The following is a 72,089-nucleotide window of genomic DNA, read 5'->3' as shown; positions in this document are numbered from 1 at the left end:
CATAGATCAACATCCTTTGTATCACCATGGCATGGTCCTCTAAAAATTCATTACTCTTGTATGAGTTTTAGCATGTTGTGCTTGAATGTGTGATGTAGGTTACACCAACCTTGGGATAGTCCTTTATATAAGATTTAGAAAAATTTTATGCATTACCAATATATAAGATTTATCATATGTAGTTGGAATGTGTTATCCATATATGAGATTTAGCAAGTTCATATGCTTTAGTAAATTTGTATTCATTATCCATATAAGAGAGATTTAGCATATGTGTAAGTGTGTGTACAAGACATGAAGAAACAATGAGTAGATTTGAAAATACCTAGAAAGTATACCAAGCTCACAAGGATAAAATACTTCAAGTCATGCTCAAAATCTGTATTTGTTACCTTGTCAACAAAAACTATGTACATTGAGGGTGTATGTACGTCCCCCCCTTTATCATGTCTATATAATGGACATGAGAAGGAAGCAAAAGAATAAACCTACTTTAAAAAATAAGGGGATATCCTTAAAGAAACAATACAAACTATATTCATAGGAAGGGCCTTAACCCTTGCAATCTAAGAACATAATCAATCATCAAAACATTATATCACTTATGGAAAGAGGAACATCAAAGGGGAGAAATTCTAATGAAAAGACATCTACCTAATATGAGTGTTTGATCAAGATAACATCTCCAAGAAGAGAGGAAGGAGAATAATAATTAACTTATTCATATGTAGGTGGAATAGGGATGGAAAAATTTATCCCAAAGCAAGGGAAAGTGAATACAATGGACACAAATTTACTTAATAAAGAAGATGTGACAACTTAGGATATGTGAGTGTTAAATATGGGGCTCTAATTCAACCACACACTTCAACATGGTCATTTTTTGTCAATAACATCCCGAAATGAACATGAGATCATTCATTTGACATGTCTACACAAGGTGATCTATTACCTTCTAACTAGATGGGGTTTTACTATGCGCTCTCAAAATTGAGAGTTCACTAACCAGACCAAACTAGTATGAAGGATTTGAATGAATGAAAATACAAGATTAATCTATTTTTTTGAGATTTTTTATGAAAATATATGAATTAACCTATTTGATATTTTAATTGGTCTAAGAACAATAATACGCTAATTAAGCTAAATAAATGCATTGTAATCTAGATGATAAGCATGTAAAAGTAATGGAGATTTGAATGCAAAATTCTTGAGTGATCAATCCAACACTGATTTCATACTTTTCATTTGTATCCTCTTCTAATTAGAGGCCAAGGGTCTCTTTTATAGAGTCTTGGACCTAACTAATTAAATGATTAGTTTCAACAATTGTGATGACCATATTTAATTCCATTTTCATGTGAGATGTTTTAGGAAAGAATATTGATCCATTCAAACATGACATTATAATCTAATATTCTAATTAATTACAAAATTAGTTTCAACAATTGTGTATATTTAATTAAATCAATATATTTAATTCCTTTTTTATGTGTATTAGCTAAAGAAGGTGGATTTAATTAAATTAAAGTGCTTAAGATTTATAATTAAATTAATCCAATTATAAGGTTAACTTAGCCAATTTCAATTAATATTTAGGAATTAAATAAGTATGTGATTAATATAGATTATGGATTTCTTGCATTTGACACTTAGGTCAAGTAAAGATAATAAGAACTAGAAATGCCTAGTACAATAGGACTTAATTGATCAATAAATAGATGTTGTGAGATTGATGCACCAAAATTGATTTAGAATGCCAATGTGCCAATTTAGGGGTATTACATGACCTACAACACCTCTTGCAAAGGAGAGGATCCATAATGGAGACACAAACCTTCACAAAGAAAGAACAATGTCACATAATAAACAATAAAATAAAATCTATGGTGGATTCTATAAGGATGAGTTGTAAGAAAAAATTGATACTTATGCACAAAGCATAATCACCTCATATCCAACAAGAAGTATTACAACATAATGCTACACTAGAGAGAAAATGAAAGCAAGAAATATCATAGGATAATAAATTTGAAACAACATAATACAATATAAAATGTATTTTTATAATGATTTAGAATAACTGAGAGAGGGATCGGGGGGAGGGGGGGGATGAATCAATTATCCTTGGGTCCAGATGTACCAATTCAACTTTTAATCACTTTATATAGATTAATCAATCTCAAATACCCACTCAGTCTCTATAGCATATCATTAGCAATTTAACATTTCATGCATTTACTTAACTCTCTATCTCTATATGTGTTAACTACCAGTAAACAAACTACTACAAAATATAGCATGCAAAATAATAACATCCACACATGAAAATAACACTTTGACATTAGGATTTAACATGGAAACCTGATTTGGGAAAAACCACCAAGTAACATGCTACCAATTTTTCACTCTTTTGAAATGAGTTCACCTAAGAGCCAACCCTATTAAAGGTTATATAAAATATTATAAATGTGACCTTGTTAAAGGATTTAATCACCCTATTAGGAGTGGCCTTTTTAGAGGACTTTGGATCATTCCATTAGAATGTCACCTTGATTAAAGGATTTACAAAACTATTGTTAAGTCAACCTTGATTAAAGGATTTTGGATTGATAAAATGGTTAGAATTTAACAATAGGTTTGATCTATAAAGTGCACCTCACTTTGCAAATTTAGATCTCTATTCACTCATCTATTAGTTCATTTACTAGCCTTCATTGGCATCCCCATCACTAATTTTCTTGGCATCTCCTCAAGAAATCACACTTCACAAATTCTTCACACTTCACCTCTATTGTTCAACTCTTCACACCTTCTCCTTAAGATTTATAATCAACAAAAAACCAACCTCTTTTAAAATTAACTCCTTATGCCTCCTTAAATAGGTAATTTTGATCTTTTTCCACTTAAATATCACCATTGGTCTAAGGGTTAAGTCAAATTCATCAAATCCTTCCATCCTTTTGTTCTCCTTTTTTCTCTAGAAAATTTTGATCAAATCCTTTCCTTTGATCATGTAACAAACTCTCCTCATGCATTAAATATGTCATCTCAAAAATAATTATTTTCCATGTGCTTTTACTAATTCAAAATTCCAATTGTGTCAACCTTAAAATGAGTTTTTTTTCAAACTTTAACTTTTGTTGTCACTTGGTAGTCACTGTGTTCTTTAGCTTGGTCATCATTGTATAGCTTGGTAATCACTATAGTTTCTCACTCAACATCAACAAGCTTGCTTATCCATTACTAGACTTGGTCACTACTATGCTTCTTCATATATTTTCTTGAGAATAACTATTATTTGGCTTGTATTATTATGTTTGGCTTCTACATAAGTTCCTTAATCTTCTGCTTCAACTCATTTGTTGGTCGTGCACCTGATACTCAATCAAGATTATCTTTTTGACTGGTTTCAACTCTTACCTTCATCCAACTATGTTCTTCACTTCATGTACTAATTGAATAATAAATTATCTTGTCAAGGAATAACTTATCAAGTTCCCATTTTGTTTCCATGATACTTAACACATCTCAACTCAACCTTTCACTAGGTCATCTCATGATCTCCTCTTTTCAAATCTTGTTCATCAATCAAATGATATGGCACTCTACACTATTAGTAAATGTCTCTCTAGTAGACTTGACACTATATCTTACCAATAGGTTTGACATTAATGAAAACATAACAATTTTTCCAATTGTAGTTTCCAACAATCTCCCTCTTTAGTATTGATGACAACACTAGTCATACTTCACTAGTTACAATGCAATCCATAAAATTCAACATTGTACTATTAGCTCCTACTATTTTTATGAGAAATATTTCTTAGTTTCATTTTGATTCTCATCCAATCATTCTCAAAATTCTCCCTCTATCAATTCAGTAGTAACTACCATACAATAATCTTCTCACTCTTTTTATCCATCCTTATATAGTAATACACTTTTACACTTCTCCCTCTTAATGTGATCAATGATGTATTGTAACTTGATAGTACTCATCTTCCTCTTTGATAAAAATGCCAAAGAAATTTCATACACACATCTTCATGTCTCTAATTTGATTGATATAGAAATGCCATCTCAACATTAACTACTTGTAGCTTATTCTACTCATATTTCAATGTCTTACTTTTCACATTCTTTAGGTAGCTCCTATAATGCAACCTCTTGCATCAATCTGTAAGATATTTTACTCATAAAAATTGATGCAATGAATCATCTCTACTAAGTTTTCTTTAGGTAGGGGAATGACCCCTAAATTGCCTCTTAGATACTCAAAAGTATCCTTAGGTAGTGTCTTACTGAATATGTCATCTAATTGCTTCTTTGTGGTCATAATATGTTAGCATGAATGTTGATGGTATTCCTTTGGGGTAATATTCCAAGAATTGGTGAGCACATGGCAGTACTGACATGTTGCATTTGTGACTATGTTTTCATTGATGTTAACATAGTAGTAAGTCTATGAAGATGGGCAGAGTAGTAGATAGAGATCATGGTTGTAGGGAAAGAGATTTAGTGTTCCAGTGATGTGTGGGTAAGGACATGTTCCATATTATGTCTTGATGACAAGGTTAAATGAATGTAACATGAGTCAAAGTCATGTGGAAGTTATAAATGCTTCACAAAGAATGGAATGGAGATGAAGTAACTATTAAGTAGTTTTTGATGATTTCATTATATCTTCTAGCAGAGATATAATCTAGAGATGTGTAGTTAGATAGTGACAAAAGATAGTCTTATGGTAACATCAACAAGTGCACAAGCCCTAGTGTTACATGAGTGAGAAGTTGTATAGATTCTGAGCTAATAGTGCTATTTTAATTAAGAAATAATTAATTAGGAAAGCCTCAAGGATGACTCAAGAAATTATTCTAAAGATAGGATATAAAGGAAAGATGTTTTCCTTGTTTGTAAGTGTGCACTATGCAAAGTAATCAATGAAGTAAAAATAAGAGAAGAATGTATGATGAATGCAAGTAAGAGATCCAAGGGATTTTTGGATGCAAGGTTTGTGATCTGGTATCGAGATTAGAAGAAGTAGAAATCTAGTTAATAGGATAAAGAAAGAGGAAGGATTAGTATAGATTAATTCTATTATTTTGCAAGGAATAATATAGAGATCATTTGGATAGTGAGTTCATTGGTATTTATGTTAAAATAGATTATAATGATACTATATTGGGGGAGTATCCTAAGCATTGGAGAGTATTAACATGTTGCATTCATGACTATGTTTTCATTGATGTCAACATAGTATTATTTTTGTAAAAAATAGAATTCAGAGATCTTATTAGTACAGACAATGGTTTGATTATCTAGTGATGAGAAGTCAAAAACATATTCTAAACTAGTTCTAATGACATGGTTAAGTGCACAGAGTCTAAATCAAAGGTGTACATAAGTTGTACCTAATATATTGAGAGTAGTATAAAATAACGTATTGGAGAACAACATTCAGATGTTTATTTTCTATCTTATATCTAAGATGCAATGAAGAAGTGTCAATGATGGAGGAAAGTCATTGTGAAGCCTCATCCTAACCTATCATAGCATAGATATTTACATTTTGATATTTGAGACCTTAATATTTTGACAACTATTCAAGACTTAGATGGATAGTGGATTTTTTTATCTATTGGCTTTGATTCTTGAGTAGTGTTTTACATTTATGATGTGCACTAAGAACCTAATATTGTATATGAAATTATCGAACACATGTGGATGCAATTTTATGACATGATGGTATTAGATTACAATGTGATGCAAATGTTAAGTTGAATATGATGATTTATGATATGCAAATAAATATTAAGTTGAATATGATGATTTACGATATGTAGATTTATTATGATGGTTTATGATATGCAGATTTGAGATTCTAACACCTTGAATGATTTAATTGAAATGATTAGAAAAGGGAATTTAAATTGAATTATGCTAAAATGGATTTTGTAAAATTTGAATTATTCATTTATGATATACATTTTATATGAACTACTTGGACCACTGATGCTTGAGTTTAATGTGTAGGAAGTGGAACCATGGAATTTCTTGAGGGAAACAAGTTCCAAACCTATGTGAATATAGTTTATCCAAGGTGAATCTTTGGAAGATTCAAAAGCCTCATTGTGAAAGAATTTTGTTTCGTAATGTAAGTTTTCTTGCATGAGGAAATGTTTAATCATAACTTAGATGCATTAGGGACATGTCATGGTGGAGTGTAATGTATTTTAATGTGACATTTAACACTTGTAATTGTCCATATGTTGACAACATGTCACCTAGAGTGTCGATCACAAGGTCACTTAATCTTAGTCCTTTCTTTTTCTTCCAATTAATGTTTAACTACACCCACTTAGGAGAGTGTTAGGATGGATCACCATCATGTTGATTTTCGAATTCAAGCTTGTTAGGGATTTTAGGAGGACTAAATGGGATCCTAAAGTGTTATTTTATTGAAAATAAGCCACCCATATGGTATTATAACATGTTAGGGGGCTAAATTCAACCATTCTAGTGCTTATCTAACTTAGGGGACCCCTTAAAATATGCACTCTTGAACCAATTCGAAATTTGGAGTTTTTCCATGAGTGTACCCTCACCATCCCACTTGGTCAAATTTCTTATTTTGAAGGGGCAACAATGTAAGAAAGAGGTGGCTTGATGTTCCTACTAAAAAAAGGTTAGTAGAGAGTCTTTTTAGAGGAGTGGTGACAAATTAGTGGGTTGTTCACCCACTCTCTAAGTTTAGAGATAGTTTGGTTTTGGAGGGAGATTAAGGGAGCTTTACTACAACTATCATTGTCTTTAGCTTGGACCAAGTTTTTGTTTCAAACCATATTGTATTTTCTTTCTTTTAGTATTGCAAAATAGATCTAAAAGTATGAAAAATTTGTCAATGGAGTATGGATTGTATTGTGAGTCTTTTCATTGTGGATTTTGGTGTTGTATTGTGGCAATGTGAATGTGTATTGTGATCTTGAAGATTTCTTAGATTTTCCTTCTTGATTTCCTTGTTTGGATTTGAATGTTGAATGTAATCATGGGTGTGAAGGCTTCACTCACGCTTGGGAGGGAAGAGAAGCCTTGGGTGAAGGGCTTAGTTGGGCTCAACATTGTAGTTGAGAAGATTTACCTCTTGATGAGGAGTTTCTTTCTTGCATGGAGTATGGGAATCATTGAAGCCATATACCTTTCTTGTTTTTGGGAGATACAAGGAGTTTTTGTGTATGAAGGAGAAGATTCTTATGATGGCCTTGAAAGGTAATGAAATTTCAATATGATGTTTATGTTAGTTATGGCATCTCCTCTTTGAAGAGCCCACCTTCACCCAATGTGAAATGATTCCAATGGTGAATCAATGTGCAAGCCATGGGAGGGATTTGTTTTGTGATATGTGTGTGTTTCATGCAATGGAAAGTGATGTATGTGTGTAACATATTTGGATCTTATTTATTTTGATCAGTAGGTGGCTTCATAGAAGCCTTATATGGGAGGTGAGCCTCCATGGTTCTTAGTTTTGTGTGTGTATGTAGGTTTTGTGAAGATGGATCCCTTGAAGGCATTAGGGTTTCACCCTTGATAAAGTTGAAATGATTCAAGTGTGTAAGGAGAAATTAATGTTCATGTCATTTTTATTTCAATAATGAAATTTTTAGATTATGTATTTTGTTAAAAGGGTTTAAGGATTGATTGAGAAGTTGTATTGTAAGAAAGATTCATTGTAAGTCTTTACATTGAGTGATTGATGTAATATGGGAAATCATGTAAAGGAAACAATTCTCCTCACAATTCCTTTAGTGTAAATCTTCCATAGTAGATGCAAATTTTCTTGTAATGATGATTTGATTTAATACATAAGTGGTTGTAGTATAAATTTATGTGTTATGCATTCATTATAATGAAAGGAAGATATCATAGTCTATTTCATGTGCATTGAAAATCAGTCTTTTTGGCCTTCCAAGTCCTAACAAATTCTTAGGTCAAGAATCACCAATACAACCTCAAAACAAATTATTTTGATACCAAGGAAGAAAAAAAAAATTCATTAGCTCATGGTAAATGCTAGAATATTGGTTCATTTAGAATTCAATTTTAATTAAACCCTTAGATTAGATAACATCATCATATCATCAACACAATCACTAAAATTTTATGGTAGAATGAAATAAAATTTACTTGAGAAGTGAGCATGCATATTCTAAACTATGAAAAGACTTGTTGTAGGAGCACATTATGATGTCTAGAAAATGTATGGGGAAGAAAAATAATTCCTCCCCCATAATACAGAGTAATAAAATAATAATCATAATATACCCTAGAATCCTAATCAAATATTAATACAATAATATATCTATCCTAAGGTATATACTTTAACATAACAAACACCCACCCTATAAGTTGCTAATGGGACTCATATGGATCACATGACTTTTAAATTCACTATAACACCCAATCAAAAAATAATAATAAAGCAAGAAAAATTATGAATATTCCTAAACTTGGATCAAGAAAAAAAAAGAATAAAATAAAATAAAAATAAGGGTAACATATATATCTACCAACTTATTTCTCCTTAACTAGATGTACCCTAGACCATGTTTAAACAAAAAAATCCCCATGAAAAAGTTGGGTTGTGGTCCCCTAGGTGATTTTCCTTGTCACATGTAAAAGTTGGGTTGGGGGGGGGGGGGGGGGGGCAGTGGATGGGGGTGCAATAAGGACTACACTTTCTAACATGACTAAAAAGCTTGCAGTCACTTCCTAGATGCCTAGCAAGCTTAAAACAATACAAAGACTTGTAATTTGACTTTCCCCAATCCACATTCACCTAGGTCAGAGAACCAAAGCACTTGGGAAGAGTGGAGGAGTAGGTGGGTGTTGGGGAGTGTTCCTAGGCAAGTTTAAAGTTTTTAAATCATTTGCTGTCAGAACTTTTGTTATAAATAAGTAGGAATATAATCTTGTCAACATCCTTGAAAATGTTAGATGGGGCACGTGACCCTATATTCTTGAGAATTCAATTGGGGGGAAAAAGAATACTAGATTTAAAGAATTAGTAAGATGGGGTGGGGCATAGTAATAACTAGGTAATGTAATTTTTAAAAAAATATGTTTATATTTATGGTTGTTTTGTTATTTCAAGTCATGGTTAGAGAGTGGTAAAATTAGGATATATAACATTGTGTTAATGAATTTAATAAATGTAAGTGCAATTAAGGGTTTACTAAATTAATAAAGCATGTTGTTTAATGGGGTGATTAGGAATGTATTATATTAGTGGGGAATTATTAGGATTTTAATTAAATGAACAAAAATTAAGATGATTAACAATGTTAGCCTTTCAATTTTATGCCTTTTTGTGACATGTCAAATTAATTCAAAATTGATTAGATGTATTGATTTACTCTTGCATTTGGGGATATTGACACTATTGAATAATTAATTAATTGAAACAAAATTAAATGAATATTTAATACCTAATTTTAAACCAAAATCTGATAATTAATTAATTAATTAATTAACCTTAAATTATAACCAAATAAATAAATAAAAATACCTAATTAGTAATGTATTATATTGATGAAGGTCGGAAGAGGGGTAAGATGTAAGAAGTTTATTAAGGGGATATATATGGGAGAGGTATGTATGTGATAGGATAACTTCTATCCAAAACATTTGGGAAAATTATTAAACATCTCCCTCTTCGCAAGCCCTAGAACCATTCCAACTACATTAATACAAAAATTGAATTTCACATGTATTGAGGAGTGTCTTAATTAAGAGTATAGAAGGTGAAGGGTTTATAACCAAAATATCATTCCACTGATAGACAACCAGGCATCCCCTCATAGAAAAATTGAACCCAGATTTCGAATGGAACAATCTTCATTCCATTAATTAACTTTACCATCCCCAAATATAGTGGAAATATGTTTGTAACAAGTATAGATTTATGCATCTTATCATCAGATTCATTTGTCAAAAAAAAAAAATTAGTTATGTTTTGCCTCATAAATTTAGGGCATGACAATCTATGGTGATGCAAGAGAGTGCATAGGCCCTAGTATTGCACATGTGAAGCTTTGTATAGACTATGAGATGACATTGCTATTGCAAGTAAGTACATAATCTTATTATAATTATTTAGGAAATCCTCAAGGCCATCTTAAGGAATTATTTTGAATATATGGTATAAAGGAAAGATGTTTTCCTTGTTTGTAAAGGGTATCAAGTGTAATCATTGTGAAGAAGTGCGAAGTGTGGAAAGGATTAGAGTGCTTACTAAATGTAAGTAAGAGATCCAAGGGATTATTGGATGCAAATTTTGTGATCTAGTTACAAGATCTAAAGGAGCAAAAGTCTGGTTGACAAGATAGAGACAAAGGAAGGAAATACATTTCATTTCTATTATTCTGTAAGGAATAATACCAAGATCATTTGGACACTGGGTTTATTGGTCTTAACATTGAAGCTATTTGGGTAGTGGATCCAACTATCTTCCACAACTCCTAATAGGGTTGGAATCTCCTAACAAGGATTCAAAGTCTCCTAACAGGGACTCACATGTACTAGATGTATTCATAGACTCCTAATTGGGTCCATCCTATAAGAAGGAACATTTATATTAGTACATCATCTTGTGGGTACCATCCCCATTGGAGTTTTCCCTCTAATCAAGGGTTTCCCTAGTTAATATATGTACTATTAATTGTGTATAAGTATCTTGTTGTGGTTTTTATTATATTTCTTATATGGTTAAATTTTAATAAGGTTGATAATTGTGATAATAGTTGGGTAACTAATTAAACCCTCCCTAAGTTATATTGCTGAACTATATATTCTTATAATTGGTATCAAAGCTTTAGGTCCTTGAAGGATAAGCTTAACAAATTTGGGAGATCAATGAAAAATATTTTCAAAAAGGATAGTCCTACCTTTGATGGGTCCAACTATGATAGTTGGAAGGAGAAGATGAAGACTCATCTATTGTGCATGAGTCTGATTTATTGGCTTTTGATAAAATTTGGCATGATAATTATCGATAAAGGAAAGCTTGAAGAATGCAGTGAGGCAAAAATAGATCCCCTAATGTGTAACATGAGAGCTAAAGACGCATTACTATCAGCTCTTCCTAAGAATGAATACAGTTAGATAAAGACACTTCAAGTGTCTCATGAAATTTGGAAAGCATTAGAATCTACTTTTGAAGGTGATTTACAAGCAAACAAAATTATATTGTAAAATTGGATATGTTGACACCACTAAGGAAGAATATGAGGTCATACGGAAGATCTTGAAATGTTGACACCACCATTCAAGCAAGTGGCTCAAATGATTCAACTATTTATACCCTACACTAAGGATTTCACCAAGGAAGCATTGCTTGGTAGATTGGAAGCAATAGAAGTAGATCTGAGGCACTCTGGAGATCTAGAAAGAGTGGAAACAACTTTTAGTGGACTTAATGTTCAACCAAGTTTGACAAGGTGTGCAAGAACATGAGGAAATTTTTCTAGTAGCAACAAATATGATGTAGACAAGAAGATTGCATAAGGTATATCCCTTCTTATGAGAAGAGAAAAAGATGGTAAAAAAAAATGTAAATGTTGGACTTGTGATGAATTTGGTCATTATGCATCTAAATTTCCTAAAAGAGAGAAAACATATAAAGGAATGTTCAAGGCTAGAAGAGATATAAATCATTTGTATGCTAATGAAGATGAATAATCTGATGAGGGAGGTCAAAGTGAAAGTGATGATGAATTAGGATTTGTGGCTATCAAGGAAGATGATCTTGATAGAGAAATTAGAGAAGAAAGAGTTCTAATTTGCCAGGTTGAAAAGAAGTTTGATTGGATACTTGACAATGGTTGTTCACGCCACATGATTAGTGATAAGAATAAGTTTGTTAAGTTCAAGAACTATGATGGAGGTATTGTTAGGGTTGGTAACAATACAACCTGTCATATTATAGGGATTAGATCCATTACTTTAGATGGAAGGACTAATACTGACAATGTTTATTTTGTTGATGGATTGAAGTATAATTTGTTGAGTATTGGATAGTTGGAAAACATGGGATATCAATTGTAGTTCATAGAGAAGACCTACATTATCAAGGATAAGGATGATAAGATGATTGGAACTGGAACTAGACCCAAAGGTAATGTAGTTTAGTTGAATGATATTTTCTCATATAAACTTTGATAATATTGTGAAAGTTAGTAGCACATTTGTAGTTAGAGACTTGCCTAAGATAACAAAGCCTACTAATGTTGTTTGTAGAGAGTGTATTTTGGCTAAGCAGAAGAAAGTTTCTTTTTCTAGCAAGAAGTTCACTACCACGAAGAAGTTGGAGATCATTCACACAGACATGAGTGGTCCTTCAAGAATAAGTGGATTCTATGGTGAAAATTTTTTTATGATTTTCATTGATGATTTCACTAGAATGATGTGGGTAGCATTTCTTAAAGAGAAATCTAAAGCTTTTGAGAAGTTTAAGATATTTAAGAATATAGTTGAGAATGAATCTAGTGTTTAAGTGTTTAATATTAGATAGAGGAGGAGTGTTCACCTCTAGAGAGTTTAACATATTTTGTGAACAAAATGGAATAAAAAGACAACTATCCTCACCTAGAACACCTAACTAGAATGGGATTACTAAAAGAAGAAATAAATCAATAGCAGAGGTAGCTAGAGAGATGTTGTTTGAGAATGATGTTTCTAAGACATTCTAGAGAGAAGTAGTAAATACATTAGTGTGTACTTTGAATAGAGTATAGATAATAAAAGGTGTGAGCAAGACACTTTATTAATTGTGGTTTGTTCATTCACCATCAGTTAAGTATTTTAGAATATTTGGAAGAAAATGTTACATTAAGAGAGATGATGACATTGGTAAGTTGATCCAAGAAGTGATGAAGGTATGTTTCTTGGTTATTCATTAAAAAGAAAGGCATATATATATTTCAACTATAGAACTAAGATAATAATTGAATGTGCAAATGTAAGGATTGATGAAAAGTTTGGGACTAAAGAAAAGATGGTAGATTATAATTTAGATGAAGAGGAAGATAGTTTTGGATTTGCTAAACAAAATATTGAAGTTTTCTTTGAGACTAACAATGATTTGCAAAATGATGTGTTATTTGTTGAGCATAGAGGAGAGTAGAGATATGAACCTAGAGATGAGATAAGAGTTGAGATGTCAAATCCTACCTCTAATAGAAATATGACAAAGAATCACCCTCTAGAGCAGATAATTTGAAGTAAAGACAAAGGTGTGATGACAAGGAACATAATGAATGCAAAATTATGTTTTATTTCTCAAGTTGAGCCTAAGAGCATAGATGAAACATGTAAGTATGATCATTGGATTCAAGAAATGAAGGAAAATTTGAGAAAAATTGAGAAGGATGAGACATGGGAAGTAATTCCTAGACCTAAAGACAAGAATATGATAGGAACCAAATGGGTATTCAAGAATAAGATGAATGAACAAGGAGAAGTTGTGAGAAATAAGGCTAGACTTGTTTACAAAGGTTACTCATAGCAAGAACACATAGACTATGAGGAAATGTATCCCCTTGTAGCCAAAATGGAAGTAGTAAGAATTTTCTTGGCTTATGTAGTGAGTAGGAAGTTCAAAGTCTATCAGATGGATGTCAAGTCAACTTTTTTGAAGGGAGAAATTGAAGAAGTCTACATTGAGAAGCCTGATGGATTCCCTCTGATAGAAGATAAAGAGATAGTATGTAGACTAAAGAAATCTTTATATGGTCTAAAGCAAGCACCTAGAACTTGGTATGTGTGTGCACAAAAAGTGCCACACTTCTATAAACCATTATTCTTGAGAATATACATGAAAGAGGGCATCTCAAGAGGCATCTTATAGCTCTCTATCTATGATGTACAAAGTGTTAGAAATAACAATTACTAAGAGGGAGGGGTGAATTAGTAATTTACAAACTTTACTCACTAATTGAATATTATTTGTTACTTTGAACCATACATAATAAAGTAATAAAGTAATGTTGAATAGTAACAGTAACCATGCACAAAGATAACTCATAACACCATATTTTGTTAACTAGGGAAACCTTGGCTAAGGGAAAACCTTGGTGGGGATGATACCCACTAGATAATATATTCATATATATGTTCCTTGTTAGAGGATCGACCCTATTAGGAGTCAAGGAGAAAACTCAATATAGAGAGTCCCTGTTAGGAGACTTTGAATCCCTGTTAGGAGATTCCAACCTTGTTAGGAGTTGTAGTATAGTAGATGCAAGATGAGTCTGCTGCCAAAACATACACTTCCAATTAAAAAAAGAGCTCACAACCCAAACAAGTAATTAGACCTCTCGTATAGATGCTATAGCTTCTTTCTTGACTGATCTCTAATCTTTAGCTAGATCTTGGATCACAAAAATAGCTTTTCAAAACTTTGCATATATTGCTTCACAAAAAGTTTGCATATCACAATAGCACACAATGCTACACTTGAATTAGCAAGATGTCCTTTGCATAAATACCATGCCTTTTCAAAAATGTATACTATGTCAACTAAGACCATAATATACTTTCCAACTTAGAGTAAACATCTAGGATGTTAGCCCTAATTGGTCAAGTAATTATTTTGTAAACAAAATAATTCCTTTCAATTAATTATGTTGTCTTCTTTCATTGATAAACCATGAATATCTCTTTTCCATACAGTCTGTACTAGTTTTTGAGGTTATACACATCATCATCAACATGTATAAAATCTCCATATAACTTTTCTAGTCATAATATGATGTTAGTAACAAGTTACATACAAAACAATATACTACTGTAAACCAAATTCATACTTAGACAATTTTATGAGTACCAAAAGCTAAGTATCTTTATTTTCAAGGTTTCCTATAAGCATGTACATCATGTGTTTCCATAAATGATAGAAATTATATATCATCATTAGCCAATTGTCAACAATCTCCCCCTTTGGCATTGATGGCAACAAAAAAGGGAAAATTGGCTAAGTATCAAAAAGTTGTCAAAAATAATATATTAACATTACATTGATCATCTATTACAACTTGTCCATCTTACATATGCTCACCCTTACAATATGATTTCATACCTTACAATTTTATCTTCACCCCTTTACCTAGTTTAAAATTTTCTTATGCACCTTCTCCCCCTTTGACATCAATGACAAAGGTCAGAATGTCAAAAACTGTCAAAAAAATTATTGTCAAAAACTCCATTCTTCTGCCTTAAACTAATAGTATCTTCATATAGTCATCAAAACTTTCCATACGACTATTTATACCTTTTGTCCATGTATCTTTGGCTAATTTAACAAAGGTGAGAATTTCACATAAGGAAATGATGCAATCTCAATTACATTAAGATCAGAGTATAAAAAGTTTGAATAGGTGTCCTTGGCTTTAACACACTCCTCCAACTATCTCTCAACAATAGATATTTTCATAACAATACTGGCCACTTGTCCTTCAAAGTCATCAATTTTGCTAGAAGGTTGTTGTATCTAGATAGACAGAGCCTCTAGCTCACTCTATTTACCTTCGATCTTACTATCAAGATCTTTGGTCAACTTATGAGATAAGGTACACTTAATGTACAATAGATTTCCATCTTGTTGATATTTCCAAAGTTTCTTGATACAAGTATCAAGACTTAGCAAATTGTTCTTGATGTTTTAACAAATGGTGCTAAATAAATTAGCATCATGTGAAATCTATGCTTTTTCCTCTACCACATTCAACAAATTTGTAAATTCCTCGTTAAAATATTTCAACACTACTTGTGCCCTCTATTTAAGATCTGCCTCTATATGCCAGACTGCCAGAGTACTATGTAATCTATCAGTAACCTCCATCAAGGTTCTTTGTAGGCTCTTCACTTTCCTAATCTTCTTAATAAGTTTTATCAAAGATGAGATCAAGTCAATTTGATCATCATCATCACTAGCTAGGGTGGCAAGAAAAACTAAAGTAGATAAACTAGAAGGTTTAGATTCATCTTCCCTTTATTTTTCTCAGCTACCTCTTTGACTCTTCTTTCTTCTTTCTCTTCTTCTTCTTTTTCTTTTCTTTCTTTTTTCTCTATTTTCTTCCTCCTGTATTATCTTCTTCTTATTTTCCTCTAATTTCCTCTTCTTTTCTTCCTCAACTCTTCTTTTCATTTCATCTTCAAGCAATTTCTACTTGGCTTCTTGTATTTTTCTCTTTTCTTCTTCTAATAGCCTCTTCTCCTCTTCAAATTTTTTGAATTGATCTTCAATAACATCAGCATGAGATTCAATCTATTCAAAAATCTCAAAAGGGTTAGTATCATTAATGTTAATAGTAATATTGGTCTAATCAATTTGCATTGTGTCACCACTTACTAACACTTCTAAGGTTCTAGGTGTTTGTGAAGGTGTTGCCTTAGATTTTGTCATCATTTGACTTATAGCTATCACTATTTCACTTCTTATTTTTTCCTTCTCACCCACCATAAAAAGAAATGGTCTCACCTTATTTCTCAAGTAAGGTGCCAGTTTCCTCAAAAAAATCCTAACTTCTTCTTCTTCATCAGTCTTGTATATTTTCCTTAGCATAGACTTTCAAAGTTTTATGTCTTCTTCATGAGCTAGTGCCTTCTTCTCTATGAGTTTGTCACAAACCTTCTAATTTACTATGTCTTCAATATCCTTAAGTTTCAAATTGTTAGCTGTTATATATCTCATAGTAGAGATATCAATCTGATCTTTCTCTTTATCATTATACAAATCATAAAATTTGTTCATCTAAACAAAGTTCATTTCATTAGAAATGTTTGAATTTATCTTCTCAATCTTTGGCTTTTAGGGTTGCCGAGCTTTTCTTGTTTAGAAGTAGTTACCTTCTCTATCTATTTAGTTTCTTGTTGTTGTTCTTCTTCTTCACTAGATTCAACAATTTTCAACAATGTCTTTTGTTTCTTTCCTAGTCTAGTGGCTTGTTGCTTGACCCTTTTTGTCTTGGGGTTCACCTTCCACTAATCTCTCTAATTTCCTCATCAACTCACTTGGTTGTACATTTGACACTATTCCAATGTTTTATTCTAAAGATGTCTCTATAATAGACATTGACAAAGGTTGTACATACATTATACTTGTTTCATAGTTTGTCTAATTGCATGTGACTCACTTTCTATCATACCAGCCTCAATTAGAGCTTTCATCATTATTGTCTCTATCTTCTTATGAGATGCCTTTTCTAAGGATGTTTGATGAGCTAATTGGGTAATTTCTTCATAAGTCCCAAATCTATATGTAGCTTGGTCCTTCTTAGAGTTCAACAATAAATCAATGTATCCAATTGCTATATCATCACTTATCTCATAACCTAAGGGATCAAGGAATGTTTCTTGAGGTTCTACTGCTTGAATTTAAGTAAAACCTATATCAACAATAACACATATGTCATCTTTAAATCTTTCTACAATTATAGGTGCTATTATGAATCTTTGTCTCATTCTATTCTGAAGTGTTTTCATTATCAAATTTCCACTATCTAAAATTTTATCTATTGGATGTCTTCTACATGCATATGTAATCTTCTCCATTGTACATCATTCACTACTCATAATATTTGTCACTAACAAATATGGAGATCTCTTATGTACATGAAAGAATATATGATTGATCAGTGACTGAAATCTAAACACACCATTCTTGGTTCTCTTGATTTTCTCCAACTTTTCAAGAAGTTGCATTCTTAGAATTTCACTAAGGTTAACTTGTTCCTTCTCAAAAAATATCTTATAGGCTACATAGATGAATATGGCTAAGAATTCATCAATCTTAGAACTTACACATATAAAGTAGGCAATGATTCTACTCAAGAATCTTGCATCAACTTGTTTAATGGTGTTGATCACCATGGCCTTCCCATTATAAATTGCTTTTGTGTAGCTCTCAACCTTCTTCTTAACAAGTATCTCACCTATAGGTACACTACCTTGCTTGCTAAGACCAATTACCTCATGAATAAGGTCAACTGAAATGTCAACTATATTGTCTTCCATCCATAGTTTTCCACCATGAATTCTACTTAGTATGATTAGTGTCCACTCATCAGTGTCCAATTCTCGATAGAAATGATATTTGAACAAGTTTAGTTCTTTCAAATGTTCAAATTCAAGCTTTACATTCATATCATAGTTGAAGACTAATTCCATATCTTTGTTCATATACTTACTTCCAATAGATTCAAACTTGTTGTTAAGATAACTTCCTACATCTTCCAAATATACTACATTGTTCAGAGTAATGGATAATGCTGAATTAGGGTTTCCTTCTATAGGTTTCATAGAAACAACCTTCAATTTTAGTCTATCCTCAATCTCAACATTATGAACTACTAACATATCCATTATTCTATCAAATATAAACTTTATCAAATAAATTGTGTTTAAATGATAAAATACCTCTTTCTAAAACTAGGGTTTACTTCAAAATTGCCTTGTCAAGTCACTTCAGAGTGCTCTATGCTTCTGATGTAATTTTAATGAAGTGGTAATCAAGTCTATACTCTATTTTATTTATTCAACTTTAACTTGCATTAAATTGTGTACTTTGCAAATATGAAAAAGCTATGACATCTTGAAATCAAATATCTACTCAAATTCTGCTCTTCGATCTTTAGATGCTACCTGAGGTTTACCATAACTTCCTTCCATCATGATGATGCTCCACAAAAATTTACTTCACAAAATTCTCTATGAAAACATAGTTTTCAAAATTAACTTTTCATTCCTTTGTAACTATTTTTGATAAGCTCCAAATTTCAAGTGAGCTTAGATACAATCTAGACTTATCTTAATACACATTTTCCCAACTTTTCTACCCAAAATTTGATGTCTAAATCAAGTTTCAAATTTTGGTGCTATGAACAAGATTAATTCAACTTAGTTGAGTCAAACTCAATTATTGACTTCAATCTTCCTATTTCACCATCTTCTAACTTTTCTTTTGAGATGTCTAATCCTTTTTAAAATGCCTCATTGAGTTCTTCTTGAAGTTCACTGACTATATTTCTTTGTTCATCATTGTCTTTGTTAGTTTCAAAATTCGTTTCATGATTCCTTCTATTAATTCTGACATTTCTTTCATCATTCCTTCTATTTCTAAAGTTTCTTCCATTGTTCCTTCTATCTCCAAAGTTTTTGTCCTTTCTACAATATTTTTTTGTATGTCTAAAGTTTTTGCATAACTAGTATACTGGGGTTCTACTTCTAGGATTGTGTTGATCAATTGGTGCATGACAATTTTGAGCTATGTGTCCAAACTTGTTATACTTATAACACATGATCTATCTTCTTTCTTTATAAGGTCTTCCTTCTCTTGATGTCCTTTCATTGGATCTTCTTCTATCTATAGGGTTAGTATTTATAGAATTTCTACCATTCCTTCTATCATTATCATATTTAGGTTTCCTACAATCAATTTCTCTATGACCCATACCATGACAATTATGAAAATAAAAATCTATAACATGATTAGATGACTTATTTGTACAATCACTTTTTATATGATTTATTTCATTACATGAAAAACACTTACCTCTAAATTCATACTTGGTTTCTTTAGGAGATTCCACTTGCTTTGGTTCATCCAATATATCAACTTCCTTGTCTTGTCTAGATTCTTTAGGTTTATCAAAAGATTGACTAGATTCAATCCTATCATTAGATTTATCTTTTTCTTTCAGATGTGATCTATTTTCAAGTTTCATTACAAACATATTAAATAGATAACCAAGACCAGTCTTATCATAAATAGGTCTTTGTATTGACATTGAATCATCAAGCTTAGCTCTACTAGAATAAAGTTTCTCAAGTTGTTTCTTGCATTGAGTGAGTTCACCTTTCACAATAGTGTTGTATTTATGAAGTTCTTCATGATCTTCATTCAATATTTTAAATTCAAATGTCTTCTTTGCTAGACTTTCTCTAAGATCTATATTCTTAATTCTCAAATCAGTTTCAACTTTACTAGGTCACTCTTCAAACTCAACTTTAGATTGGTAGTCTTCAATTCATGCTTCAAGATCTTGTACTTTGTTTTCAGCTTTGAATAATCATCATCACTAGTTTTAGATCAAGTAGATTCAGGCTTAGATTTGAGATGTTCAATGTTTTCCTTCAATTATCCAATATATACTTTGGAGTCTTCATATATATCCTTCAACTTATCTCTTTCTTTAGGAAGGAAATCAATTTATTCAAATGTCTCTTCAAGGTTCTTCTTCAACTATTCCATATCCATAGGGATCTTACTCAAGTTGTTAAGCCTCATCTAAGTAACAATGCTCTAATACCAATTGTTAGAAATAGGAATTACTGAGGGGAGGTGGGTGAATTAGTAATTTACAAACTTTAGTCACCAAAAAAATATTATTTATTACTTTGAACCATACATAAGAAAGTAATAAAGTATTGTTGAATAGTAACAGTAACCATGCACAAAGATAACTCATAACACCATATTTTATTAACTAGGAAAACCATGGCCAAGGGAAAACCCCAATGGGGATGATACCCACTAGATAATATATTGATATGTATGTTCCTTGTAAGAGGATGGAGCCTAGTAAGAGTCAATGAGAAAATTCAATATAGAGAGTCCCTGTTAGGATACTTTGAATCCTTGTTAGGATAATCCAACTCTATTAGGAGTTTTAGAACAATAGACACAAGATGACCCCATTGCTCAAACATGCACTTCCAATTACAAGAAGAACTCACTACCCAAACAAGTAATTAGACCTCTGGTATAGATGTTGTAACTTCTTTCTTGACTGATCTCTGATCTTTAGCTAGATCTTGGATCTCTAAACAAAGCATAGAGAGATAATAGACCTTAAATGCAAAGTGTATTAGCAGCGATATTGAACATTTGGAGGCTGAAAAGAAAACATCAATACCCAAGATGAGCACTAATATTTCAAGAAAAGAAAGTAGATAGATTAAGACAAAATATATAGTTGTAGTAGAAAGTGATTTACAAAAATGATAGAATATTCCTACCCCCCCCCCCCAAGGTTGAAATGAAAATGAGATAGAGAAGATGCAAAAATAAGGTAGATTTGATCAAATCAGAACAAAGAAAATTTCATGATGATAGATAAGAGATTAAGACCAAAGAGTGACCACCAAGAAATGAAGAGATGCCCCATTTTGACTAAGTTTGACCAATAAAGACAAACCATAAGAATTAGATCAAAGAAAGAAGAAAGAAGAAATGAGATGAAATAAAATTGAAAGTGAAGAGTGGAAGAGAGTGGAAAAGATGAATAAATGATGATTTCCCTAACAAGACTTAAATATTAAGCCTCAATAGGTTAGCCAACTACATTTAAAGAAGGAAGAAAATTTGACTAGAAAGATGATCTTGAATTTGGATTTCAATCTTGAAAATGGATCGAGGATGTCAAGATTAGAAAAGATAGGTCAAAAGAATAGATGAGATGGTAAGATATAAAAGAGAAAAAAGAAAAAAGAAATAAATGTGCCTTGGTGAAAACCACTTCTTGTGGCACCTTGGTAGCAAAAGTAAAGATAAATAAATTCATGCTATGGTGAAAACCACTTCTTATGGTACATTGGATCAGTACCATAATGAAAACTTGGCAAACAATCATCATGCATAATTCTTCCATTATCCATCTATCCCATCTTTCCTCTTTGATCTTGACAATGTTGATCCATCCTTAATATTGGTTATTTTATCCACCAACTTCCCTATTGTGCTTGCTCTTTCATTCATACCCTTCATATCTAGCTTCATTCTTATTACTCTATCTTATTGCTATCCTATCTAGTTGACCCCTTGGTCTTGATCATAATAAAGAAAAGCATAGTTCTCATAGGTCTCCTTACATGCCTACTCTTTTGGACTACAAACTTTGTGCTATCTTGCTTATTGTCTTCCACTACTTATTCCATATGCTATCTCACTTGTTGGATTTTTTGGCTTATCCAAAACACACTTTATATGACTATTTCACCTCTTTCCCTAGCTTTGGTACTCTTGAGGAGTCAGTCCTTGAGGATCACTTTCACTTGCTTCATACTCCTTTCTTGTCCACCTCTACTTATCCACTAGCTTGTTGCTCCATCATGTCCAATACCTTGCTAGACATTGGGAGAAAATGATGTGATCTTGCTTGAGAACTAGTAATCTCTAAATCATTCTAAAAAATCCAAAAAAAAAAAAAAACATATATGATGCTAAAAAAGTCCTAAAAATAGAAAATGTCCTAAGAAAAATGACCATCTTAGTGAAAACCTAGCAATAGGCACTTTGATGTATCACCAAAAAAAAATTGAAAAAAAAAGTCCTAAAAAAAATCTGCCAAGTGGTAAAAACTTGGAAATGGGTGATACTTGAGACCCTCTCACCTATCTATCAGTCTCACTCATTTACTCCATAACACATTTCCTAGCTTGGAATTGTCTCTTGTCCTCATCTTGAGGGGTACAACTTCTTAGCTTATAAGGGTCTCCTTATGCAGTAGGGTTTCTTTGAAAACTCATGCAAAATAATGTTTTTCAACACGTCCTCCCTTGACATCAAGTGTTCCTCAATGCTTTTTAGATAGTCTACCTACAATCTATGATACTACGATATTTATCACTATCAAAATCAAGTCTTGAGGACATGGCCAAGTGACTTACACACACACTTAAACATTAAACTTGTTAAGCTATGATGAAAATGTATGTACAAAAAGTGTAACACTTCTATAAACCATTATTCTTGATAATACCCATGCAAGAGGGCATCTGAAGAGGCAAATTATAGCTCTCTATCTATGACATGCAAACACTATGAGATGGTGGCTCTCAAATGAACCAAATTATGAAACCATTTCAAGGTGCACCATATAGAATGAGAAATTCAAAGAGCAGAGGTAGGAGTGCCAATATCAGAGAATCTAGAATAAAATGCAATGAAAATGTAAGCTATTCTAAAATAAATGAAAGGTAACAAAGAGAACTAAGCTAAAGCATAAAGGAAACTAAGCAAAAAAGTATGCCATAATGTAAGTATAACAAGAGCTAAGCTAAAATGAAAAAATGCAAGAATGCTCCAAGTCTCCAAAATCACTAAGAAAACCTACAGCATAACCATAACATGATAGACTAAGCTCTTTTAATGAGGAGAGAGCCCTCCCTTTTAAAGAGAATGGAGGGTAGATATTAAGAGGAAAAAGAGGCATAATCAAGGGAGGAGAATGTCTCTCAAGTGATCCATGTGCACAAGCATCTCAACCAGTCACAATTAATGGTTGACTTTTGAGAAGGTTTCAAATGTGTTAAGGAGGATTAAAGTTATTTTTAAAATAGAATAATTCTCTCACATAGAAAATTGTGCATTCATGTGTAGAAAAAAATGTATTTTCTTTTATTTCTAAAATAAGAATAATTCTTTATGTGTGCACAATTAGGATAAGTGGGAAGTGGAATTTTTATTTAATTAAAATGGAGCATGTTCTTTTAATTAAATAAGAGACTTGGGATAAAGTGGTCAAACCATAGCTTATAATCAAATAAATGGATTCTTGGAGATTTGATCAAGGATAAGCATTAGACAAATTATGAAAAAATTCTAGAAGGGGGCTCATAGTCTTGATGACCATTTTTTGGGTGATTAGAGTAAGCAAGGTTAGATAAGTATTTGACAAAGCTTGGATTTTTTAAAGGCATGACATATGGTAATTTGTATTTGAGAGAAATTGATGATGGTTATTTGTTATTGTAATATTTGTTGAGGACATAATATTTGGAGGAAATGATGAAGAGAGTGATAAGTTTGCTGAAGAGATGAAAAATGAGTATGATAGGAGTAATGAACCTTTTCCTAGGATTGAAGATTGTGCAGAACATTGATGGTTGTTCATTTCACAAGCTAATTACTTGGAAGACTTGTTGAAGAAATATGAATTAGAGAATTGTAATCTTGTTGGTACACCTATGATAACTAGTCACAAGTTATCTAGCAAGGATGAGACACCTATGATTCAGAAGAAGAAGTATAGATCCATGATTGGAGGATTAAAATATTTGACTCACACCATACATACTAGATATATAAAATCCACTTGGGACTATAGCTAGATTTCAAGCTGATCCTAAAGAGTATCATTATTCAATAGTAAAGAGGATATTCAAATATTTGAAAGGAACATCTAAGTATGGAATTTGGTATGACAGATCAAGTGATTTTACTTTGTGTGCATTTACTAATGTGGATTGGGCAGGTAGTATGGACGATAGAAAGAGCACTAGTGGTGGAGCACTCTTTCTTGGAGGAAGATTGGTTTCTTGGTTGAGCAAGAAACACGATTGTTTTTTGTAGAGTATAGCTGAGGGAGAGTATGTAGCAACATCAAATAATTGTAATCAAGTTATTTAGATGAAGTAGATGTTGAAGGATATTGGAATTGGATTTATCTAGAAGCATATATCTATTATGTATCATGTCTTGAGAGAAAAGGAAGAAAAAAAGAGATCAGATTGGAGTATGTGAGTACTAAAGATCAAATTGTAGATATCTTTACAAAGACTTTACCTAAAGATATATTTGAGTATCTAAGAGGTATGCTTGGGATTATGCCCCTACCGACTTCTAAATAGATGATGTAGAGAGTGCATCAGTCTAATGGCATAGAGAACTATTGTTAGATTGGACTGAATGATGATGTTTCCTATATGGGGTAGTATCTATTGAGAACTGAGTCATTGAGGAATCTTGGTATTTGGTGTTTGGTATTTGGTACTAAACAATATATTTGGATACATGAGCTAGTTGAAGAGTTGGAGCAAGTGTAGTAACAATTGGTATTTAAAAATTGGTATGTAATATTGAGGTTTTGATATTGATGTCAATGGGGGAGAGAATATGCATAAAAAAAATCTCCTAAAAAATGGGGGAGAAGAATTCATAAGTAGTAATGAGGGAGAGATATCTCTTTAGGGAGATTTAGAAAGATTCATGTAAGAAAGAAGGAATATGCACTTGATGCATTTGTGAATTTTTTAGTGTGAAGTTAACAATTATCATCAATCTAGAAGAAGAAGCAGGAGTATGCACCTATTGTGTTGAGACCTTTTAGCATGTGGACAACTAATTTCAACCCTAGAATCTAGAGGAGAATAGAAATAGTAGTAGAGTACTATTTGGTATTCTTGGAACCTATATGTTTCTCATGTATGTTGCCATCAATGCTTGTTAGCATGAATGCTGATGGTACTACATTGGGAGAGTATCCTAAGCATTAGGGAGTATTTACATGTTGCATTCATGATTGTGTTTATTATTGATGTCAACATAGTATTATTTCTATAAAGAAGAGTAGTCAGAGATCTTATTGGTATAGATAATGGTTTGATTTTCTAGTGATGTGTATTCAAGGACATGTTCCAAACTATGTCCTTATGATGTGGTTAAGTTCTCAAAGTCTAAGTCAAAGGTGTATGAAATTTGTACCTAATTTACTAAGAGCAGTATAGAAATAAAGTATTAGAGAACAACATTTTGATGTTTGTTTTCTATCTTACATCTAAAATACAATGAAGAAGTGCACAGTCACATAGTGACAAGGAAAATTGTATGGTAATGTCAATGAGTGTACAAGCCCTAGTATCACACATGTGAAGTTTTGTGTAGATTGTGAGCTAACAGTGCTATTGTGATTTTAATTAATTAATTATCTTATTATAATTATTTGGGAAAGCCTCCAGGATGACTCAAGCAATTATTGTGAAGATATGGTATAAAGGAAAGATGTTTTCTTTTTTTATAAATGGTATCAAGTGTAATCATTGTGAAGAAGTGCAAAGTGTAAAAAGGAGTAGAGTGCTTGCTGAATGAAAGTAAGTGATCCAAGAGATATTGGATATGAGTTTTGTGATCCACTTACAAGATCTGAAGGAGTAGAAGTCTAGTTGAGAGGACATAGATAGAGGAAGGAAATACATTTCATTTCTATTATTTTGCAAGGAATAATACAAAGATCATTTGGATAGTGAGTTCATTGGTTTTAACCTTGAATTTTTTTGGGTAGTGGGTCTATCTGTCTTCCACAACTCCTAACATGGTTGGAATCTCCTAATAGGGATTCAAAGTCTCCTAACAATGACTCACATCTACTAAATTTATTCATAGATTCCTAACAGGGTCCATCCTCTAACAAAAAATATTTATATTAGTACATCATCTTGTGAGTACCATCCCCACTAAGGTTTTCCCTCTAATCAAGGGTTTCCCTAGTTAATGTATATAGTGTTAATTGTGTATGAGTATCTTTTTGTGATTTATGATTATATTGCTCATATGGTTAAAGTTTAACAAGGTTGATAATTGTGATCATAGTTGGATAATTGATTCACCCCCCTCTTTGTTATATTGCTAGACTATATATTCTAACACTTTCCCCTGAAGTTGTTTGGACAGTGGGTCCATCTGCCTTCTACAACTCTTAACAGGGTTTCAAAATCTCCTAATAGAGACTAATATGTGTTGAATGTTTTTATAGACTGCTAACAAGGTCTATCCTCTAATAATGAATATTTATAATAGTACATCATCTTATGAGTACCATCCCCACCAGGGTTTTTCCTCTAATCAAGGGTTTCCCTAGTTAACATATCTGGTGTTATTGTGCATAAGTATCTTATTGTAGTTTCTAGTTATGTTACTCATATGGTTAATTTTATTAAGGCTTATAATTTTGATAATAGTTGGATAATTGATTCACCCCCCACCCCTGCCCCCTCTCAGTTATATTGGTGGACTATATATTCTTACAATTAGTATCAAAGCATCAGGTCATTGAAGATAAATATTAATAACTTTGGGAGATCAATGAAAAGTCATTTTAGAAAGGATAGTCCTAAATTTGATGGAGTCAACTATGATAGCTGGAAGTATAAGATGAAGACACATCTATTGTGTATAGGTCTAGGTTATTGGCTATTGACAAAAGGTAGCAAGACAATTGTGGAAGAAGAAAATCTTGAGCAATGTGGTGAAGTACAAAGAGATCTAGTTTTGTATAATATGAGAGCTAGAGAAGCCTTACTATTAGCTCTTCCATAGAATGAATACAGTTAGATTAAGTCACTACTAACATCTCATGAGATTTGGAAAGCTTTAGAATCTAGTTTTGAAGGAGACAAAGTTTTGAAGGATAAGATTGCATAATTGGATATGTTTGTTTCAAGATGCTAAAATGATGGAAGATTGGAAGTAGGTTTAAGATAGTCTAGAGAATTCACAAGAGTTGAAGCAACTTTTAGTGCCCTAACTATTCAACCAAAATTTTCAAGAAGTGTGAGCACACATGGAGATTTGGCTAGCAATAGTAGAACCAGATCTGATGAAGATAAGAAAGATTGAAGAAGGTATAGCCCTTCTTGTGAGAAGAGAACTAGATTATAAGAATATCTTTAAATTTTTGAATTGCAATTTGAATTTGGTCATTATGCTTTTAAATGTCCTAAAAGAGAGAGAAATTATAAGAGTATTGCCACAATTTTATTCCCCTATATTTTTCAAACTTCTAGAATTAGGATTGAGTCCATGTGATGTCTTGTTTGTGTTCAGATTTACTTTAAGGAACCTTTATTCTCATCATTCCTTTGAACTAACCTACTGCAGGAAATCATACAAATAATGCACTAGTCAAAAGGCTAGGTGATTAGGTTTTGGAGGTTTTTTTTATGCATTCCTCTGATGACAAGAAGGTCTAGATACTTTGTTGATTATTCATTCCCTATTATTAATCATGTTGAAGGTGAAGATTTGTGTTGTGTTAAAGTTTTCATGGAAGATATCATAGTGATTGGGCTCAGAATGTAGAGAAATTAATTTGTATCAAGGAGCTACATGGATGAGTGGAAAATTCAATCAATAAAAGAAGAAAATGTGATTGGTTAGTTGAAAGTCAATTACCTTTGAAGATAGATACATGGCCATTAGATGAAGATCAAATCAAGGGTGTGTGCAAGGTCACTAGCCAAGAAGTATTTAATATATTTTAAGTTGTGACTTGGTGAATACAGTAATAGTAAGTTCTAAACAATTATCGCAAGATCGCACACAGTTAAAGCTTACTTGAAATTAAGTCAATGAGAGAGAAAAAGTGTATAAATCCCATGATCGCAAGGTCATAGGAAAGTTAATTTAATCACAGGTCAAGTCCATGAAGCAATGAAAACAAAAGAACCACATAGTTTTTGGTGGTTAGAAGTAACCCAGAGTTAAGATAGAGATAGTGGTTAGAAGTGCTCTATTATGGTAATTAATGAATTTGTAACTAGCCAAGAACCCTAAGAGAGGACCTATAAATGTAATTTTCTAACTTAATATAAAAAATTCACAATTTTATGCAACTTCTCCTCCTATATTTCTAGATATTGAGTGAGAATTGAGAGGTTTTATCAAATGGAGGATTTGATTGATATTTTCAACTAGGTTTTGTGTGGTCTTAATTCGATTTAGGATCAACATTGTTAATGTTCTATTTATTGTCTCCTCCAACTAAGCTAACCATGCATAGTAAAGTAGTCTCTATGGGATTGAAGGACAAATATATTTAAAGATGAGGATATCTCAGTAGATTCCATTTTAGTGGAGGGTTATTAATCATGGTGGATTCCATTTCATCTTTCATGTGCATCTCTACTCTCTCCCTAGATTGCATTTCAGTAGGACTAATCTACATTTAGATTAGATTAGGAGTAGTATTAAAAGGGCTTAAAGGTAGCTTGTGATATCCATTCCACTAGGTGCTATAGGTTGCCTAAATCTATTTCTTCCTAGGGTGTTTTTAGTTATGAGCATCCTAGTTTATCCTCTTCTGCTCTTAGGTTAAGAGCATACCCAATTCCAATGAACTATTGAAAATATAATTCATTTCATATCTTTCATATAAGGGAATTGTACCTTATAATTCAGAGGGCACTAATGTTATACATACACTAACCCATTTTTTGGTTACATCCTTTTGTTGCTCACATATTGGGCATCTAGAGTCAAGGTAAAGCCAAGTTAGCAAGAGGGACAAACTATTAATTGTGTGCATATAAGTGTCACACTTCTGTAAACCATTATTTTTTTGAGGACCCATGAAAGAGGGAGTCTCAAGAGCTAGCTTATAGCTCTCTATCTATGATGTGCAAAGGCTATGAGATGATGGCTCTCAAATGAACCAAACTATGCAACCCTTGCAAGGTGCACCATAGAATGAGAGATTCAAAGAGTGGAGGCAAGAGTGCCAATATCCAAGAATCTAGAATAAAATGCAATGCAAATGCAAGCTATTCTAAATGAAATGAAAGCTAACAAAGAGAAATAAGCTAAAGCATAAATAAAACTAAGCTAAATTGTATGCCATAATGTAAGTAGAATGAGAGCTAATCTAAAATTCAAAAATGCAAGAATGCTCCAAATCTCCAAAATCACCATGAAAACCTACAACATAACAATACCATGAGAGACTAAGATTTTTTTGAATGAGAAGAGAGCCCTCCCTTTTAAATAAAAATAGATGGTAGAGATTAAGAGGCAAGATGAATGTAATCAAGGGTGGAGTTTGAAAGTGGGATTGATCCATGTGCACAAGCATCTCAATGTTAGTCTCAAAATGGTTTTGACATTTGAGTGCCAACACAACTTAACCACTTTTTACATTAAAGTTGATTACACTATGTATGCCGAGCCATAGCTTGTGCCGAGTCAAAAAATCCATCAAGTGCCGAGTGATCTTTAGGTGTCGAGTAGCCTTTAGGTGCCGAGTGAAGATCAAGTGCCGAGTGACTTCAAGTGTCAAGCATGATACAAAGGCCGAGTAATATTTAGGTGCCGAGTCATAGATGATGCTGAGCATCAGGAATCGATAAGTGCCAAGTAACACTGAATGCACATATGATTTTGTAACTTCACTAATTCAGATGTAAACCATTTTCATGACCGACATATGATGAATCTTGAAGGATTTAAGTGATAAAATTGAATATTTTCTATTTCCTATGTAATCTACATGCAGCCAATAAGAAAAATGGAGAAGGCATGCAACCAATAATAAAAGTGCAAGGAAGGAGTAGGAAACTAAGATTCAATATGGATCATAGATCCATGTCTAACCCTAAGTCTTCGAATGTCTTTATAAGCAAGATGAAATCTCATTGAATAAAGTAGATGGATGAAGGAGAAAATGAAAAACTCTAGTGGAGTTCAAAGTGAAGAGTAAAAGACTTAGAGGAAGAGAGCAACAGTTAAATATTCAATTGATCAAAACTAGGCAAGATATATGAACAAACATCAGATTTCATAGAATCAAGATCAAAGAAAGTAGATCAAGTGCTTGAATTTAGCAATCAAGGATTGTAAGCTATCAAGTTTAATATACCTAATACTCTCTAGCAATTGTATTAGAAAGGAAACTCTATGGAGATAGGTTAGCTTAACAGCTATTTTGTTGATCCTCTAAATAGGTGATTAAATCCTTGAATAGGGTAACACTTCATGTAAAGTGTTTGTAAATCCTTTAATCAGGTCACTATTGATACAGTGTAAAGCCTTTAACAAGGCAGACCATTAGAAGTGGTCAAACATTATTGCTGCAATGATTTTATGGGTATCATCCCCACCCCAGTTTTACCTTCTTATTCCTAGAGGGTTTCTGGGTTACCAAAATCTCAAGTGTTATGTGATGATGCATATGTGTTTCTCATAATTTCTTAATGTTGATATCCATGCATGTTCATTTCAATAATATGTTATTAAAGGGTTTAAAAAGTAGACAAAAGCTAATACTTCTAATTCACCCCCCCTCTCAGAAGAATTCTTTCCATTAAGGCATTCACACAATTGGTATCAGAGCAGCAAGGTTCTCACAAGGAGAAGTCTAATAGCTTGGAGAAAAAGATCTAAATATGGAAGTCTTCAAACTTGGGAAGATTATTGACAATCAAGTGATTGATGTGCAACTAGCTCTACACAAAGTAGAGGAAGCCAGGGAGGAACTAAGAAAATCCTTGAAAAGAAGGAAAGATATAGCCATAGCTGAAAATGATATAAACTACAAGGAGATAGATACCACAAAACTATTTTCCAATGGAGACATTAAAGAGTTTGATGTAGCAATAGCAGAACCGATGGAGAAAAACAAAGTTCAAGCAAATGAGATAAGATCTCTCAAGATGGAACATGAATCACAAGCCATAATGTTATGTGAAATCACTGAACAAAAGAAAAGAGCAGTTGAGGATAGAGTCATGATGGAAGATGAGAAAAGAAATCTTGCAAACAGACTTGAAGAAAAATGTATTGAATCAACAAAGATCTCAAATATGTAGATGGATACACTTGCCCAAATGATGAACCTTCATCATGAAATTAATATGAAAGATATTGAGATCTCTACTTTGAGGATGCAGAATGAAAAATTGCAAAATGAACTGAATAGAGAAAAAGAAAAAGTGAAGAATCTCAACAAGTTAAGTGAAGCCATCAAGTACTTTGAACAGTTGATGAAATTCCCAAGATCAGCACATGATACATTAGGACTTGGACACAACAACACTAAAGTAGGGGAATCATCAAAGAGTGTTGAGAAAAGAAGTGACAAAGGTAAGGATTCTAAACCCACTTGTCATTACTACAATAAAATGGGGCATACTGCTAATGTTTGTAGGAGTAGAAGAATCAATTAGCTAAACACACCCAAAAGCAAGAGTTACTATCACAAGTGCAACATGCAAGGACATATGAAACAAGATTGCAGATCCAAAGTCACAAGGACACAAAGATTTGATGGACATTGTCATAATTGTAAGAAGTATGGACATAGAGCATTTGAGTTTAGATCAAAGCCTATGTGGACATCAAATCATCCAGAAAAAACAAAAGGGAATGAAAGTCACTATCATTGGGATTATGACACCAAGTATAGCTGTCACTATTGTTAGGAATATGGACATATTCCTAAAAATTGTATAAGGAGACACTTCAGAGGGAATTATAGCAGGTGGCTAAGTCAAACCACTTGTTTTAGCTTCTTGAAAATTGGTCATATCAACAGAAACTATCCTGCAAGGTCCAAAGCACCAAAAACTAAATCCAACAAAGGAAAAGAAAAGATTGATGTCGAGAAAATAAGAAGACAAATGAATAAGACTTGGAAGAAGAAAGATGAGTGCAGCACATCAAGTAAAGGGATCACCTCACCCAATGGGTCAAGTGATCACACTTCATCAAACTAAGCATAAGAGAGGTGTATGGGACTGATATGCAAAGTTACATCATACATCAGTACCAAGACAAAGAAGTACTGAAAAGAAGAAATAAGCATGAAACAAGATGCCAAGAAAAAATTTTAAATGATGATGTTGAGCTATCTTTGGAAGCTGGGTAAAATTCTAGTGGATGTCGAGTTCTTAATAGCGACCGAGTTGATAACTAATGCTGAGTTAAATAACCCCAATGGAAGTTGAGTGAAGTGGAAATATAGTGCAAGCCAAGTAATGTTAAAAATCCTTCAGAAGCTGAGTGTGTAGTTGAGCATTTAATGTGATGGAAATAGGGTATATTATCATAATTTTAATCACTTTTCTTCATCGCGAACCAGAAGCAAAGGAGAAGAAAAGAGCAAAGTGACTTCATAGTGGAGAATCTAGTGTTCCAAATAGATTTCAACTTTTTTCAACAATGATTAAGCATAAATCTCATCGATCAAAGGTATTTCATTCAAGTGCCGAGCTAGGTAGAGTTTGAAACCTTGTTTATATTTTAAAACCCTAGTTTGGAAAACAATGGCATTTGGGTCAGGAACTACTAAAGGGAAGGAAAGTCATGAAGTACAACTGGTCAGTAATAAAGTCAAACAACCCAAATTCAAGCCCATTCCAGAAGTCACCTACAAAAATGACCTTGTCAGTGCATTATCCATTATTCCACCCAAAGTAGTTATGGTGTAGGATGTAAGGAGGTGTTATAAATGTAAAATTAGCGCAATAGGTGATCTTGAAATTTTTGAAGCCTATGAAAAACTGTATGAGAATAAGATTTTGAAGGATGAATACAAGATTGTCGAGAGAACGGGTTTGACCAATGCCCTAGTTTATCCTATAGTATTCAAAATTGAATGGATACGGATTATTTTAAGAAAAATCCACAATGGATGTTTATGGTTGGAAATAGGTCTAGTTAAGATTACAAAAGGGATAGTACATAGGGTTACAGGTTTCCCAACCTTAGATCGAACTAAGACCCTGCACACTGAATCCAAGGAGGTTATTGAGAAAAATATAGGTCCCTAGTGGAATAAAAGAGGGATGGCAATTCACACCATCTAGGATCCTCTCGTTGAATTTTTTGTTAGTCATTGCCCATAAATTCTACCAATCTAGTCAATTGAACAGTGTGCCATGCATAGCTATTGATGTAGCATACAAACTGGTAAAGAAAGATCACACATATGATTTGTCAAAACTTATGTTGCAACAGATAAATGAAAACCTAGGAGCTATAAGGAGATCAAAAGGTGCTCAATGCAAATTTGGTTCAGTTCTTATGTGTATGTTCTTTTATGTTATGAAAGAGTTTCCTTCTATAGGAAAGGTGAATTGGGACCCTAACAAAACTACAATAACATAAATCAATGAGTTCGTTGATCAAATGGATGATAACTTTGAAGCCCAAATGACAAGCTTTTTTGAGGATTTAAGGAAATCCATGAAGCAAAGGGGAAGGATACCAGTTTCATTAGTGGAAAAACACATCAATGACATATGTTTCCTAGTTGATATTGATTTCACCTATATCCAAGCAACAACTCCAAGGGTGAGATGGCTAAGGCCATTTGGTTATGAAGTAGATGTGGATGAAGCATCTGTAGCTATCACTGCTTTGCTTGCAAAGGAAATAGATACGTCTGCCAAATCTTTTGGCACATATGATATGGTTAAATCCAAGATTGAAATAGAATTAAAGACTACCTCTGTAATCAAGAAGAAAGATGAAATGGTGAAGAAAATAAAGAAGAAATTTGGTAAAGGAATTGAGGCAGAAGAAGAAGATGAAGAAGAAGATGATGAAGATGATGATGATGATGATGATGACAATGAGGATGAACAAGAACAAGACAAGGCCCAATGGAATTAACTCAAGGTCTAGGTGAAGATAAGGAGGAAGGTGTTGAGAAATAAGAAGCCAAGGAAGCACCAACTCAAGCTGAGCCAAAGAAAAGAAAGGCAACAGTACAGCCTCCAGCTCAGCCCAAACCAAAGAAAACTATCATGCCATCACCCCAAAAGCCAACAACCAGAGCTGCAACAAGGGCCTCCACACAAAAAGCTAAAGAGGAAGCTACGAAGAAGAAAATAATCAAGACGACATAGGAAGAGCCAAGGAAAAGAAGAAAATATGTGGCTCAACCTAATACTAATGAGGAAAATCAATCTAAAAAGGTAAGTCATTCTTCTAAGTCTTCAGTTGATACATTATGTGAAAAGATTGGAAATGGAGACTTAAGTAACATGAATAAAGTTGATTTCAATAAGTTCACTAAAGAGGAACAAAATAGAATAGAAGAATCAGTTTATGGAATGATGGAACAGTTCAAGTATACTCCTCTTGAACTAAATGGATAATTGCCAATGGAACTGTCTAAAATTGTAGAAAATAGATGGTACTTTTATTTGAAAATGGAGAAGGAGATCAGAGAATTAACCCTAGCAAACATACTGCCTGATTTGACTAAGGAGCAAATAGAGAAAGTAGTCAAAAGGCATAACACTAGGTTTACACCTAAGTACAGGGCATTCTTCATTCTCCAAAACAAAATGGAATAAATTGTACAAATAACAACAAAATCATGGAAGAATTTGTACAAAAAGGTTGAAGATGTTCTTAAAGAAGAATACAAGGAAGAAGCTACTGCTTAGCCAGAAGAGAGAAGAAAAAGGAGAGAAGAGAAGATAGAAGTAGAGAAAAATATTGAAGAGGAGGAAGGAAATGATGAGGATAGGAGTACTGGTGAGCAGTAAGAAGATCAAAGTGTGCAAGACACACAACTTCCACCTCCTAGTCCTCCTCACTCTACTACCACACCTGCAAAATTCATAAAAATTAAGGATTTTGTTAACACCTCATGTCAGAACATCAACCCATTAACTGCAGAAGATCTCGCTAAGATCCTTGACCAAACAACTCTACAAGAAAAATTATGTACAAGTCCAATTTTGGTCAGTGTGGATGACTTACAAAAGTTAGTAGAAAACACAGTTAGAGATAAGGTGAAACCACAAGAACCACCTTCCACCATCTCTACAACTACTAGTGGTCAACATCAAATTCTAGCAGAAGTTACATCAGGGATAGTTGACACTATAGTGCAGAAGCTAAGTGTAGAAGGAGACAAAAATATAGCACAAATAGGATAGACTATTATTTCTGATCCTACAGCACAAACAAAAAGTGCACCTCTTCACATTCTTATTATTGATCAAAGTAGTAGATAGGAGGAGAAGGAAGCAAATAAAAACCCCAAAGAGTGAGAGGCTAAACAAGCATTGATAAATTTTCCCACCTTAGAAACTCCTCCTAAATAGCCTAGAAATGTTGCAATGCCACTACAGATGTCAGCACTAGGATCAAGTACTACAAAAGTTGCAAGGGTGCTTCACTATGGAGACCCTGAATTAGATGAGGAGATAGTCATACCAAGTTATGACTCAAAACAATAACCATTGATCAAATCACCAAGGTACAAGAAGCATTGAACAAAAGAAAGAGGCAGGAGATACTTAGGAAGGAGTACAAACAAAAGCAAACATTATATGAGATTAAAGACATATTTATGGATGCCTTCAATTTGCAGTCACCATATGAGTCCAAGCATATAATGGAACAATTGTCAGATATTGTTGACCAGGTGACAAATGTAGACCAAGAGACAAATGTAAAACTTATGGAATTTTCTAAAAGAAAATTCTAGGTGAAAGTAAATGAGAAAATATCTAGTCAATTGCACTTTCCTAGGTTGAATTGGAAAAGGTAATAGAAAAAGTGAAAAAGGTACTTGAGAATATATTCTCATTATACAAAAATTTATGTGACTTTTCATACTTCACACAAGAGACAAGCCAAAAAATAATGAGCATGGAGAGGAATCTAAATATTTCAAGCATGTAGCTACCAAAAGATCTAGCTCAAAGTGAGAAGCATTTTGCTCAAATGCGTCACACCCAAAGGGAAATAGCTATATTAATAGCACAAGAGGATACCATCAAGGCCAAATTGATGCAGCTTCAATCTTCCATTACTCCACATTTGGAAGTACTTCATAAATAATAGGCCTATGCTAAAACTATTCTCAAGAAAGATCCTAATCTTTCTACCTTAGATGGACTTGTTCACCTTGTTGCAGAGATTGCCATCCAACAATAGTCATTAGAAATTGCTTTGAATAATTGGGATGCAGCTCTCAAAATGATTATGGATGTAAATAGTAAATTTTTGGCAAAATATGGTCTTAACCCTTAGTGCCCTTTGACATTTGTGTCAAAAAGGGGGAGATATATAAGTAAGTTATATATGAGAGATATTAAGTTGTAAAGGGGGAGTCAATGATCAAAAAAAAAAAGGGAGATATAAGAGACATATTCAGCACAGAATTTTGGTCACAAAGATAGAATAGATAATGGCTCAATTAACCTAGGGGGAGTTATAATAATTTTGAGGTATATATTGTAAGTTACACAATTTTGATCAAGTTTTTTAAACCTCTATATATATACCAAGTAGATTAGTGAATGTACTCATAAGGTTAGATGAATAATGCTTAGTTAACTATTTTTGCCACTCATGTCAAAGGGGGAGATTGTTAGTCTCATAATGGTTTTGACATTTGAGTACCAACACAACTTCACCACTTTCTACATTGAAGCTGAGTACACTATGTATGTCGAGCCACAGCTTGTGCTAAGTCAGGAAATCCATCAGGTGCTAAGTGATCTTCAGGTGCCAAGTAGCCTTCAGGTGCCGAGTGAAGATCAAGTGCCGAGTGACTTTAGGTGTCGAGCATGATACAAGTGCCAAGTAATATTTAGGTGCTGGGTCATAGATGATGCCAAGCATCAGGAATCAGTAAGTGCCAAGTAACACTGAATGCACATATGAGTTTGTAACTTCACTAATTCAGATGTAAACCATTTTTATGATCGACATATGATGAATCTTGAAGGATTTAAGTGATAAGATTGAATCTTTTCTATTTCCTATGTAATCTACATGTAGCCAATAATAAAAATGGAGAAAGCATGCAACCAATAATAAAAGTGCAAGGAAGGAGCAGGAAACTAAGATTCAATATGGATCATAGATCCATGTCTAACCCTAAGTCTTTGAATGTCTTTATAAGGAAGATGAAATCTCATTGAATAAAGTAGATGGGTGAAGGAGAAAATGAAAAACTCTAGTGGAGTTCAAAGTGAAGAGTAAAAGACTTAGAGGAAGAGAGCAGCAGTTAAATATTCAGTTTATTAGAACTAGGCAAGATATACGAACAAACATCAGATTTCATAGAATCAAGATCAGAGAAAGAAGATCAAGTGCCTGAATTTAGCAATCAAGGATTGTAAGCTATCAGGTTTAATATACCTAATATTCTCTATCAATTGTATTAGAAAGGAAACTCTATGGAGATAGGTTAGCTTAACGGCTATTTTGTTGATCCTTTAAATAGGTGATTAAATCCTTTAATAGGGTAACACTTCATGTAAAGTGTTTGTAAATCCTTTAATCATGTCACTATTGATATAGTGTAAAGCCTTTAACAGGGCAGACCATTAGAAGTGGTCAAACATTATTGCTACAGTGATTTTATGGGTATCATCCCCACCCCAGTTTTACCTTCTTATTCTTGGAGGGTTTCTGGGTTACCAAAATCTCAAGTGTTATGTGATGATGCATATGTGTTTCTCATAATTTCTTAATGTTGATATGCATGCATGTTCATTTCAATAATATGTTATTAAAGGGTTTTAAAAGTGGACAAAAGCTAATACTTCTAATTCACCCCCCCTCTCAGAAGCATTCTTTCCATTAAGACATTCCAACAAACCAATCACAATTAATGGTTGACTTTTGTGAGGGTTTGAAATGTGTGGAGGAGAATTAAACTTATTTTAAAAGTAAAAGATTCCTCTCACATAGAAAAATGTGCATTCATGTGTACACAAAAATGTCTTTTCTTTTATTTCTAAAATAGGAATAATGCTTTATGTGTGCACACTTGAGATAAGAGATGAGTGGGGAATTTAATTTAATTAAAAGAAAGACATGTTTTTTAAATTAAATATGAACTTGGGATAAAGTGGTCATACCATAGGTTATAATTGAATAAATAGATTTTTGAGGATTTGATAAAAAATAACCATTAGATAAATTATGGAAAAATGCTAGAAAGGGGGGCTCATAGTCTAGATGACCCTTTTTAGTTGATTACATTTGACCCTCTTTTACTAATGTGTGATTGATTTGGGAACACATTACGCCAAAGAAAATAGAAGCCCAGTAGGTAGCAATAGATATAGATATCTAATTCTAGAGAAAAAATGCAGAAAGAGATAGCAAATCCTGAATGCACAGCTTGATAGCAGTAGTATTGAACATTAGGAAAAAGATGATGTCAGAATTCAAGAAGAATGCTAACACCTAGCAAAGAAAATAGACCAAGATCAAATGAATAGATCAAACAAATGCTCCTAAGAAATAGATAGCTATAGCAGGTGATGATAGAATATTTTTGCCCACTCGAGATCAAAATCAAAATAAGATAAGGGGATGCAAAAATGAGCAAGATATGAGAAAATCAAGATATAGCAATGTCCAAGATGATAGATAGAGGATTAGAACCAAAGAGTGACCACCAAGCAATGAATATTTTCCCTAGTTTGACTAACTTTGACCAAGAAAGATAAAGCATAAGAATTAGGTCAAGTGGAAGAGAGCAAAAATGATGAAGAAATGAAGAAATGATGATTTCCCCTACAAGATTCAAATATTAAGCATCAATAGGTCAGCTAACAACATAGAAGAAAGAAGAAAATTTTGACAAGTGAGATGAAGCCAAATTTGGATTTTGATCCCAAAAATGGATCTAGGATGTCAAGATTAGCAAAGATAGGTCAAAAGCATAGATGAGATGGTAAGATAGAAAAGAATAGATAAGATCGAGAAGAGGTAAGAAAAGGATGAACATAGTTAGCTAACACGTCCACGAAAGATAAAGAAGAGATCTCTCTCAACATGCAAAATGCAAAGCTAAGCTAGAATGATCCCCAGAATGCAAGCTAGTATGAAATGGTGCTATTGTAACGGTTACATAAGTAGGTCCTAGTTTTTATCATCAAGCCTTATTAGGGACATCATAAGATCATACAATCATCACTAGTAAAATTATGAGGATATGAATATGATCTACATCAAATGGAAATGTGGGAATCCAACCTAAGCATCAAAGACATGCAAGTCAAGATGACTAATATAATTAGATTTCCTAAGTTTGGTATAGCAAGATTACACATGTATCAAGGCATAAGCACTAGGATAACCCCTGAGTGCAGTCTTGCAAAAATAGACAAGGACGATACATTGTAGGTCCAAAGTGTCACATAGGACAAGCATGAATGCTTTAAACACCTTAGCCTAACAAAGTATACCCACAAGCAGAAAGCAAGTAAAACATGCCCCATGCATCCAATCTTCTAGTCCATGACATCCTCAAAAGACTTATTAGGGAGGGAACACATAGCAAAGAAATCATCATAGTGTTGGTCTCAGACTGGTTTTGACATTTGAGTGTCAACACACTTAACCACTTTTCACAGAGAAGCTAAGTACACTATGTATGCCAAGCTATAGTTTGTGCCAAGCTAGAATTTCAATAGGTGTCGAGTGACTTCAAGTGCTGAGTGAACAACAGATGTTGAGTGATATATAGGTTTTGAGTCAAAATTGATACCAAGCAAGTCAGAATTCTTCATGTGTTGAGTGACCTAGATTCATACATGTGCCGAGAAAACCAGGATAGTATATGTGCTGAGCACCAGTAATCCTATATGTGCCAAGTAACAAAGAATCAACATATGAGTTTGTGCCTTCACAATTTTAGATCTAAACTATTTTTTTGAGCTAACATAAGAAGATTCATGAAGGGATTAGAAGATAAGATCAAATCTTTGCATTTTCCTATGATATTAGCATGCAGCCAATTAGAAAATTGGAGATAACATGCAACCAAGAGGCTAAATCTAAGGATTTGAGTGGGAAATTTGAGTTCATGATTTCATTACAAGCCCTAAACTTATGAAGTCTTTATAAGGAGGCTTAGACCCCATAATTTTGTGTTCTAAAGAAGGTGTGAAGAAGTTATTAAGGAAGTTGCTAAGAAGATAGCATACTACAGAACAGGGCAAGCAGTAGGGGTATCACAGACTTAGTAAATTGAGCAACAATTATACATTCAATTGATCAAAATAGAACAAGGACTATAATCAGATATCAAATTAAGTAAGAATCAAATCAAAATGAGTAGATCAAGTGCCTAAAATCAACAATTGAAGATTGTAAGCAATCAGGTCAAAATATTTCTAATACTTTCTACCAATTGTATTAGATAGTAGAAAATCCTATGTTGATAGGTTAGCTTAAGAACTGTTTTGTAGATCCTTTGAAGAGGTGACTAAATCCTTTAATAGGGTGACACTTCATGTAAAAAAAATTAAATCCTTTAACTAGGTCACTATTGACACAGTGTAAAGTCTTTAACAGGGTAGGCCTTTCACAGGGCAGAGTATCAAAAGTGGTCAAACAATTATTGCTACAATGATTTTTATGGGTATCATCCCCACCCCAATTTTACCTTCTTATTCTTAGAGGGTTTCTAGGTTACCAAATTCTAGTGTTATGTGTGTTGATGCATGTGTTTACTTTCTATTTATTTAATATGTTTACATGCATGTAGTTTACTTTTAGTTATTTTTTTTAAAGGATATGAAAAAGGTTAAATTGTGTTACTTCTAATTCACCCCCCTCTCAGAAGTACTCTTCCCATTTGAATATTCCAACAATTGGTATCAAAACCAAGTTCTCACAAGGAGAAGCCTAACAACTTAGAGAAAAGATCTAAAGATGGACATCTTTAAACTTGGGAAGATCATAAACAATTAGGGGATTGATGTGCACCCTGCTCTACACAAATTGGAGAAAGCCAAAGAAGAATTGAGAAAGTCCTTGAAAAGAAGGAAGGATATAGCCATAGCTGAAAATGGCATACACTACAAGGAGATTGATACCACACAAGTGTTTTTCAATGGAGATTCCAAGGAATTTGATGCAACAATAGTTGAATTGATGGGGAAGAACAAAGCTCAAGCAAAAGAGATAAGGTATCTTAAAATTGAGAAAGAGTCACAAGTGATGATGATGTGTGAGATAACTCAACAAAAGAAAAGAGCCATTAAGGATAGGGCCCTGCTTGAGGATGACAAAAGAAACCTTGCAAAAAGAGTGGAGGAGAAGTCCATAGAGCTTGCCAAAGTATCCAACATGCTGTTAGATACCCTTAGCCAAATGATGAATGCTCATCATGAGCTAAACATGAAGGACATTGAGATCTCCACCTTGAGAATGAAAATGAAAAAATTTAGAATTAATTAAGGAGAGAAAAGGAGATAGCAGAAAGCTTCAACAAATCAAGTGAAGCCATCAAGCACTTTGAGCAACTACTGAAATCACCAAGGGCTAGCAATGACACTTCAGGACTTGGTTACACTAGCACTAAACAAGGAGAATCATCCAAGACTACAAAAGAAAGGAATAATAAAGGTAAGAGCACCAAACCCAATTGTCATTTATGTGGTAAAAAGGGACACACTGCTAATGTATGTAGGAGTAGGAAGACTAATCCGTAGGGCAAACCCAAGAACAAGGGTCACTATCACAAATGCAACAAGGAAAGATACCTGACATAAGATTGCAAGACCAAGACCATGAGAACACCAAGATTTGATGGTCACTGCTACAATTGTAATAAATATGGACATAGAGCTTTTGAGTGTAGATCAAAGCCTATGTAGACACCTAATCAGCCTACAAGAAGAAACAATCATGGTCATCACTACAATTGGGACTATAACACCAGGCATAGCTATCACTACTATTAGGAATATGGACACATTCCTAAAATTTGTATAAGAACACATTTTAGAGGGAACTACAGCAAGTGGTTAAGTCAAACCACATGTTTTAGCTGCTTGAAGATAGGTCATATCAATAGGAATTTCCTAACAAAGTCAAAGGTACCCAAGTCAAAAGTCAACAAAGGAAAAGAGAAGGTAGATGTTGAACAAATTAGAGGGAAAATGAACAAGACTTGGAAGAAGAAAGAAAGATGAGTACAGCACATCAAATGGAGGGTTCACTTCACCAAAGAGGTCAAGTGATCACACCTCATCCAACTAAGCATGAACAAGTGTATGGGACTGATATACAAAGTTATATCATACATCAATCCCAAGACAAAGAAGTACTACAAATAAGAAATCAACATGAGCAGAGATGCCAAGTCAAAATTTGAAGTTTTTACAAATAATGTTCAGTTGTCCTTAGATGCCAAGTAAAGCTCCAGTGCATGTTGAGTTGCTAGTAGCAACCAAGTTTATGGTTAGCACTGAGTTGAGAAATGTCAATGGAAGCTGAGTGAAGTGGAAATCTAGTGGAAGCTAAATAAATGAAATCCAATGAAAGTTGAGTCAAGTGGAAACCTTCAAGAGCCGAGTTTATAGTTGTATTTAGAAAGCATTTAATGCTAGGTTTTAAGGAGTATAAGGTCAAATTTTGATCATTTTTATCCCATTCAAATGCAGAGCAAAGACAAGAAGAGTGCAAAAGCAATCAAACAACAACCTTGAAACCTTTTGCATCAATTTCAACATCGATTTAGCACAATCTCATCAATCTAAGGTATTTATCAAGTGCTAAGCTACACATTATTAAATTTTTAATATATTGAAACCCTAGATTGGTATAATGCCTTCTAGTTCTAAGAATCCCAAGGGAAAGGAAAGTCACGAGGTCAAACAACCTAACATAACCTGTTAGTAATGAAGTCAAACAATATGATTTTAGACCCATTCTTGAGGTAGCCTACAAGAATGACCCTACCGACACATTGTCCATTATGCCACCTAAGGTTGCCATGATGCAAGATGTGAGAAAGTATTACAACTATAACATAGGTGCTATAGGTGATCTTGAGATATTCCAAGCCTATGAAAAATTGTGTGAAAATAGAATTCTAAAGGATGAGTTCTATATTGTAGAGAACAAGGGTTTAACAAATGCCCTAGTTTATCCTATAGGTTTTAAAACAGAGTGGATAAGAATTGTTTTAAGTAGGATACACAATGGTTGGTTATGGTTAGAAGGAGGACCCATAAAGATAAAGAAGAGGATAATACATAGGGTTACAAGTTTCCAAACCCTAGATCAGTCTAAGACTCTGAGAAGTGATTCAAAAGAAGTCATTGAAAAGAATAGAAGGGTTAAGTGGAATAAGAGGGGTATGAAAATTGATACTATAATAGATCCTCTTCTAGATTTTGTAGTGAGAGTGATATCTCACAAATTTTACCAATCCAGTAGATTAAACAGTGTACCATGTATTGTTGTTGATGCAGCCTATAAGCTTGTAAAGAAAGATCATATATATGATCTAGTAGAACTAATGCTTAAACAGATAAATGAGAACCTAGGAGCAATAAGAAGGTCAAAAGGTGCTCAATGCAAGTTTGGTTTAGTTCTTGTGTGCATATTATTTTATGTCTAGGAAGAGTTTCCATCAATTGGAAAGGTAAATTGGAACTCGAACAAATCTATAATCACTCAAATCAACTAGTACATTGATCAGATGGGTGACAACTTTGAAGTCCTAATGACAAGCTATTTTGAGGATTTTAAGAAATCCATGAAGCAAAGGTTAAGGATACCAATTTCCCTAGTGGAACAATATGTCAATGATATATTTTTCTTAGTGGACATTGATTTCACCTACATCCAAGCTGTAGTTCCAAGGGTGAGATGGCTAAGGCCATTAGGATATGAGATAAACATTGATGAAACCTCAGTAGCAATCACAGTGTTGCTTGCAGAAGAGATTGACAAGGAGGCACCTCACTCTGGAACATATGATGTTGTGCATTCCAAGGTAGATATGGAACTGAAAACAACCTCCACCTTGAAGAAGAAAGATAAACTAGTGAAGAAAATAAAGAAGAAATTTGGTGTAGAAATTGAAGAGGCAGTAGGTTCTGAAGAGGAAGAAGAAGAAGAAGAAGGTGAGAGTGAAGAAGAAGAATAAGGGCAAGGCCCAATGGAATTGACACAGGGCTTAGAAGAATACAAGGAGGAAGAAAAAGTTGAGGAAGCACCTACACAAGCTAAGTCAAAGAAGAAAAAGGCTACAGAAACAAATCAAGCCAAGCCAGCACTAGTAATAAGAGCTACCACAAGAGCATCTTTAGAAAAGGCCAAGGAGGAAAAAAAAAATAGAAGAAGAAGGCCACTAACTAGATTGGTGAAGTGCAGAAGAAAAGAAGGAAATATGTAGCATAGCTAGATTCTAAGGAGGAGAGAATAGAGTTAGAGGATAATAGCCAATTCAGAGTGGTAAGCCATCCTCCCAAATCTACCATAGATAAAATTTGTGAAAATATTAAAAATGACTAATTTGAAAAGCATTGAATTTAACAAGTTAAGTAGAGAGGAACAAAAAAAAATAGAGGAATCTATATATGCCATGATGGCTGAATTTAAGAACACACATCTAGAGCTAGACAATACCATGCCTAGGGAGTTATATGAGATAGTTGAAAGCAAATGGCATTATTGTCTCAAAATGGAGAAAGAGATTAGAGAATCAACACTGGCACAAGTGATGCCTAATCCAACAAGAGGTCAAATAACAAAGGCCAACAAGAAACATGGTGGAAAATTTGCACCAAAATATAGAGCCTTTAGTATTCTACAAAATAAAATTGAAGATGTAGTGAATAAGTCCACACAATTGTGGAAGTCAATATACAAATTGACTAATGACAAGGATGAAGAGGAAAACAAGGCTAAAGCTAGTGAGAAGGAAAAGAAAGCCAAAGCAATGGAAGAAGAGAAGAAAGGAGATGAAGAGAAGAAAGGAGAAGAAAAGAAGAAATAGGAAGAGGATAAGGAAAAAGGAGAGGAGGAAACACAAAAGGGAGATGTAATGGCAATAGCTAAGCAGTAGTAGCAAGAAGAACAAAGTGTGCAAGACACACAAATGCCACCCCCTATCCCTCCTCATGTAACCATCATACTTGTAGAAACTATAACAATCAAGGATGTTACTAACAAATCATGTCAGAACATCAATCCACTGATTATAGAGGATCTCAAGAAGATCCTTCACCAATCAACTCTACAGGCACAATTATGCACAAATCCTATATTAGTGAGTGTAGATGAGTTACAAAAGGTAGTAGTTGATTCCTCAAGAGACAAGGTGAATTCGCAAGAACCACCTTCTATCTCTATAGCTACAAGTACTCAAATTTTAATGCTTCCACCACCATCTCCAAAAATTGCAAGAATTGACACATTAGGAGTAGGTGACACCATTTAGAAGTTGAGTAAAAAAGAAGGGAAGGATACAACAATAGGGCCAACAATATAGATTTCTACATTTGATTCTATAGTATAGGTAACAGGTACATCCCAAGTAATTATCATTGATCAAGGGAAGTTTGATGAGGAAAAGAAGATAAATCAAAAGAAGAGGAGTAGGCTACAATACAAACACTGGTAGGATTACCTAACATTGGCACTCCTACTAAAACTCATTAGAAGTTGAGCATTGAGATGATATCATTGAAAAACTCTACACTAGGCTTGAGCTCTACAAAGGTTGCCAAGGTACTCCACTATGGAGACCCTAAGCTAGATGAAGAGATAGTAATACCTACCTATGACTCAAAGACTATTACCATTGAGTAGATTATAGAGATGTAGGATGCATTAAATAGAAGGAGAAGGAAAGAAATACTCATAAAGGAGTATAAGCACAATTTAGCACTACTTGAAATAAAGGACATCTTTATGGATGCCTTTAGCTTGCAATCACCAGATGAGTCAAAGCCTATAATGGAATAATTGTTTGATATAGTTGACCAGGTGACAAGTGAAGACTAGGACACAAATGTCAACCTTATGGAATGGTCTAAAGGAAATTTTAGGGAAAGGTAAATCAGAAAATATCAATTGGTATAGCACTTGCACATGTAGAATTGGCCAAGAAAATTGAAAATTTCAAAACTATACTTGAGAAAATTTTCTCACTGTACAAAAAGCTATGTAATTTTTCTAATTTCACACAAGAGACAACCCAGAGGATATTAAGCTTGGAGAGAAATCTTAAGATTTCTAGCATGCAATTACCAAGAGATCTAGCTCAAAATGAGAAGCATTTTGCTCAATCACTTCACACTGAAAAGGAGTTAGCTATATTAGCAAGTGAAGAGGCCAATATAAAGGCCGAATTGATGCAGATACAATCCTCCATAACCCCACATTTGGAGATCCTCAACAAAGAGAAAGCCTATGCAGAGAATGTTCTAAAGAAAGATCCCAATCTTTCTACACTTGATGGGCTTGTACATCTTGCTGCAAAGACTGCCATTCAACATAAGTCACTTGAAATTGCTTTGGAGAATTGGGATGCAGCTCTAAAAATGATCATGGAGGTAAACAGTACATTTTTTGCTAAATATGGTATTACTCCTTAGAATCCTTTGACATAATTGTCAAAAAAGGGGGAGAAATAACAATAATGGAGATAGATATATTTATAATGTTTTGGGGAGAAATAATAAGGAAGATATAACTAAGGGGGAGAATACTAAGCATTTTGATTACATTCTTTCATTCATTCTTTTGGAGAATAAAGGGGGAAATATTGTAGATAGCCAAACAAGGGAGATCAAAGACAAGATATAGTGTGAAAGAGATACAAAATTTTGGGAATTGTATGGAAGATAGCTTTGATATAGAATACAGGAATACAAAGCATAGGTATAGATTACAAAAATAGAGCAAAAGAATAAAGTATCAGGTACATTCAACACAAAATTTTGGTTACAAGAATAGACAAGGCACAATCAGCTCAGGGGGAGTTATAAGGTATTTTGAACAAATTTTAAAATTTTGTACATATGCAAAGTAGAATGATTAATGTACTCATAAGGTTAGATAAATGATGTTTAGTTAATATTTTTTGACACTCATGTCAAAGGGGGAGATTTTTGGTCTTAGACTAGTTTTGACATTTGAGTGTCAACACACTTAACCACTTTTCACATAGAAGCTGAGTACACTATGTATGCCAAGCTACAATATGTGCTGAGCCATAATTTCAATAAGTGTCGAGTGACTTCAGGTGCTAAGTGAACAATAGATGTTGAGTGATATATAGGTGCCAAGTCATAGTTGATGGCAAGCAAGTTAGAATGCTTCATGTGCCAAGTGAGCCAAAGTCATACATGTGCTGAGCAAGACAGAGTGCAATAGGTGTCGAGAAAACCAAGATAGTATATGTGTTGAGCACCAATAATCCTATATGTGTCAAGTAACACAAAATCAGCATATGAGTTTGTGCCTTCACAAACTCAGATGTAAACCCTTTTTTTGAGTCGACATAAGAATATTCATAAAGGGATTAGAAGATAAGGTCAAATCTTTGCATTTTCCTATGATATTAGCATGTAACCAATCATAAAATTTGAGATAGCATGCAACCAATAGGCTAAATCTAAGGATTTGAGTGAGAAATTTGAGTTCATGATTTCATTCCAAACCCTAAGTCTATGAAGTCTTTATAAGGAGGCTTAGACCCCATAATTTTGTGTTGCAAAGAAGTTGCGAAGAAGTTGTTAAGGAAGTTGCTAAGTAGATAGCATATTGCAAAATAAGGCAAGCAACTGGGGTATCACAGACTTAGTGAATTTAGTAGTAATTATACATTTAGTTAATTAGAATAGAACAAGGACTACAATCAAATATTAGATCAAGTAAGAATCACATCAGAATGAGAAAATAAGGCAAGCAACAGGGGTATCACAGCCTTAGTGAATTGAGTAGTAATTACACATTCAATTAATTAGAATAGAACAAGGACTATGATTAGATATTAGATCAAGTAAGGATCACATTAGAATGAGAAAATAAAGAGCTTGAAATCAGCAATTTAAGATTGTAAGAAATTAGGTCAAAAGACTTCTAATACTTTCTAGCAATTGTATTAGATAGTGAAAAATCCTATGTTGATAGGTTAACTTAACAGCTATTTTGTAGATCCTTTGAAGAGGTGATTAAATCCTTTAACAGGGTGACACTCCATGTAAAGTGTTTTAAATCCTTTAACTAGGTCACTATTGACACAATGTAAAGCCTTTAACAAGGCAGGCCTTTCATAGGGTAGACCATCAGAAGTGGTCAAACAATTATTGTTGTAGTAATTTTTATGGGTATCATCCCCACCCCAATTTTACCTTCTTATTCTTAGAGGATTTTTGGGTTACCAAATTATAGTGTTATATGTGTTGATGCATGTGTTTACTTTCTATTTGTTTTAAAGGATTTGAAAAAGGTTAAAGTCTGTTACTTCTGATTCACACCCCCTCTCAAAAGTACTCTTCCCATTTGAATATTCCAATACATAGACAACACACAAAGAAGATAAAGTTCATCATAGCTCAATAGTTTAAGTGTTAAAGTGTGTGTGTGTGTGTGTGTGTGTGTGTGTGTGTGTGTGTGTGTGTGTGTGTGTGTGTGTGTGTGTGTGTGTGTGTTTGTGTGTGTAAGTCATTTGGCTATTTCTTCAAAGCTTGATCTTGATAGTGAGAAATATCGCGACATCAGAGACTGTAGGTAAACTATCTAAAAGTGTTAATAAATACTTGATGTTCTATTGGTGGTAGTGTTGAGAAACACTATTTTGTGAGTTGCTAAATAAACCCTAGTGTAGAAGGAGACCTCAAGTAAACTAAATAATGGTGCCCCCAAGACAAGGACACAAGACAATTCCAAGCTAGGAAATGTGTAGCAAGATGGGTGATTGAGACTGATAGACATAGGTGCAAGGGTCTCAAGTAGCACCTATTTCCAAGCTTTCATCACTTGGAAAATTTTGTCAGGACTTTTTTCAATTTTTTTGCATTTTTGTATTTTTTTAAAAAAGATTTTGCTGATACATCAAAGTGCCTATTGCTAGGTTTTCACTAGATGCTCATTTTTTCAAGAAGTTTTTCTGATTTTTTGGATTTTTTAAGCATCATATATGATTTTTTGGATTTTTTAGAACATTTTTGAGATTTCAAGAAAGACCAAATCATTTTCTCCCAATGACTAGAAAATTATAGGACATGATGGAGCAATTAGATGGTAGATAAGCAAAGACATATAAGAAAGGAGTATGATGCAAATGAAAGTGATCCTAAAGGACTGACTCCTCAAGAGTACCCAAGCTAGGGAAAGAGGTGAAATAGTTAGATGAAGTATGTTTTGGATAAGAAATGGAAGTAATGAGCAAGATAGCATGTAGGATAAGCAATGAAGCCAACAAGTGAGATAGCATGAAGCGTGTAGTCCAAAAGAGTAGCCATGTCAAGACACCTATGAGAACCATGTTTTATTTATTGTGATCAAGACTAAGGGGTCAACTAGATAGGATAGTAATGGGATAGAGCAATAAGAATAAAACTCAAGATGGAGGCTATGAGTGAATGAGAGATCACAATAGAAAATCTTGTGGATAAGATAGCCAATATGAAAAGATAGCTCAACATTGTCAAGATGAAAGAGAGAAGAGGGGATAGATGGATGATGGAAGAATTACGCATGATGCATGTTTACCAGGTTTTCATCATGGTACTTATCCAAGGTGCCACAAGTATTTTTCACCATAGGATGAATTTTCTTTCTCTTTACTTTTGCTACCAAGGTGCCACAAGAACTGGTTTTCACCAAGGCACATTTTCTTTTTTTTTGAATTTTTATAAAGAGGTCAAGTTGTTTGAATGTACATAACACTCCTATAGGAAAGATAAGTCATGATAAGACAAGAACATAGAAAGGTATGCTCAAAGATGCTGATAGGGTGATGAAAGGGAAATGGTAGTAGGAAGAGTATATGGAGGATAAGAGTTCATGTATAGAAAGTAAGTGTAAGTTTTAGAGGATTTCATGAGGGTAGCTAAAATATTGGGCAAGATCAACATTGACACACACCTTGAAGGGTGTTGTAATGATGGAGGAATCATTGATGAAATAGCTTGAGGTTTAGATGTATGAGGTGGTAGAAGAGATTTGGAAAAAAGTGGAGTCAGAGGCTTTGAAATATTTTTAGGAAGATTTTTGGAAGAAGATGGAATGGAAGCCTTTGGAAGCTTGAATGTCAACTTTGAAGTATTTTCAATATTCAATTCTTTCAAAGGAGACTTGGGAATCCATATAGCTTTAGATTTTTCTTGTTCTTTGGATGATTGAGAGTGTATTTCTTCAATGATGGATTTAGGAACCCATATTTTCTTTGATTTATCTCTTTGAGTAGTGGACCTTTGTGGTCTCATGAATTTTTTATCTTTTTTAGCATTCACATGTCAATTAGACAGGACATAGTGATCTCCATTTTTCAATGGATTCTTATGTTTATTCTTGCTTCCAAAAGACTTGGGATTGGTGGATGAATAAGGCTGATATGACTAGTTTAGATGAATGGATGGGTGAAAATTCATAAGGATGAGCTTCTTTGTTGATCTTTAGGTATGATGGGAGAGCTAGGAGTGGAAAATGTAGGAGATGAAGGAACATAAGGTTCCGATATAGATGGAAGGTTTGAAGGCTTTAGCTTTGATGGATGAGGACCAAGGATAGAATTAGGATATGCAAATGGATAGTGGAAAGGGATATTAACATCTTTAGAGTGATAAAAATGGTCAAATACATCAATAGACTCATGAGTAGCTTTGATAGGAATAACATTTTTAATAGGAGCACTTGAAGCTTGAGCACAATTTTGAAGTGGATATGGAGAAGTAGAAAATGATGGGATGCTTTGATCTTAACAAGTAGATTTGGATAGTATAGGAAGAGAATGTTTCTCATAATTTTCAGTAAGCTCAAGGGAGATAATGGAAGTGGTATCTTCATCATAATTAGGGGATGGAAAAGACACAAGATATGGAGGAGTGAAATTTTGAATGAGATGAAAGGGTACTTGATCTTGATCTTTCTTGACATTTATAGCTTTTTCTTTCTAAGATTCCTCTTGATGTGGAGCCACTTCTAAGGACAAGGGAGAATGAAAATTGAATGGAGTAGTGCTTGAATATTTAGGCTTAATAGCATGGAAAAGGTTTGCAGCCAAGTGAAGGTTAGCTTGAGTTTCTTTTAGAGGTAGCCCTTGAGGATAGGCATAGTGTACATGAAAAGCATTAGGTTCTTTATTTGATAGAAGTGTGATGGAAATATTTGAAGTATTGGGAGGTGTATGAGTGTTGGAAGAAGTGGAGGTATCAAGGAAACCATTACTAGACATCCAAGAATAGATATCCAAGAATGGGTTTCCATATGATCTAGACTTAGGTAATGTGATGAGCTTGGTGCCAAGAAGTGTTTGCAAAGTTTCATCATAAGAATCTTCCAAGGGAGAAAAAGTTCTATCAAAAGTATGTCTAGAGTCCTTTTTTTGTTTCTCAAGTGAATGGTATTCATCCATGTCTTCATTATTGTCTTGGTCAAAGATAGGTCCATCATGATATCTTGGAATAGGCTCAAAAAAGGTACCACTTTGTTTCTCTCTGAGGAGGTCTTTAGATCTAGAAGATGAAGACATTTGATGTCTTGGAGTAGAATATGTAAACCTTGAAGAAGATGAACAATATGTATGTAAAGGTCTTAAGTGAGAATCATATAAGAATGAAATCTTCTCCTCTAACCTTTTCTCAAGTTTAGACTTCATTTCTATCATATGCTTAGAGAAATGAAGGTAAGAAAGATCATTTTGTCTCTTCTAATTCTTTGTATTGAGCATATAGATCTTGAAACTCTTTAGTGGCATGGAGGATATCATGATCATCTAGATTTGGTTGAGGTTTGGTACCACAAGGTTTGAATTCCATAGTGGTAGATAGATAATCAAGCATGAAGAAGACTAGAGGAAGCTAATAAGGTGACACAAGATAATTTGATGTCCAAACTAGAGAGGTAGAGTGTTCACTTGCCAAATAGTAAATATAAAGTAAAGTGACTTGTCAAAAAAGTATCCAAGAAACTTACAACACTAGTGACTCAAGTCAAGATCTAGGCGAGAAGCCAAATATCCAAATAGATAGAGCAAGCAGGGTGACAAGTGAACAACTTTCCCAACCTAAGAGTGTAGACAAGAAATCAAGGTAACCATTTCATCAAAAATATAACTAGCAAGCGGACATAGACCATGAAGATAGAAAGACCAAGAGCACTAAGACCAAAGAGCCACTTTAAGCATGTTCAAGAACTAGAGACATATAAAAGAAAAATCAAATGATGAGACTCCCCTTAGTAAGCAACACAAGAAAATGTTTGCACATGATGTTTTTACTTGGTTGACAAAGTTTGACAATAGTTGATAGCATAGAACATTTGATGCTCAAAAGTAATTTCTTTCCAAGAAAGATAGTGACACATGGAGTAATCTTCAAAAAATCAAGCAAGGTACAAAGCAACCTTGCATGATACAAGAATATGTGAGGTCTTAAAAGAAATCCCTAGAACTATTTGTCATGTGTATGTTCAAAAGATTTCCACAGGTCTAGCACATTTGAGAACAAATCAAGCAATATCTACCTAAAAGTCATGGTTCATTACTCAACAAATTGGCCCATGCTTGATGCTCCTTCATGTCACACCAAGTGGTTACCCACAAGAGATATTGGCTTTGTCATGAAAGTGCCATAAGCACAACCAAGGGAACACATATGGTGAGTGTAAAATCTTGGGGTGCTTTGGGTAGTCCATTAGGATCGATCCTTGCACCAAGAAGTTGAGCAAAAAAATAGGGTAGATACTAACCTAGGGTGTTTAGAAAGGGCTTCCATTCATAATTTCCCTCTTGCACCCAATTAAAGGACACCCCACCTTGCAGTAGGTAACAAACCTCGCGGTCGCAATAGCACCTTAAACATTCTTGCCTAGTGATCTCCTTATGGTCAAAATCACATAAGTTATCACACTAAGAAAAGATAAACACTACATATACCAAGGTTTTGTTTTCTTGATAGCCTTGAGTTTATAGTGGGTTGGAAGAGCTAGGTAATTTTCTTATCCCCACTTGGGTTGTTCCTCTCAGGTTGTCTGAGAGCAGGCCCGCTAAAGGATCCTAACTAAACATTGAGTGGAACAACTTTTGGAGGTAAAGATTTTTGATTCATCTCAAGGGTAAAGATAATACTCTCCTATTCCAATGGTGTCATCCAAACACACCAAGAAGAGTAAATTACCCACTTGCTTTCAAAATTTAAAGGTGGGTCAAGATTTTTAATTCACCACAAGGGTGAAGAGCATACTCTCCTATCACCAAGGAATCCAAATTGCAAGTTTAATGTGCCTAAAAAAAATGAACGACTAGTAGATGCCACACATAAAATAAAATAAATCAAGCAAGTTTGGGCTTTTATGCATTGGGCAGCCCTGCAAACAATTGTTAGTAGCCCTTGTGCATTTGAAGCTTTGACATGTGTTCTTTTTAGAAATGAAATGAGAAATTCTCTACAAAAAAACCAAGGTTAGAGAATAATAACCAAGTAAGACCTGTAATATAAAGTGGTTAGTTGCCTTAAAAAATCAAAGTTATCTTTCAACCAAGTGTATGCAAAGAAAGTGCAAGTTAATCACAAATACACTCAATTTTACTCTTTGTTTTTGACCCAGTCAACAAGATTGCACTTGTTTTCTATGATTTTGGATCCAAAAATAGAAGTGAAAAGAATATAACCCAACTAAAAACTAGAGAGTTTTCCAAAAATACAAAAAATTGAAAAAAAATCTCTTCATTTGTGCCCTAGGGACCCATTTTGTCAAAACAGACTAGATTTATCAAATCAAGTTTTTGGCCCTAATATGACCTCTAAATTCAAAATACAAAGAATGGACACCCTCTATAATTTAAAGAGCTTTCTAAAAATGTAAATTTTTCTTTAAAAAATCTCTGATTTGTGACCAGAAACAACTTTTTATGAAAAAAAAAGAAAAATTCATAATTGACACAAATCAAGTCAAAATGATCTAAAAATCAGACTGGGACATCTTGGATACATAGTCAACCTGAAAAAAAGTTTAGAATCAAACTCCAAGTGGTTTAGGAGATATGATCAAATCTTCAAAAATCTAGGATTTTGGCCTTCAAACCAATCTGCATATGGGTTAACCTTAAAACCAAAGTGAGAACTCTACAAAAGCACTTGATTAGATCAAAGAAGTTTTTGTAAAAAATTAGAAATTATAATGTAACCAAAATGGAAGCAAGAAAATAGAGCTAGAAACTTTTTCTAACCCCACGGCGGGGGCCAAAAAATGTGCACATAAACGTGTCACACTTCTATAAACCATTATTCTTGAGAGAACCCATGGAAGAGGGAGTCTCAAGAGCCAACTTATAGCTCTCTATCTATGATGTGCAAAGGCTATGAGATGGCAGATCTCAAATGAACCAAACTATGAAACCCTTACAAGGTGCATCATAGAACAAGAGATTCAAAGAGTGGAGGCAAGAGTGCCAATATCCAAGAATCTAGAATAAAATGCAATGCAAATGCAAGCTAACAAAGAGAACTAAGCTAAAACATAAATTAAACTAAGCTAAATAGTATGCCATAATGTAAGTAGAATGAGAGCTAAGCTAAAATGCAAAAATGCAAGAATGCTCCAAGTCTCAAAAATCACCAAGAAAACTTGTAGCATAACAATACCATAAGAGACTAAGATTTTTTTGAGTGAGAAGAGAGCCCTCCCTTTTAAAGAAAAATAGATGGTAGAGATTAAGAGGCAAGATGAATGTAATCAAGGGTGGAGTTTGAAAGTGAGAGTGATCCATGTGCACAAGCATCTAAACCAATCACAATTAATGGTTGACATTTGAGAGGGTTTGAATTGTGTGGAGGAGAACTAAACTTATTTTAAAAGTAGAAAATTTTTCTCACATAGAAAAATGTGCATTCATGTGTAGACAAAAATGCCTTTTCTTTTATTTCTAAAATAGGAATAATGCTTTATGTGTGCACACTTAAGATAAGATATGAGTGGGGAATTTTATTTAATTAAAAGGGGGACATGTTCTTTTAATTAACTATGAACTTGGGATAAAGTGGTCATACCATAGGTTATAATCAAATAAATAGATTTTTGAGGATTTGATCAAAAATAACCATTAGATAAATTATGAAAAAATGCTAGAAATGGGGGCTCATAGTCTAGATGACCCATTTTAGTTGATTAAATTAACCAAAAAGGAGAAATTTTAAGCCTAGAAGACCTAGAAATTGTTTGTATGCAAATGAAGATGAGGAATTTAATGAAAAAGTTTAGAGGGAAAGTGATGATGAGCTAGGATTTGTAGCCATTAAAGAAAATGATCTTGACAAAGTAATTAGAAAAGAAAATGCACTAGTTTTCCAAGTTGAAAAGAAATTTGATTGGCTAATAGATAGAAAATGTTCACATCATGTGACTGGTGATATGAATAATTTTGTTAAATTAAAGAATCATTATTGAGGTATTTTTAGAGCTGGTTAATATAATGCATCATGTCACATTATAGGGATAGGATCTATTACTCTTGATGGAAATATGAAAACTAATGATATTTACTTTATTGAATGATTAAAGCATAAATTTTTTAGTGTTGGATAGTTGGTGGATAAACATTATCAGTTTCAATTCATAGAAAAGACTTGTATTATCAAAGATAAAGATGGTAAGTTGATTGGAACAGGAACAAGATCCAGAGGTAATGTATTCTAGTTAAATCCCACTGAGATGACATATTTGGCTACAAAAGTGGATAACAATTGGTATCAAGATACATATGCCCATATAGCCATAATGGAAGTAGTGAAAATATTTGTGGCTTATGCAAAAAATAAGAAATTCAAAGTATATTAGATGGATATTAAATCAGCCTTTCAGAATGGAGAACTTGAAGAAGAGGTTTACATTGAGCAACTTGAAGGTTTTCCTCTAACAGAAGAAAAATATATGGTATGCAGATTGAGGAAAGCTTTATATGCTTTGAATCAAGCACCTAGAACCTAGTATGCAAGGTTGGAAAAGTATTTGACAAATCTTGGATTTGTTTAAATTTATGATAGATAGTAACTTTTATTTGAGAGAATTTGAGAATGGTTTGTTGATAATAGTAATATTTGTGCATGACATAATATTTATAGGCAATGATGAAGAAAGTGATAAGTTTTCTAAAGAAATGAAGAATGAGTTTGAAATGAGTATGATAGGAGAAATGACATTATTTCTAGGATTGTAGATTGTATAGAATAGTGATGACATTTTTACTTCACAAACAAAGTATTTGTTAAAAATATTTGTCTTGGAAAATTGTAAGCTTGTTAGTACACCAATGATAACTGGTCACAAGTTTGTTGTAAATATAAGAGGAGTAACTGAGAGAGGAGGGGTGAATTAGTTACCACTAAAATTTATCATAGATTCCTTAGATGTCAACACAAAACACAAACTTCACTGAAAAACACTAATGCTCAGTAAACACACATGCACTAAATTTACACTAGTAAAATGTTGTAACTTGACAAATACTTAACATAAAAATCTTAAGATGTTTTCTATGATTAACCTTAGTAAACTTTGTTGCATACACATAAATAAATGGCATGAACACAAGTGACACCAAGATTTAATGTAGAAACTCAATTTGGGAAAAACCACCAATTGCAACTAGTTACTAATTTTCCCTCTTCTAAAGTGAGTCATGTTAGGAGCCAACCTTGTTAAAGGTTATAAAACACATTGTTAGGTGTGACCCTATTAAAGAATTTAATAACCCTATTATGAGTGGCCTTATTAGAGGTCTTTACACAATTCAATCTATAAATGCCATCTTGCTAGAGGATTTACAAATAGCTATTAAGCCAACTCTGTTAAGATATTTAGATCACTGTTACAATGGTTAGAGAGTAACAATGAGATGACATAATTTTTGATGTAACTGAATTATTGATTGTAGATCTCAATTATGGATTGTATACTTGACCCTTTCTAATCAAATGTATCTTTGCAACTCCACAATGATATTTTACTTATCCTTCTAATTTTCTTCCTCTAAGCATATTCTATTCTTCCATTCACTCGCATGCATTCAATCCTCAACTTGACCTTATATTTATACCTTATGCATTCTCAAGTTGACTTGAATAGAAATTAGAATAATTAATATTCATCTCCTCAGCTAGAACCAACAAAAAAATCTATTAGACTCAATATGCCAAAACAATAAAATCCTTCATTAGTTGACCATGCTTGGTAAATACTAACTTAGAAATGAGTTTCCTATGTTAATCAAGTGAACTCGATTAACACTGCATCTTCACAAAGTTCCTTTGGTGACCAAGTGAGCCCAATTTACACTGGTTCTATCCAAAATTTCCTTCATTAATAAAGTGACCTTGGTTAACACTTAGCTTCTATGAACTTCTCTTTGATGCTTGAGTGAATTTAGTAGTCACTGCCTTTTGATCTTAGAATACTCTAGAATGCTTGACAAAGACAGGAAACTATCTTCATCACCTGAGTAAGCTCGGTATACACTGATTGAAAAAGATATGACATTTTGTGTAACATCAAAGGAAATACACAATTAACCAATTGTTTTAAATGATCTTCCTTTTTGGCATTGATGGTAGCATAACATGTCATAATACAATGAAATTTTAGAAAAAAATGAAGTAACAAAAATATCCTTAGTTTCATTTTGATTATTATCCATGAGAACTCCCTCTATCAATGTTAAATCCTTCTACCTTTAGTTTCTCCCTCTGTTAGTAAACTCTATCTTCAACATCTTATTCTAATAGCAAACTCTACTTCTTTGATATTAGACCAAGTTCATTCTCTCTCTTTGACATCTCTGACATCTTTACAAATTCTCACATATCATAAAACTCTTCCTTTATAAATTTTTTGTAAATATGACAACAAACTCTCCCTCTTTGACATCACATGCCAAAGACAATATTTAGTGAATATTAGTGTACCTCAGTGAGATGTCAAAGAGGAAGAGTTTTTTGTCATATTCACAAAAAAATTATAAAGGTAGAGTTCTATGATAAGGGAGAATTTGTGAAGATGTCAAAGATGTCAAAGAGAGAGAATGAACTTGCTCTAATACCAATTGTTGGAAATATAATAGGAATAACTAAGAGGGGAGTGGTGAGTCAGTTACCACTAAAATTTATCCTAGGTCCCTTAGATGTCAACATAGAACACAAACTTCGCTGAAAAACACTGATGCTTGGTAAACTCATAGGCACTTTGTTTACACTAGTAAAATATTGTAACTTGGCAAATGCTTAACATGCAAATCTTAATATTTTTTTTGTGTTTAACCTTAGTAGACTTAGTTGCATACACATAAAGAAATAGCATGAACACAAGTGACACCAAGATTTAATGCGGAAGCTCAATTTGGGAAAATCCACCAATTGCAACTAGTTACTGATCTTCACTCTTCTGAAGTGAGCCTTGTTAGGAGCCAACCCTATTAAAGGTTACAAAAAAAAAATTAAGTGTGACTCTATCAAAGGATTTAATCATTAGGAGTGGCCTTGTTAGAGCTCTTTAGATATTTTAATCTAGAAATTCCACATTGTTAGATGATTTAAAAATATTTTTTAAGCCAACTCTGTTAAGAGATTTAGATCACTACTACAATGGTTAGAGAGTAACAATGAGATGACCTAATTTTTGATGCAACTAACTTGTTGACTATAGATCTCAATTATGACTTGTATACTTGATCTTTTTTTATCTAATGTATCTTTGCAACTCTGCAAGGATATTCTACTTATCCTTCTAATTTGCTTCCTCTAAGCATCTTTTATTCTTCTATTCACTTGAACACATTCAATCCTCAACTTGACCTTATATTTATACCTTATGCATTGTCAATTTGCCTTGAATAAAACTTGGAATAATTAATATTCATCTCCCCAATCAACTACAAGAAACAAACAAATCTATTAGACTTAATATGTCAAAACAAGAATATCCTTTGTTAGCTAACCCTGCTCGGTAGATACTAACTTAGAAACAAATTTTCTATGTTAACCAAGTGAAATCAGTTAAAACTACATCTTCGCAAAATTTCTTTGGTAACTAAGTGAGCTTAGTTAACACTAGTTCCATCCAAAATTTCTTTCATTAACCAAGTGAGCTTGGTTAACAATCAACTTCTATGAACTTCCCTTAACCAACTAAGTGAACTCACTAGTCACTACCTTCTAAACTTGGCAAACTTTGGAATGCTAGACAAACACAAGAAATTTTCTTCATCACCTGAGTAATCTTAGCATACATTAACTAGAAAAAATATGACATTTTGTGTAACATCAAATAAAATACTCAATTAACCAATTTTTTTCAACAAAGTTATCTAGCAAGATGAGACATGTACAATTGAGCAAAAGTACAAATCCATGATTGGAGGTTTACAATATTTGAATCACACCATACCATATGTAGCAAATGTAGTTAGGATTATAGCTAGATTTAAAGCTGATCCTAAGGAGTATCATTATATAGTAGTAAAGAGGATATTCAAATATTTGAAGGGAACATTTGATTATGGAATATGCTATGATAGATCAAGTGATTTCACTCTATGTGCTTATATTAATGTAGATTGGGTAGGCAGTATGGATTATAGAAAAAGCTCCAGTGGTGGAGCATTCTTTCTTGGAGGAAGATTGGTTTCTTGTCTGAGCAAGAATCAAGATTATATTTCACAAAGTATAGTTGAGGCAAAGTTTGTAGCAGCAACAAATAAGTGTAATCAAGTTATGCGGATATAGCATATGTTGAAGTTCACTAGGATAGAATTTTCAAAACCTATTATCATATATTGTGATAACACAAGTACACTATGTATGTCTAAGTTGTGTATTGCATTCTAAGACTAAGCATATATATTAAGTATCATGTCTTGAGAGAGAAGGAAGCAGAAAAGGAGATCAGATTGGAGTATGTGAGTAATAAAGATCATATTATAGATATATCTACAAAGCCCTTACCTAAAGATACATTTGAGTACTTGAGATGTATACTTGGGTTTATACCCCTACCTACTTCTAAGTAGATGATGTAGAGATTGCATCAATCCAATGGTACAAAGCACTATTATTTAACTAGACTGAATATTGATGCTTCTTGTATGGGAGAGTATCTGTGATGCGTAGAGTCATTGAGGACTCTTGGTATTTTCTTTTGAACAGTGTCTTTCACTAGTAAAAAACAACAATATGTGACTAAAAATCACTAAAATTTGTATATATGTGACTAAACTTAGTCACATGACTAATAGTAGTTAATATCAAGTCATTTATAACAGTACTAAATTTACTACTAAGCAATTTTAGTCAATTATTTAATGACTGATTTTCATCATTGATTTGGTGGTATTTTTAGTAGTATATTTAGTAATTGATTTAGTAGTATATTTAATCATGTTATTCATCACATATTTAGTTGTATATTTGATAGTTTATTTAGTCACATATTTAGTAGCATGTTCAATTGTATATTTAGTCACATGTTTAGTGTATTTAGTCACATGTTAGTGGTATTTAGTAGCATATCTAGTAGGATATTTGATCAAAAATTTAGTAGTATAGTTAATACTATATTTGGTCATAATAGGGCATGATGAAATTGAACCACCATCCATCTTCTTATAAATTAGGTCCTCTTCCATTGAGCTAGCACCCTTTAAAGGATGATCATACAAGTTGTGACTTTCTACATTGTCTTGGTTCTTATCTTTTGAGATAATCCCAATCATTTCTTTAGTGATTTATACCTAGTTTATATATATAATTAGTGTCCCTTTATCATGTTTTTCTTAGATGGAAGTATAATTTATTATTGTACTTAGAAATAGCTAAATTTCCTCTATCTACATGATATATATTTCTCCTTAAGTTCTACATCATATAGTTAGAAACATCAATCAACATATTAATTACACATCACCATTGTCAAAAATTGTTTAAACATCTAATAAGATCCAAGGTGTATATGTACAAAGAAGAAAATTAACTTGGGAAATGTATTGAGGTCCATGCTAATCAAGGGCTATCATTCACGACTAATTTTGATTACAACAAAGTAAAGATTTTTTTATGGATTTAATTTGTTCCAGATACAAGTTTTAAAGAAAGTAGAAATCTTCCTAATTTATTACCCTTAAGACTTGTGCATATGATCACATCATACCCATGATGGTTGGGTTAGAAAGAAAAAAAGAAAACAAAAAACTAACATCCATAAATGACCAAAATGCTCCTACGGAAGAGAATAAAGACAACACAATGTCTAACTCTGTAAACTATGGTTATTAGTTTGAACAAAAAGATGATTAGATGAAGGTCAACATGTAGATGTGGATGCTCTAGAGAAGGGGAGATTGAGTCCTATTGTGGCCTCACAACACACATCCCATTTTGAGTCTCAAAATGGGGACCAATTCCCTATGAGGCATCTAGTCCAAAACCTTGATCTTTTTTTACTCTCCCTTGGGTCTAGGTCAAACCCTAGTGTCTAATTGGGATGGGTCACATAGTCAAATAGGTGAAAAATAAAGTTTAAGACCTTCATGTGGTTAAAGTACATGCATGCGCACATGTGCACTTCACCCCCACTATAGGGATGCGCACATGTGCACACCCTTAGAGGTGCACACTCTAGACCCCCTTGTGCACTTATATAATATTTCCCTCTCGCTTGCACAATGTGCTAATGTGCATATGTGCAGTTACACAAATGTGCATGTGCATTTGTGTGCAACTATAGACTTTTCCATTTCCAAGGTAAAATTAGCACACTAGCACACCTTCTTAGGTGTGCTAGGTGTGATAGTGGACAAAACTAGCTTTTTTGCAAGGGAACTCCACTGTCTAATCTGTTTTGACTATTATTGACCCATTTTTTTGTCAATTTGAGTTTAGGTATGGAGTCCTCTTTTGGATTTTTCAACATAATATAACTAATGTTTCCATATTTGTGTAGATAAAAGGGCATCCTTAACTCGTTGGGGTCATAACTTTTGACCTAGAGCTCAAAATTCAAAATAGTTTACACCATTGGAAAGAACTAAATATCTAATTTTAGTCCCTAATATAGTGAGAATTTGGCTTCCCATTTTTAGGGACTAATGAAAGTTTCAAATTGAAATTTTGAGCAAAAGACCTCTGAAAGAACTAGTTAAAAAGGTCTAGAAAAGCTTGTTTAAAAAAAGATATGAAACTTTTTCAAACATTTGATCATTTTGGATAATTTGGATCACCTAGTCTTTGATCAGGAAGGATTAGATAGTTAAAGAGAAGAAAAAATCAAGGAATAGACTTCACAATGAATGAAGATTTTCATAACACAAAGGTGTGGTGCACAACATGCAAGTGCATAGATTATCATAGCATCTTCATTATCAATAGCAATGGAAATCTCACCTAAACTGATAACCTTCACCTTCAAAGGATTCATGTGTAAGTTTTGATTCATGAATTTGCATTGAAGATTAAAGATAAAGAGGTTAGACACATGAACCAGAATATGTTCCTCATCTTATGCAACTATTAATGACAATATTTCACATAGGTGCCTTGGGATTTTAGATAGAAGAAGCAAAAGGAGTTCAAATCTATGAAAATGTTTGGCTATAAAGAGGGTATAAATCATCAAAAAGGGAAAAATAAGTACACTAGAGTGCTCCTAAACCTCATTCAAGAAAAACTCAAAAGTTGTTTTCAAAGTTGAGAACTTTTATTTTTTGGTGAATTGAGCACCTTGCACAAATTTCATCAAGGTGTGCAAGGTGCACTATTCCAGAAGTGCATCGACAATTTTGAAGAAGTGATAGTACATTGACAATCAACTGCTAGTTGCTAATTTAGAGCTTTCCATGCACTGAAATGCATTATGATGACAGTTCAACTCTTAGAAACATTTAGAGAAGGTCAATCTTCCATTTTTAGAGCTTCCAATGACTCTTAGATCCTCGTATAGCTTCCTTATTCTTATCTACTTCCTCTTTCATTTTTTAAAGTCATGTAAAGGCTCATGCACCCATTAATTGAAATAAACAAGGGTGGAGTCATACTTAGCACCATTTAGAGAGTCAATTTATATATAATTAGATTTTTTTTATTAGTTTAGAAGCATATGTTTTCATTAAGAGATCTCTCATTCTCAACACAAATTGAGGAGATGATTTCTTATAAATTTAGGAATGTGACATGTATTCTAGTCCATTATTTTGATGCAATAATATATGCTATTGGTGCTCTCATTATGACTATAGTTATTCTTGTTAGAGTGTGTTATTTTTGTTGATTCTTGTTCATGATATTAATGGAGCCAATGGTTTTATTGTATTGATTTTGTTAGTGAAAATAGGATCTGTAACTTGTAATAGCACTTGTGAAATTTTATGTGTGTTCCAAGTTACTATTCCAATGAATATATATATATATATATATATATATATATATATGATATAAAGAGGCATGCCTCTTGAAGAGACATGTCTCTTTAATATATTAACTTACATTAGTTATAGTTATAACACAATAATATACTCTCAATATATATATATATATATCACTCTTAATATAAGTTAATTATTCCATATATAACATTGTCATATATTATATATCTCATATATATATAATATAATTTATCCGACAGAATTCTAACATTAACACTCTCTCTTAATGAACAAGGATAAAACACATAGATATTACACCATAGGTAATATTTCAAAAATAATACATATAGGAAATCTTTGATTAGAAGATTTCTAGAATATGATATCATGTAAGTATTGGTCTATCAGAATATTAACATATGATATTCACCAATTACTATTTGATATCATATTTGGTAACATGAGCATTGGCCTATCAGAATATCAATCAAATGACATTCACCAAATACTCTGAGTAATGGCCTATCAGAACATCAACTAAATGATATCACACCAAGTACTCAATGTGGTAATGGCCTATCAGAATATCAAGGCAAGATATACACCAAGTACAAAAAATATATCTATACAAGAAACTTTTAGATAATCAAATTAATGATATCAACCACCTAGTTGTTGATTTATAAGATAAAAACTTTACATGAATCAATTTTGCAAAAATGAATCATGCTACAAGTTATTGTAAGGACGTCACTTTACAACAACTTCTCCTAATACAAGTGATAATCATTTAGAAGTCATCACTTCTTCATGATGTACATAGGGGACATGCTCATACATGTATGACATCAAAGGTTCGCATGAAGTCTCCATGAATACTGTCATGTTGTGGTGTCACACCATTCACCATAAAACATATCAAAGAATAAGGTTTCTCCCTCTTAGTTTGATATCAACATTTCTGACCTCTTAGCTCAAGGTTCTCTCCGATGAAGTATCAAACTTCCTCTGAATCTGTTATCATCCTTCTATCCTCTTGAAAGAGTTTCATGTCATGCTTCCCTAGTTCGATGGGTATTTTGATAGCATAAAGCCTTCCAACCTACATACATGAGACTTTATCCCATGAATCATAGTCCTTTAGCTATTATAGTTTCAAACTAGTGTTGAATCCATCAACAAGGTCTACTCCTTCTAAACCAATGTCATCAAAAGTTTGATTTAAGAATTTTATTTTTTGCTCCCTTTCTTTCTCCAAGGTCGCCTCTAATGAATTATCAAACTCCCTCTTGTTGTAGAGGGGTACTCATATTTGGTAGCATGCCTAATGTACCATTCTTCTTTTCCTACAAGAACATCCTCAAAGACAAGGGAAAAGATGAAGGTAAATAGCTCTTATAGTACATATAGAAATACAATTAGGAGTGAGAATACAATGAGTAGATAAATGTAATACTAAAAGTATGTGAATACTTATCTATGTATCTTTGATACAAGTTGTTTTAATGAAGGTCCATATCATTTGAGATACATCTCCTCTTTTGAATCATCTCCTTAGTAAGGATGGTTCAAATTGGAACTCTAATAGTGTCTCTTCTCTGACATCTCTCTAAAGATGGGTCAATTGGAATGAATCATTGATTATTATTGCCTCCACAATGTAAAATTTCCACTCTTATATTGTTTAGTATTTGATTTAGTCATACGCATTGTATGAGTATCTCCTATTTCAACCAGCTCTTCCTATCTGCTATTCCATACTAGTCTTTAATTGGTGAAAGATGAAATTTATAGCCTCTTCAATACACAATGAGAAGATGTCAAATATTTTCTATTTTCTATCATGCCGTCATTCCTTTGAACCATTACAAAGGTTATTGATTTTTAGTTGTGAATTTCTTAATCGACGTGGGTTTTCTTTGACTTGTGTTGTCAGTATTTAAACCTATGATATCTTGTTTCACACCCATTGTTTAAAAATAAACAACTCTCATGGTTACCACACACCAACCTAGCCCCTACAACAGATGGATCTAACATCTATCTTGCAGCCTAGACCACTCTTTACTAAATATTAGTATATTCTAAGGAGTCAAGATCTTCCCAGCTATGAAGAATGATCAAGATTGGATTCACGTGTAAGGTGCGACATGTACTATCAATTAAAGCCTAATATAGTCCATTGCCTTGGCTACATATGACTTAGATCTGATGCTATGAACAACAATGAACTGCTCTAAGGTCTCTACTTGGTATTATTCTATAATATTTATGCAGGGAAGCTGGATTTCTCACATTGTTCTACAATATTTTTCTTTGATGACATCGGTCTGATATTAATATTAATGCATGCATATGTGTGGAAGAATGAATTCACAGATATAGTGATTGCAGGTTTCAAAGAATATGACAACTTAATACAATCAGCTCTAACCATAAATGTAGGTCCAAAATTGGTAATATGTCACTCAAGAATATACAAAGTAAGCTTCTATTGTCAAAAATATTTTGGTTAAAATGCAGAGCTCTACCAGAATCTTCATATGGTCTGCAAGTACAAACTCATACCCAACAGTCCTTATTTCCATTTTCTGCCAAAAATACTTGCATGTATGCTTCCAAAAAAATGCCACGACCCAATCAATTTTAAGAATAATCATTGTTGTACATGAGATGTTGCACACACAATGCATAACCGATGTCTGGTCAACTTGTTACATCATCACTAAGTAATGGCTGAAACAAATATATTCTCTTTAGAATAGAAAAACTACTCCATCATTGTCAGATATGACTTATATTGAAATGCAATTGTACACCTTCATTCCAAAATGAAATAACATGACTTCTATACATCATTCACATTTTAAAATGGTGTGCTTGCCAATCTCTAACTACAAGATTTATACCCTCCTGATTTGTGACTAGTCTCGCACTCGAATTGGGCAATTTGGCTGCTATGTGATGTGATCTTCAGGTCTGGTTTGTAGCTTTTAATTATATCTCCAACATGTTGCTTGTTTAAATTTTACAACCATTGAGCACAAGTGTCAATAAAAATAGGCAAAGAATTCTCTTCAATCCCTTTAATTGAACCTATCTCTTATACCATGTTAGTGAAAATAGGATCTATAACTTGTAATAGCACTTGTGAAATTTTATGTGTGTTCCAAGTTATTATTCCAATGAATATATATATGATATAAAGAGGCATGCCTCTTGAAGAGACATGTCTCTTTAATATATTAACTTACATTAGTTATAGTTATAACACAATAATATACTCTTAATATATTATAATGAAATATATAAATATATATATATATATATATATATATATATATATATATATATCACTCTTAATATAAGTTAATTATTCCATATATAACATTGTCATATATCATATATCTCATATATATATATAATATAATTTATCTGATAGAATTATAACATTAATAGATTTGATTATGACATCTTTTATTTTTGGTGTTTGGCACGTGTTGATGAATTTTGCTAGTGTACCGAGTTGGAGAAGAGATCACCCTATTGTTCCTACATAGCTTCTTGTCTCACATGAGTGTACTTGTCATGGCCTTGTGATTCAATAAGAAGTGAAACATCTTTCATTTTTACTAAATTCCCATTGACAATTGCATCAGTGGATTTAGGAAGCATTGCTCCTACTTTCATTGGTTTCCTACCCGATCTTTTCAATAATTTAATTTGCAAACATTTTGTTACCGTGTTTATGTATGTTAGGAATTTCCCTTTCATGTTATTTTCTTTCATCTCTCATTACCTTATCTTCATTATTTTCATTTCTAACCCATGGTTAAATTAGGAATTCATCTAGTTGCATTGTTATATTGCCTTCATTTAAAAATAGAAAATACCAAAAAACATCTCTTTTGTGATTAATTTTGAAATAACAAGCAGACTAAACATCTTATCCAAAATTAGTCAAAACCAATAAAGGCCTCCTTGTGAACAAACACATTTATCTCCAACTAAGAAGATTCTAGTAGGTTGCAAGATCGCTCGAAACATTGGAGTTGATCCTATATTAACTTTTCAAGAGAGGAGTTTGAAAGGATTCTTGTCATTAAGCATCGTGCAAAATGGAATTCAACAAAAAACCTTTTTAGTTTAGTGCAATGGTGTTTGAATCATGTGATAAATATGTAGGAGGACAAAATGATGAAGATGATCAAGATGATTTTGTGCTCCCATTCAATGAAAATGAAGAGCATGGACACTCAAGGATACCTATTTTTTATAGAAATAATATGAACACACAAATTTTGAAAAGCAGAGAAGATTCTCTAATGGATGATGTCTCTCTATGGTTACATCCTACCCCTCTAGACATGTAGGTCTATAATACTCCAATTCATTATGAGGCTCTTACCAACATTACCCCAATAGTTCAAAATGAATTACATGTAAAGGATGAGTTTTTGAAAGTTTTATGGATAACATAACAAGAAATTTGAAGTATCTTGGAAAAGGTCAAAATCCAAAAATCTTTTTGCTTCCTAAATATTTTTCATGCCCAAAGTTTTAACAGGGCAACACAATCAAATTTTTATTTATTTTTTATTTTTTTAAATTAGCTCAGGTGGACTAGAAGTATTAGGTATCAATCATTTCTTGTTTAAATGTTCTATCAATCTATAAGGTATATCATAGCAGCTGGGAAATGTTATCTTATTAAGATTCACATCCTATCCTCGAATTGAGTCATTTTATATGTAGCTGTGGAGCACAATTACATCATCAGTGTGGTTATACTAGTTTGGTAGTTGCTTAGGTGAAGTAGTTTGTACAACGAGGTATTCAAATTTGTATATCATTATCCACTACCCAAATATTGAAATTTGTTACTATTTACTAATCTTTTAATAATATTTGGAAATCATGCCATTATGATTTAAAGAAACGCATATGGAATATATGTGAGAAAATCTCAGTTCTATTATCAACTATAACTATAATCCTTAATTAAGATCTTTAATTTATATCCTTAATTAATAAATTGATAATCTTTCTAGGAGGACTATGGCATGCCCTAAAAATTACTAGATTTTCCATATATATTTACTTAAATTTATCTGTTTGAAATTAATTAATTATTTAATTATCTCTTTTCTTAAATTCCTTGATCATTATTATAATATTAAAGATTATTTAACATTTTAAGTTACCTATACTTCTTAATGTATCTTATTATGCTTTACTAATTTGATGTATGTATTCTATGCACTAAATAATGCATAACATGATTTCATATAGGTACGACTTTATAACAATATAGTTATGAACTCCCTTGACATTAAATTATTTTTTTTTATCCTATAAATGGATATTTACACCTAGTAATCTACTAGCTAACTCCCTTAACATGTTTACACTTTATCATTAATTAACTCTTGCATATAGAAGATGGAAATAAGGGTGACCTATCAACACTATAACAACCAATAACCTTCATTGAGGAATACTTCCTATTTGACCTCCAATACATTGAATCACAATTATATCAAATTGACTAAGGCTATCTAGCACTTGAATTTTAAGTAACCATTTGAATCATATCCACTCACTAATTAAATGTCACTAACATCTATATTAAGTTTGACTCATCCTATATACCTTATAGACATTAACTATGAATTGAGAAATGAAATAATTATATATAAGAAAGAGAATATTATACACATGTATTAAATAATATAAACAATATGTGTACACTACATAACTTAATAACTAGCATATTATCCTAATATCATAATCATTAATCATTTATACCCTAACCATATTACCCCATAAGCTTACTTGCTAACACAACCCAACAAATAAAACAACTAATTTAATTCTCTACACATACTTTATTATCAGTGCCCTTTACATCCCCATAACACAAATAAACATACTCATAAATGTCTAATCCACAAACCCCCTGAACTGGTGCCTAGTCTTCTACTTAGGAGTTTTCCCCTAATTTCCCCATTTTCCCATGTAACCTACCTTTCCTAGGTTCACAAGTTCAAGGCATTTTCCCCTAGGTGCTTAGCTGGATAAATGTTCAAGCATAAAGGTAAGTCTTATCTATTTTTTAAAAAAGAGAAAACTTTCTTTTGTTTAAAAAATCCCCAAGTGAAATTCCAAATTTGGGATCACGTGCCCCTTCATCCTCATAATCAATGTGATTGACTTGCCCTGACCACCTTTCTAGTTGCCTAAACACAAGGGTCAACTCAATTAAGTTGAGCTTGGTTGTTTTTTTTTAAAGGTGGAAATGATATTACCAAGGAGTGTTGAGTGGAACATCGTGTCCCAAGCATTTTCCTAGGAGAAGAGTTAGCACCAAAGGGGTGATGGGGACCACCTATCCCAAAAACCACTTTGCTTGATGTGTATCCTCCTAGGTAAGAGGTATAGGTGTTAGGCTAGGTTATGCTAGGTATAATTGGTTCTCTCTCTTTTTTTAAAAATTTTTGATTAACGTACGAGGGTCTTCCAAGTGGAGATGACTAGGCAATGTAAGGTGTTTAGTACATACATACATACATACATACATACATACATTCATAAATACATATACATATACATATACATATACATATACATGTATACATATATACATATATATATATATACATATATACATATATATACATATAAACATATATATACATATAAACATATATATATATATACATATATACATATATATATATACATATATACATATATACATATATATATACATATATACATATATACATATATATATACATATATACATATATACATATATATATATACATATATATATGTATATATATATATATATATATGTATATATGTATATATATATGTACATATGTATATATATATATGTATATATGTATATATATATATATATATATATATATATATATATATATATATATATATATATATATATATATCTTAGCATGATGTATTTATACCACTTCCATATGCACGTGACTCATATGAGTCTTCTTACTCCTATTTTTTTGTGTGAATAGGTTCTATTTTCTAAGACCCTATTTATTTTATTGCTTTGTTTTGATGAGACAAGATGCTAGAGAATATTCAGTTTGAATATAATAATGGACTATATTAGGGAGGTATATTTTCTCAATTCATACAAAATCAAGAGAGTACTTGTGCATCTACAACATATATTTTCTTATGAAGTTTATACTATATCATATATATGGTTTACTTATACTAAACATATGATATTAAGGTGATTGATTTGGTGATAAGCTTAATGTTATTTTGACACTCTACTACACATGAATAGAATTTTCAATATTTTCAAAATCACTTGAATAAGAGTATAACGCATGAAAAGCACTTGTATCAACATCAAATACAAGACCATTAGAATTCTCTCTCATACCTGTGATGGAGTTTTGCATGCACTTCCTTGTTGATCTAATGCCTAATGATCCTTTTCTTCATACATATAAAATGATCTAACAAAGTATATCATCTTTCTTCCAATACATGCATCATGACAAATACATTGCTACTACTATATTATGAACTGATCATCTCTCTCTCTCTCTCTCTCTCTCTCTCTCTCTCTCTCTCTCTCTCTATATATATATATATATATATATATATATATATATATATATACATGTATATATATATATATACATGTATATATATACATGTATATATATACATGTATACATATATATATGTATACATGTATATATATACATGTATATATATACATGTATATATATACATGTATACATATATATATGTATACATGTATATATATACATGTATATATATACATGTATATATATACATGTATATATATATGTATATATATACATGTATATATATACATGTATATATATACATGTATACATATATATATGTATACATGTATATATATACATGTATATATATATATATATACAACATTAAAAAAAATTATTTTACCAAATGAATGCAATTATCATAAGAAGGAGGATTCTGTTACATAGTTTCATTGCATATCATCAAATGTCATAATGGATAATTTCTTACAAGTAAAATATATGAAACATCACTCAACCTTTCCTTACACAATTTCAAACAAATAACAATGATACGCTTCTCTTTACATCAACATGGAATCACAAATGG

Source organism: Cupressus sempervirens, chromosome 7 (genome assembly GCF_028749045.1).
Source record: "Cupressus sempervirens isolate cs-2001-9-10 chromosome 7, ASM2874904v1, whole genome shotgun sequence".
Classification (NCBI taxonomy): Eukaryota; Viridiplantae; Streptophyta; class Pinopsida; order Cupressales; family Cupressaceae; genus Cupressus; species Cupressus sempervirens.
This window is presented reverse-complemented; position numbering follows the sequence as displayed.